General features: G+C 35.2%; 9 protein-coding genes and 1 long non-coding RNA gene across 11 annotated transcripts in view; 3 read left to right on the forward strand and 7 right to left on the reverse strand.

The window, feature by feature from the left end:
- The first annotated feature begins 340 nt into the window (after window positions 1-340).
- On the forward strand, window positions 341-3469 carry LOC143458685 (uncharacterized). The gene is made up of 8 exons (XM_076955538.1): window positions 341-544; window positions 880-1051; window positions 1158-1314; window positions 1486-1607; window positions 1733-1789; window positions 1903-2564; window positions 2652-2742; window positions 2918-3469. The coding sequence occupies exons 1-8, from the start codon at window positions 445-447 to the stop codon at window positions 2973-2975; spliced, it is 1419 nt and encodes a 472-aa protein (XP_076811653.1). The 5' UTR covers window positions 341-444; the 3' UTR covers window positions 2976-3469.
- Window positions 3470-4590: 1121 nt separating this feature from the next.
- On the reverse strand, window positions 4591-10296 carry LOC143458683 (long-chain fatty acid transport protein 2-like). Its single transcript, XM_076955535.1, has 13 exons — window positions 10070-10296; window positions 9741-9882; window positions 9110-9286; window positions 8811-8910; window positions 8398-8490; window positions 8126-8284; window positions 7849-7973; window positions 7430-7627; window positions 7230-7300; window positions 6951-7083; window positions 6690-6879; window positions 6464-6587; window positions 4591-6318 (listed from the first exon to the last, which is right to left on the reverse strand). Exons 1-13 carry the CDS (start codon window positions 10234-10236, stop codon window positions 6132-6134), a joined length of 1866 nt encoding a protein of 621 aa, XP_076811650.1. The 5' UTR covers window positions 10237-10296; the 3' UTR covers window positions 4591-6131.
- A 5098-nt stretch (window positions 10297-15394) lies between these two features.
- On the reverse strand, window positions 15395-20535 carry LOC143458684 (long-chain fatty acid transport protein 2-like). Its single transcript, XM_076955536.1, has 13 exons — window positions 20345-20535; window positions 20030-20171; window positions 19568-19744; window positions 19298-19397; window positions 19114-19206; window positions 18859-19014; window positions 18627-18751; window positions 18365-18562; window positions 17322-17392; window positions 16884-17010; window positions 16475-16664; window positions 16278-16398; window positions 15395-16123 (listed from the first exon to the last, which is right to left on the reverse strand). Exons 1-13 carry the CDS (start codon window positions 20515-20517, stop codon window positions 15937-15939), a joined length of 1860 nt encoding a protein of 619 aa, XP_076811651.1. The 5' UTR covers window positions 20518-20535; the 3' UTR covers window positions 15395-15936.
- Window positions 20536-22622: 2087 nt separating this feature from the next.
- On the forward strand, window positions 22623-25478 carry LOC143458687 (glycerol-3-phosphate phosphatase-like). Its single transcript, XM_076955541.1, has 7 exons — window positions 22623-22776; window positions 22955-23140; window positions 23960-24144; window positions 24217-24344; window positions 24623-24768; window positions 24893-25014; window positions 25102-25478. Exons 2-7 carry the CDS (start codon window positions 23020-23022, stop codon window positions 25330-25332), a joined length of 933 nt encoding a protein of 310 aa, XP_076811656.1. The 5' UTR covers window positions 22623-22776; window positions 22955-23019; the 3' UTR covers window positions 25333-25478.
- A 1567-nt stretch (window positions 25479-27045) lies between these two features.
- Window positions 27046-35624, forward strand: LOC143458686 (uncharacterized). 2 transcript variants are annotated; one of them, XM_076955540.1, is made up of 22 exons: window positions 27225-28015; window positions 28198-28244; window positions 28636-28732; window positions 28840-28959; window positions 29188-29291; window positions 29394-29504; window positions 29613-29771; window positions 29910-30006; window positions 30159-30295; window positions 30456-30549; window positions 31143-31191; window positions 31274-31437; window positions 31518-31631; window positions 31728-31859; window positions 32026-32215; window positions 32405-32560; window positions 32713-33118; window positions 33220-33353; window positions 34207-34403; window positions 34536-34703; window positions 34794-34980; window positions 35105-35624. In XM_076955540.1, the coding sequence occupies exons 3-22, from the start codon at window positions 28658-28660 to the stop codon at window positions 35272-35274; spliced, it is 2964 nt and encodes a 987-aa protein (XP_076811655.1). In that variant the 5' UTR covers window positions 27225-28015; window positions 28198-28244; window positions 28636-28657; the 3' UTR covers window positions 35275-35624. The 2 variants fall into 2 exon arrangements, with proteins under 2 accessions (XP_076811654.1, XP_076811655.1); XM_076955539.1 differs by lacking the exons at window positions 27225-28015; window positions 28198-28244 and adding an exon at window positions 27046-27186.
- An 854-nt stretch (window positions 35625-36478) lies between these two features.
- On the reverse strand, window positions 36479-37556 carry LOC143458688 (uncharacterized). Its single transcript, XR_013117693.1, has 2 exons — window positions 37042-37556; window positions 36479-36885 (listed from the first exon to the last, which is right to left on the reverse strand). It is a non-coding gene; the product is annotated as an uncharacterized LOC143458688 (long non-coding RNA).
- Window positions 37557-42227: 4671 nt separating this feature from the next.
- LOC143460582 (uncharacterized) lies at window positions 42228-47595 on the reverse strand. Its single transcript, XM_076958162.1, has 10 exons — window positions 46393-47595; window positions 46083-46225; window positions 45778-45943; window positions 45584-45698; window positions 44895-45013; window positions 44731-44807; window positions 44269-44438; window positions 43093-44123; window positions 42718-42919; window positions 42228-42537 (listed from the first exon to the last, which is right to left on the reverse strand). The coding sequence occupies exons 1-10, from the start codon at window positions 46806-46808 to the stop codon at window positions 42313-42315; spliced, it is 2664 nt and encodes an 887-aa protein (XP_076814277.1). The 5' UTR covers window positions 46809-47595; the 3' UTR covers window positions 42228-42312.
- A 10873-nt stretch (window positions 47596-58468) lies between these two features.
- On the reverse strand, window positions 58469-60927 carry LOC143459859 (uncharacterized). The gene is made up of 6 exons (XM_076957162.1): window positions 60455-60927; window positions 60246-60362; window positions 60077-60175; window positions 59900-59998; window positions 59459-59656; window positions 58469-59215 (listed from the first exon to the last, which is right to left on the reverse strand). Exons 1-6 carry the CDS (start codon window positions 60662-60664, stop codon window positions 58913-58915), a joined length of 1026 nt encoding a protein of 341 aa, XP_076813277.1. The 5' UTR covers window positions 60665-60927; the 3' UTR covers window positions 58469-58912.
- A 2809-nt stretch (window positions 60928-63736) lies between these two features.
- LOC143460046 (uncharacterized) lies at window positions 63737-67886 on the reverse strand. Its single transcript, XM_076957400.1, has 7 exons — window positions 67587-67886; window positions 66690-66739; window positions 65019-65120; window positions 64665-64856; window positions 64421-64558; window positions 64111-64217; window positions 63737-63986 (listed from the first exon to the last, which is right to left on the reverse strand). The coding sequence occupies exons 1-7, from the start codon at window positions 67630-67632 to the stop codon at window positions 63845-63847; spliced, it is 777 nt and encodes a 258-aa protein (XP_076813515.1). The 5' UTR covers window positions 67633-67886; the 3' UTR covers window positions 63737-63844.
- Window positions 67887-68314: 428 nt separating this feature from the next.
- Window positions 68315-69633, reverse strand: part of LOC143460911 (laccase-like) — a 9493-nt gene continuing 8174 nt past the window's right edge. Inside the window, exons 13-14 of the mRNA XM_076958591.1 lie at window positions 69298-69412; window positions 68315-68655 (exon numbers count right to left, since the gene is read on the reverse strand). Coding sequence (XP_076814706.1) covers window positions 68601-68655; window positions 69298-69412 — 170 coding nt within the window. The 3' untranslated portion in view covers window positions 68315-68600. The remainder of the gene's footprint in view (window positions 68656-69297; window positions 69413-69633) is intronic.

Genomic DNA, 69633 nt, shown 5'->3' on the forward strand with positions numbered 1-69633 from the left:
CTGCTGCACAACTGACCGGCAATCGGAAATTCCTTATCGCCATGCTTGGGTCGAATGAGCACCAGTAATACCCAGTATAAAACGGGACCTCATTTATGTAAGCAACCACATCTGCAACAAAGGTTTCTTATTAACCCCTTGATGCGCAACCAGTGCTTTTTTATATTTCTTTGCACCAAGCGGCTTATTGTATCCTGGTACTAAAAAGAGCACAGACAAATGCGAGACACGTATCTTCATAAAAGAGCGTTGCGCAAACCGCGATCTTCAATGAGCTCGCACTTCAGGTTCAGTTTATACTGTTAAAAGGGTTATAAATCGATGTCTTAACAGTTTAAGTTTTCTTCCAGTACGCAAATAATTTTAATCTTAACATTTTGTAATTTTGCTTTGTAAGAGTGCACTTTGTATATAGGTATATTTGGATATCTATATAAATCTAAGATGCAAGGTCAGACAAGGTTTCTCGTTTTAGGTGTATTGTTGCCAGCATTTACTTTTGGTAAAGTAACAAAGCACGAAACAAATGCACAATCTTCAAACTGTAAGTTTTGATATTTTTGCTAATCGATTGACACTTATAAAATACCAATTTATTACTTTTACAATAGCGTGAATTATAGTAAAAACGGAAAATAATTACTGTAAACACATTTTCTTCAACTTCGCAACATATCTTTTGACAAATCTTGGATTAGCCTGATTTAGGCCAAATTTTTGATAAATTTGAATTGAGTCAAATCAACTTCACTTACACGTAAACGTTGCCTAGATTCTATAAACGTTAGCAACTTTGGGCTAGCCCCGTATGCTATTAGTTACAGAATTTTAGTGGACAGAATATTATCCGAAAAAAGTCTTTCAAAAATGTTTATTTAGTTCGTGTGAAGCGGTTTGCAGGAAGCCTTGAAGCAATCCTTACCTTAACTCAAGATGAAATCGATAAGTTTGTGGACGATCACAATATGCACCGAAGTTCAGCTACAGCATCAAATATGCTGCGTATGACATGGGACGATGATATCGCTAATTTTGCAAGTTTTTATGCCTCGTAAGTGTCTTCGGATTAAAACCCCTATAAGCTTTTATTTTCTGTACTATTTGCTGTTAAAGGTTTATTCCTCGTGAATCACATAAAACAACCTTTCTTTTTTTAGACAATGCAACTTTGCTCATAGCGATAATCGTGACCGAGAACTTGCAACTTCGTTTCCTTCCTTGGGTGAAAACTTGTACATAACTTTAACGTCTAGTGATGACTGGAGCTCTCTTAGACGTTCATTACCATCAGTTGTAACAGCCTGGCATAATGAGGTATTATTGTGTGCTTGATATTGGGTATGATTGTGATTACGTATTGTGCTTCCTCTTAAGGGTATCTTTACAAAATGCATATATATTTTTACAAACAAACATACAAGTGGCCTTTGTACAGTACAATGACCTATATATTAATGGTGAAGTTTTGTTGTGAATTTTTAAAAGATAAACTACTACGACTACGATACTCAAATATGCCAAGAGGAGGAACAATGCGGGCACTATACTCAAGTCGTTTGGGCTAATTCTTTCAAAGTGGGATGCGGCGCCGCTATTTGCACATCAACGTAACGCCTTTGTAAAGTATCCGTTTCTTTGTCAAGCATAGCGGGACGCCATCTATAAAAAAATCCCAAAATATTTTATTTTAAATAATTTGCTAACACGAGCTATTATACTTTGATGTTTACAGTCATGAAGAATTTCTATATAGCATGTTGGTTTCTTGCAATTATGGACCGCCTGGAAAGTAAGGAAATGAGTTTCATTGCAACTTGATAATTTAATCAATAACTCTAGAAAATGTCTGGTAATTTGCATCGTAGTTGCATATTTCAATCAGAAAAAAAAACATTTTAACAGTTTTCTGAATCCAACAACCAATCGGGTAGAAAAACCATTTCAGCTTGGACCGCCTTGTTCTCTATGTTCCGTTGGGGATGCTTGTATAGACAATTTGTGTTCAAATGTGGATCGTGATGGCGTTAATTTTCCAACATCCTCAACTACAATCTTTCCACCGACATCATCAACCACAATTTCTTCACCGACATCATCAACCACAATTTCTCCACCGATATCATCAACCACAATTTCTCCACCGACATCTTCAACAACAATTTCTTCATCAACATCCTCAACCACAATTTCTCCACCGACATCTTCAACAACAATTTCTTCATCAACATCCTCAACCACAATTTCTCCACCGACATCTTCCACAACAATTTTTTCATCAACATCTTCAACAACAATTTCTCCACCGACATCTTCCACAACAATTTCTTCATCAACATCCTCAACCACAATTTCTCCACCAACATCCTCAACCACAATTTCTCCTCCCACATCCATGGTATCATCAACAACGTCCACAGTCGACCATCCCAGTTCAACCACAACTAATCCCGAGTCCCCGATCACTACTGGCCGTACAACTACTACAAATTCCCCAGCACCTTCGACAACAATAACCAGTAGCACTGAGCCATCAACGCCGACATCGTATCCAACCACACCAACCGGTACAAAGCTACGTATAGTGCTCACAGTCAGTAAGGAAACTCCATGACATATAATAAACAGCTAAAACATGGTTGATGTTTTTTAAGGAAACCCATCGTCAACTCCTCCGACGCAATCACCAAATGATATCTATGAGAAATGGAGGGAAGAATACGAAGAGTGGCGGATGTATTACAGGTAAATTCCCCTCACTAAATAAGACAAAGTGAAAGCTCGTAACCTATATTTTTACCGCAGCGAAATACAGTAAATCACCTTTTCCGGGATATTAAGCGACCAACAATCAAATCATTTTTTGATATTCTTTGTCGGCATCCTAGTTTATTAAAACAAAAAAAAATTGTATTGACAGGCAATGGAAAGAAGCTTTTGAAGCATGGACTGAAGGGCAACCTGGCACACGTAACTGACCAGTTCATGAGATCCATCGCTTCACCATATCACCTTCATTTTGCTGTATAATGCTTCCCAGATCGTTAAATGTTGTTAAAATCACCACAATGCTAGATTTTGGTTGTAAAAACACCTATAGCTGCTTATCTATTACCGTTTGTTGGTAGGGGTTTCAGGATTAAGCAACGATAATAGGCCTACAGGTATTTAATAATATCTGTATGTGTATTAAGATTAACTGCAGGATTGTATATAAGCAATTGAATGATACCCGAGTAGCTAACTTCGCCCTGGTAGGCCTACATAACTGTGGCCTATAAGTGTATTGTATATTAACCGTACAGCAGTAAGTAGACCCTTTTCTATTACGCTATCAAGTGTGGATGACGGCCAACAGAGTAAATAATTATAATTAATGGAAGTTAAAACAGAACATTGGTAGATTTTGTATTTACAAATCGTAGTGATTGTGCTAATAAAATATATCACTTCAATTAAACCTTTAGTGGATGAATAGTAATAGTGAACAGGCCTACAGTGTGTTTCGTACTGCATGTCATATTTACATAGTTTAGAGTCCTTACAGACCTTACTCCTTTATCAAGGTACCGCTTGTGGACACTCAGGCCCAAATCAATTAACCGAGTCATTCGATAAGGTAACGGCTAATCGAAAAGAGGGAAAATTAATTAAATTATTGGTAGGCTAATATATGTGAAATATGAATATCGCTGCACACTTTGCATTGTATTTTTTATTTTCTAATAATTAATTTATATCGACCTACCGGTATAAAATGAAAATCGCACATACACAAACCTTGCACATATAGGTCACAGGCATGAGAAGTACAGTAAGATTACTTGATTTTTATATAATACTTCTGTTGGGTAAGCAAGTAATTTGGACTGAGTTTTAATCGAGCTAATACACGATTCATAAATCCTGCGTATTAATTATAGAACCGATTTTCTCTCTCAAAGCAACCTTACCCCAACATGACATGCATTTCGCCGACTAAAACAGGGTCCTTCAAAAAAGTTTATGTGAGATCCGGACATTATCAAATCGTTAGCTCACATTTTAAAGGTTTGTTTCAATTATTGTTATTAATACACTATGAAGATCATTTAACAAAGAGATATGGATTCAGATACGCCTTTTTTCGCAACATCACAACAACGTACGGTGACGGCCATTAGGTTTCGCAATATATTGCACACGCAACATGAAAATCGTTCAATGCGACCTCCCACGCAAAGAAAATGTCTTCGTGACCTAGTAGCATACTACTTTAGTCTTCAAGAAATCTTGACATTCTAGGCTCAATTCTTGCGGATCTTACTTAAGAACAGGTTTTGTTCACACTTGACGCAGATGGTAGAGCATTGATTAGAACGAACAAAAGAAATACCAATAAAGAAATTATTGATAATGATGCTTCTTGAGCTCTTAAATTTACGCAACACGTCCCACGATTTATTCGGGCAACCACAAAATTAACGTAACGGCTGCGTTGTTAAGGAGGCAGCATACATAATGAACCCCAAGAAAATGGAAATTAACCCAAAATACAAGGGTCGGTTGCGTTCTTTCCGCGCGGCAGTTGCGTGACAAATATCACCACTTGAGCCAAATACAATTGGATATTTATTGACAAAATATCATGATCGGAAGGGGCGATATATTGAAAAATTATTCTTTACGTCACTAATTCGCTGGCGCATAGATATAATCATATAAAACAATTCAGATTATAGTTTTTGTCAACCTGCCAAAAAATTTGTTGGACATCTAAAAAAGTTGTGCGTTTATGTAAATTGTTTGCTACTCCACAACTTATATTATTAAAAAAAAATAAACTGTAAAATTACATTTCCTCACAAAACTATCGGAGATATTTTGCGAGTTTTGCAACAATTACGTGCGGCCCACCATGGAAATGCAGAGACATTGCTGGAAGTTACACAAAACCCATTCACGCTACTCTTAGTAATTAGTAATTACTGTTTCATCAAAAATTCTCTAAACACCGATCAATCTACGAACATTATAAGTTTATAACGAAGGCTTCACCGAGTTTGAATACGACAAAATATATTTTCCTACGCATTGTGAAATCCGTTACGTGTCCAATTCTCTGCCAACTTCAAAAGTTAGTTACTGTAAATTTGAAAACGACCAACATTCCATCTCGTACGTTCACTAACTGATACATGTAATAAGCTAAAATGATTGCAAAACATGTTGGCATTAACGGTATAATCTCATCGCGATATTACACGCATTTATAAACGGTCTGATTAAAACAACGCCGAACGTTACTTAGACAAAAAAAGTTAAAGGCTATGGTATGTTTTGTGATCTTTGTACAGTGTGAACTACTGTTATATGCTAAAAGTTACGTCATGTACAAGCTAGGGATAGTTTTGCATAATACAGTAGAATATGTAACAACCAGTGGAGTAGCTCTAGGTTAATTGTCCCCATTAATGGCTGAAAAACAACTTCCTTAAGCCATAATTGCAAAAACGATGGTTTAATAATTTCGCATCAACATGTATCGTTAGAGCGACATAGACCACCGTAGCATAAAAGCAGCCGCTTCTTGATTACCATGACGTATTTCATGACTTTTGCATATATACAGACTACAGTAATTTCAAACTTCGCTTTAATTATTGACAACTTCGAGTATAGTCACTACAGTATTATTAAGTTATAGCAAAATATATCGTTACTTTACTAACACGCAAAACAGGTCTACTGCATAGCAACCAGTCCCAGAAGAACAATCGGTTTCTTGCAGAGGAAAATCAAAATGGTGTAATGCCTAATGCTTGCTTGCTGCTGCACAATCCGTAAATAGAAAAAGGACCGAAAGTCTTTTGTTGCTTTGATCGGTGCCCGAAGCATCTGATTGAGTAATTCGCGCACGCAGAAAAGGGTTTCAATAATAATTTTAAATGAGTATCTAGTTCATTTTTTATCTGCTGCCGTTTAAAACCTTCCACCGGGGGAGCACCGCCCCTCACGCGCTACGCCACTGGTATAACAACATATATTAATGGTAGTCATTAAATCAATTATAAAACAAAATAACTATACATGGGCAGCTTTCATTGATTTTGCGTATTAATACTCTTGTGGCAAAGGGTTACAGTAGGCTACTACTAGAACTTCATATCATTGCTCGCTATACGAGCCAACATATTTTGAGTGAATGGAACGTAAGTGCCTGATGGTTTATCCGCAACAAAGAGCGGGTCTTCCTTTATTCTGTCGAGATCGATTCCCTCCGATTTCAGCTTGACCTTTATTTGTTTGGAAGTTCCAGTCACTTCAAGATATTTCGTAATCCTGAAAATATAATCCATGGGGTCAAAATCGAAAATAACATTTATGTCAAAGAATCATGTAATAAAGCTGGAAAGAGTTATTGAATGAGGTACTAGCGGTCTAGCACTTCAAGAACAATTTAAAACATGTTTAAAAAGTATCAAACCTGAGAAAAATTGGAACTGCATATTTGGGAAGATATTTAAGGCAGTAAAAGTAAAAGTCCTTGAAATTTAAATCATCAAAGTCGTCCAGAACAAGTGCCACCATTCCGGCACGACCTTCGTTGCCTGGGTCATGACAATAGAACCATGTTAAGCAAAAATCATCGCGTGCGAGAAAAATACACGGTTTAAGTACGTGAAACAGCATGGTCTGACATTTCTGTCTACCTGGTATTTTTACACCGTAGACATTTGCCTCCTTAACGCCTGGATATAGCAGAATGACGTCACCAACGTCAACGGTGGAAACGTTTTCGCCTTTCCAGCGAAAAGTGTCGCCGACGCGATCGCAAAAATAGACGAAATAATTACTATCACGCATCAGCAGGTCACCAGAGTTGTAATAAGAATCCCCCTCCTAAAATGATGAATATGATAGTTTTTATATAAGGCGGAACGGTCGAAGCTGTACCACCGTGAACGACTTACCTTAAAAACGTTGTGTAAAATCTTTTTTTGGGTGAGTTTAGCGTCACCAGCGTATGCGCAGTGCCCAGAAGGTCCAGAAGAACGGATTTGCCCAATAGCTAAACCAGGTTCGTTCAAACCAACTTCAACACACCTGTACAAGAAGATTTTCATCAAACAATCACGCTCAAAAAGGGGCGGTACGTTATTGAGAAGAGCACTTATGTTAATTATAATACGGTTTATTCATGGTCATATGTTACACAAAACCAGCAAACAAACACGATATCGAGATCTAACCTCCCGCTTTCTGTTCTGTAAGGCTCTTCTTTTTCCCAATCGTACTTTACAAAGCTACATCCGGTCAAGGCCTACGCATAAAAGCATTATGCAATTTAGAATACTGTTTCATTACTGCAAGCAAACTGCCATGTCTTACACCATACACAACTAATTCATAATATATTTAACTTAGTAGGTGCACTAAAGGTATGCAACACCTTTAAAATAGGTGAACAAGTTCCTATGCTACCGATCCTGTTGCATAAGTTGATACAGCTGACATTGCTCTCAGTTGCGGCGTAGAATTCCACAATCCGGATTTGGCTTCCAAATCTCTCCAAAAACGTTTTCCATACATCAGGACGCAATCCGTTGCCGAATGCAATTCGAATTTTATGATCACGGTCCCTTGTCGTCTACAATAATTTGTTCCTTTAAGTAAAAATGCTTTCTTTTCTTAATGGGACAGAAATTTAATCAGAAAAGGCATACATTGTTTCTGGTAATGTGTTGTTCAGCATATTTTATTTCAAGCATGTGTGCTCCGCTACTTACAGGAACCGTGGGTATAGCAATAACAGAGACTTTATACGAAAAATCAAATGCCCCAAGTAATACATCATGTGTCACTTCTTACCGGTGGTTGGTTGCAGATGTAGCGCATGGTTTCACCAATATACTGAATTACTGTGACGTTATACTTTCGACAGTCAGCAAGAAAGTTACTAGCAGAGAACTGACGACGCATTGCAATGGTGACACCTAAAGAGAATTACACACTTGAGTTAATATTCATTTCGTCTTGCAACTGGTATTAATGCAGCAGTTTATATGTTAAATAAGATTATTGTATATCTGCTATGGTGGCAAAATTCTTTAAAATTGCATTTAGCCTTCACCATGAGAAATTTTACCAAAATTTAAAGCTGTTAGCACCCCAGCCATGCAGCCAGCCGTATGATACAGCGGTAAACTGCAATACATAATATCATCGAGACGAAGTTCAACGAATACTGATATCTGACTACCAAGAAACAACTTTGTGTAAGTCATCTTCACTGCTTTAGAAGGACCTGCAAGCAATTAGTAAAACACAACTAACGTTTAAATATTTTTAATTCACTCTTTTGCATTGTACAGGGTGACGTTTTTGACTGCACGATGAGCGATACATAAAAGAAAAGACCTGTAGTTCCTGAAGTGAAAATTAGACAAGCAGTATTGCTAAATTTCACGTCCGGTTTCCATTCGCTTTCAAGTTCGGTAGATGGTTGTTCATCTGAAAATCAAGTTTGTGGTCAAACGAAGGTTATTCAATGAATTTCAAACAAATTTCACCTGGAAAGACTGACTGACAAAAAGGGTTTATAGCTAATGGCGTTAGCATGACCAGCATAATGCAACTTTTTAATTCTGAATTCACACTCCATTAATTAATCTATAAAGCAATGGTAAATTTGTAAAACGTAAACTTGAGCAAAACCATCAAACAGTTGCAGGATCTAGATTAAAAGAATGTTTTTATATTTCATCAATATTGCAAATAAAGTAGCTCATAAAATGTTTTATGTGCTTGATACAGTAGCTAACATACAGTACCAATAATAGATAGTAAGCTTTGCTGGTTGTCAATTTCTTTGGTATAGCATATAACAGAAACATCCATCTCTTGCAGCCAATCTTTTATGCCTTTAACAGCCTTAAAAAAAACAGATCTATTTACCTTGTTAAACATTCAACCCGATTCAGTAGAAACGTGATGCTCTGGCATATATATGCAATTACTAGAAAATTAGAAAAGAATACACAACAAATGACAATTAATAATTACAACATCGACAAACTCACAGAAAACTGTTTTGGTGTAAGAAAGTTGTAGCCAATTTAAAAAGATTTACCTCACTGAATGCATCATCACCACCGATTATGAGGAGTTTTGCATTAACTATGGAGATGCTGTAGATAAGAGCTTTCAGACGATTGTTGTAATTAATCAGGGCAATTTCTGCGCCAAGTTTCATACTTGCAAGTAAAATTGCAACATATGCTGGCTCATTGTACATCATTAAAGCAATCTAGAAGTTGAAAAAATACTGCTAAGCAAGTAAATGGCATAATGAGTATGCGTGCCTTCATACACTTGACAAGAGTATAATTATTACCTATATAATACATAATAAACAAATAAAGAATAAATAAGAAAATAAGTAGGCACAAAATGGTGAGAAGTAATGGAAGATTAAAAGTTGGATGGAAAAGCATACAAATATATATTACTATCCTAAAATTTTCGGTATAGCATATTAAGATCATACACTTATATTTCAAAGTGGCTAAAAAGCGTTGAGACTTAAACATTATAAAATTTTATAACGTAAACGCATAAGTTTTCATCCACGATTGAAGAAAGTGTTTATATGGGTTAGGGCAACATAAAACAATAATTTATGGCAGATTAAACGCATTCTGTTTTCAAATAGATAAAACAACCATTGCAGATGATGATCAGTTCAGTAGTTTTTCACTCACCCTATCTCCCTGCCGGATTCCATGTTTATGAAAAGCCCGAGCTGTTTGATTTACTCGACGATTCATTTTTCCATAGGTCCAGCTCTCATCCATGAACAAAATATATGGCTTATCTGGATGTGACTTAGACAACTGCAGCAATCTAAGAAATGAGACATGTTGTTGATATCAAGATATGAGTGCACATATTACCGCAAAACAATAACTGTGAGTGTAAGTGTGTACATGGGTGTGATTATTACAAGAAAGAAATGGACTGAATAAGCGGTAAAACCTATTTTTAATATTATTAGGGCTTGCAATTGTTATTGCTGCTGGATAAAACTAACCTCTCGGGAAAGGTAACATTATTCTTCTTCATATTTTGGAATTTCTTCATCATGGTTGTACTCAAGCGTAAGTATTTTAATTCATTTGGAAGCCAAGGTAAAACATATTTTAGAAGTTGCCATCCCAAAACAAATAAGCAGAAGACTGATATCACAGTCAATAACATTCCTACAATTAAGAAACACCTTGACCTAGCATTACACCTGTGGAATTTAAGTCCTGATAATTTCATACAATGAAATTAAATTTAATCAGGTACCATGATAATAAGGCTCATTTAAAAAAAATTTTAAAGAAAAACAAAAGAAAAGAAAAAGTCTGGAGCAATCCAAAATTGCAATAGGTTTATGATAAAAAAAGTGAACTATTAATTATTATTATCAATAAAATTACCTAATGATTTAATGTTAGCAATGCATACATAAGTAGCGGCAATAGATAACCACAATTGATAAATACAAGCAGCACAATAATTCTTATTTTGGTTATACAGTTGAAATGCTAAAAAAGAATTGTGTTGATTTTTAATAATCGTGACTTGGACTTTAAATTATCGTAAATTAAAAACGTAACACATCATAGATAAAGATGAGTAGAATGCATAAAGATATAAAGACATAGTGCTTATACATTTTGCAAAGCAGTTAAGGTAAAAAAGTAATAACAGGGTTACATTACTGTAGTTAAGTGAATTAAAAAATGGAGTTGCCAACAAATCGTGAGTATACCACGGATAACAAACAGCTATGTACTAAAGAATAGTTAGATAAATTCGCTGGAGGATACTCCAAAAACTTGCCAAAACTGATTTCAAATGTTGAGATCAGTTTTCATTTAAGAAGGATAACAAAATTCAAATTCGGTGATGACAATGATGTCTTGGAAAAAAATCGAGGGTTTTAGCTGGTTTTGGCAATATTATCATCATAAATAAAATTTGGGAAGTTTTTACACACAGGTATCACAATACGAAACTATACTTTTAAAAAAAGTTAAAAATGACTGCACAAAACTTAACAGACTAAAAAGCTAGTTGCAAAAAAATAAACAACCACGCAAAAAATAAGAAATGTACAAAGACAAGCTTGGCAACCTGCGCCCAATTGGTGAGGAATCATTATCGAGTTTAAGTCGCGCAAAACATTTCCTTAGTCCAAGGATAAAAATTTTGATACCATAACATGATACCAGTAATGATTTTTCCATGATCTATGAAATCCAAGAAAATGTAAAGGTGGCACTTATACCTGAAAACATCATTTGGGTAGAGAGTTTTAGACTAGAATTTAGTGAGGATATTTATTAAAGTTAAAGTTATGGGTAGAAATAAAATAAACCTAAGCAAAACCAAGTACTGTATACCAACCTTCCTGGAAAGAAAATATTTATTATACTGCCTTTTTTCATCACATCACAATTGTACTAAAATATACATACTTCAAGTAGTTTGAAAGTCATGTTTGAGAAGTTGCCATCTTAGAATAAGAGAACATAAATTTGATAAGAAACAGTCAGATTCTTAAACAATCCTACATTTGAGAAACTTTTTGATCTTGCATTACACCTGTAAGATGTAAATTGCGGTAATATTATCTTATTGCAATGACATTATACTACAGGTTAAGAATTTACTTGTTAGCATGAAATTATATAGCCCAATTAGAAAAAGAAATGTCTGTGATGAAAGTCAAAGGAAAAAATAAATTGAAGAAAACCAATATGAAGAACAACACAGAATGAGATTAAAATTAAACAGCAGACACACTTACACAAAATCCAAGATAAAAATGTTAATTTTCATTACTACCAATAGCATAGATTCAATTTTGGCATAGGTAAAGAAAAAATTAAAGTTAAGGGTAATTACAACTGGTATCAAATCAAAAGAGCAAACAATAATTCACATGACTAGTGTCAAAAAAGCGAAGCTAGACTTTATAAAAAAAATTTATGATGATAACATTTGGCGATAAAATTCCAATAATTTTTATTTACACAAAAATGTTTGTTGTTTATGTTTCAATGAATACATGAAGAGCTTAACTTAGGGTTCATTGTAAAAAAAATTTTTTTCAAAACCTTCTTGTACTTGGTCAGTGAATTATTTCTATACTTGCAATAGGCCTACTGAACAAACCATACAAAAATTATATCTCAAATATGAAGATATTGTTTCTAACAATAGTTACAGTGACAATATTTATCTACAATGCTGTGCCTTCAAGCTAATATTTTAAAAGAAAAGCATAAAACAGTAGATACTTCAGTTTATCAATACCATAAATTTTACGATGAAATTAAACTAAAATGCAAATATAATACTTATCAGCGTAATTTGTTTAAAAAATTTCAAATATGACATATGATGGTTTGGCTGCTCAAGATTGCTCAAAAAGAGTAATTCTATTGTAGGATATTTGCACATACCAATATAGGAAAATAAAGAGTATGCATGAAGTTTAGAAAATGGCTTGACAGGAAAAAGTGATAGATTATTATTATTGTTAGACATATACCTAAAATACAGCAAATGGTTATTGTAAAAGGGCTTCCAAAAACATGCATATTAGCCAAATTTATCACAGAAAAATTTGTTTACATTCAAATTCTTTCTGGAGGTCTTAGTTTAACTTTATATAAACAATGTGTCACTTGTCAAGGAAATAGATCTCATCTTCTCCTTTATCTAAATCAAATCCATCATTCTGAAGATCAGTCTTTTTAGCTTAAAATTTCCAGTCATACTCATTCCTGTTGCAATCCGAAAACTGTAATCATGTAACTATTACCTGGAATTTTAGTTCCATATGCATTTGCAACCTTCACACCATGAAACATGTTTAACGCTATCTAAACCGGGTTCACAACATTACTATTTTAACTTTGTGCGACTGACACTGCACAGAAATTTTCAATCGATAATCACTCGAAAACTATACGTCGTAAACTGATCGGAGTTAGTAGGTTAGTAGCAAAAACATCTGGCTTCCTGTATACAGCATAATTGTAAAACTAAAGAAAGTGCATTTAGTGGAAATTAAGTATTTCTACAAGCGATACATTTCTAGAAGTTTTTCTTGTTACGCCATGCTCCCGCAGTGCTTAATTGCCTAGAAAACCAGCTGATCACAAGAAGAGAACAAAAGAGAATAGTTGGTCGAATTAGTTGTGTATAAATGAGTAAACGAATACGATACGCTTCAATGCGGAGAGAGAGCAAAATTATGAAAATATGACAATATTTCAAAAATTACAAAATCAAACTTTATAAAACAAACATGGAAAGATAACTGAACAGTTTTTAGGAAAAGTCACCAAATTTCAAGTTTCCACAGCAAACAGTACAACTGTACACCACGTTTTGCTGTGACTGTGTGCAGAGTCAGCCACACATAGTGTAGATAGGGTTAAACTTCAGTGGTAGATACATCTTCTCCTTTCCAACGAAATATATCTCCAAGAAGATCAGAAAAGTAAACTTTATGGTTTTATCTCGCATTAATACATCTCCAGTATTGAAGTATGCATCTCCATTCTAAAACATAAGCAGTCGATAATAAAATTCATTCAAACATCAAAAAGTACTATTTGTGCACTAGATGGAAAGCTGTTCTTCAATATATATCTTTTTTATGACAATAACCGAACTCCTGCAGTGCATTTATTAAATCGTTAATGATGGCCATGTGTCAAAAAATTGGCAGTAACTTGTAAAGAAAGAGCTAAAATCTATAAAAATGAGCTTACCAAGTTCTTTCTAGCTAGAAAATCATCCATTTCCATTAATAAAATAAAACAATAACTAAAAATTAATTAATTGCCCAACTGATTTATAAGTTTTATAACTAACTAGAAAAAAAATAAAGAGGACAAAATATAGTACTGACATTCCTGCCCTTTTGCCCTGCCCCTGTCTTGCAATTAATACCCTGCCAAAAACTGGTAAGTGAAACATAATGAGTGCAAATCTGAAGTACTGGTGCTTCTTACTTTTCACCTGCTTTCATACAAAAACATAAGTATACAAAGAAATCTGCTTGTTTTACTTTAGAATGGTTAGACTTTTAGTACTGGCCAAGTGTGAAAATAGTATGACTGCATTTAGAGTCGTCTCACAAAAGTAAGTCCTATTGATACACTTTAGAAGTAAAAAATACAGATTCATCTTAGAAGTAACATATTTTTAACATTATTCATATTTTTTTATCTGATACTGCTGGGTGAGTTCATGCACATTTGCAACCTTTACACCAGGGATGTCCAACCTTTTATTATAGTGGGCCGCATTGTCACTTGAAATAATTCAATGGGCCGCAGAACCTAATAAATTTCAAGAAAAATGGGTGCATAAAGTACATACTTTTGGAGTGAAAATGACTAGCGGGCCGCACAAAAATCTCAGGCGGGCCGCAGGTTGGACATCCCTGCTTTACACCATGAAGCATGTTTAAAGGTTCTCCAACTTCAGTGGTAGATACATTTTCTCCTTTCCAATGAAATGTATCTACAAGACAATCAAAATTTTATAGTCTTTATCTCGCATTAATACATTTCGGGTATTGAAGTATGCATCCCCATTCTAAACACATCCAATTGATAATAAAATTCATTTAAACATTACAATCTATCTTTTATCTTACTACGTGTAAAGCTGTTTTTGAATATTGTTAATTGAATAAAGTAACTAAACTTTTGCTATTTGTTTGTTAAATTTCTAATCATGACCAATTTGTTTCAATAAATATGCCAGTAACTTGTAAAAGAAAAGTTAAAAACTATAAAACTGACCTTATCAAGATATACATATCTAGTTCCAAAAATCTTCAAGCGTAAGACAAACAATTAAGCACAAACATATCTAAAATATGACAAGTCTAAGTTTTATTACATATAAAGCTGTCTTACATCAAACAAGTTTCTAACAATTTTTTTCTCTGTAAGATTTTTATTGCCCTTGTACAAGGCAAACTGAGGTATAATTAATAATATAATTTCACAGTAAATCATGTCTGCGAGTACACTTGGTTTTCAAATTGTTAGTCAAAATTCATCAAGAAGTTCAATAATAGTCACATCATTAACAGCATCAAATATACATTTAATAAATTTTCAAAATGGTTAAATCTTACTCTATATGTCATAGCTCATAACTTATTGTGCGCAAAAACTAGTCATTAAATAATTAGAAACCTTCAAAATAAAAGCATCCAAAACACCCAAATTAAATTTTAAAAAAACAACAAAACAAATACTATGACAATTAAACCAATTAGTTAACTAACACCATAGATCAATCATTTATAAAAGTTGCACTTCAACAAGTTAAATCAAATGCTTTATTTGTAATATACACCAAAACTAAAAGTGAAAAACATGTACTTTATTGTTAGAATCAGTCTATGATTTTCAATGAAATATAACTGGATAGAATAATTGCACAAAACCAAACCACTAATAGCACTTTAAAAGTGCAATGTTAAAAGTATTTTAAATTAGCGAAAGTAATTTTGAGATTTGATTACTGTAAAAATGTTTTTTTTCAAACACTATGGAGCATGAGACACACCCTAAATCTAGAGGAAATTGAATAGCACCATGCTGAAATTCAAAATAAGATTCCTGAAAAAAAATGCCAACAATAAAAACTATAGCTGGCTATAGCTGAAGCTGATGACAGCGAAAATTTAGGTAAATCTTTTCGAAAATATTGGGGCACTAGGTTATAATGAAGAGTAGATTGATTCATAATAAAATTAGAACTTTGGAATTGAAAAAAAAACGAGAATAATCATTCCTGCTCTTCAGGCCTTTCAGACTTGACATTTGTTCTGGCTCTGGGTGAAATCAGCATATGAGCACTGAGCAATCACAACCTCAATTCACAGTTCTCAACTTTTTTCTGGAGGGTTTTAGTAAACCTCACATATGACTTCACTTGGTGGTCAAGAAAATACACTTTGTCTTCTCCAATATTCTCCAAATCATAACCTTCTTGTTGAAGATTCACTTTTCTGTGCTTGTAAGTCCCAGTAAGTTCAATCTGTGGTTGCACCCTTACAAACAAGATAAAATCATGAAAACATTGCTGACACTATCTTGAACTTAGTATGGGAAAAAGGAAATCACTTAATTGAAATACCACAAAGCATGAAAAAAAAAATCAAATCATGGATATGGAAATAGTTACAAGTCTACAATCTGGTGTACCTGACAAACAAAGGTTGAGCATATGATGGAAGTGAGCTGCACACGTGATTGTAAAGAATTTTAGTGTCAAACTTGTCACTTTCTAAAACAATGCTTACCATGCCCGCCTTACCGTCATTTCCTGTAAAACAACCACTTTCATTAAATAATGCGATTAACAAATCAAAATATGGTACCTCAACAGCAACTAAAATTACCTGGAATTTTTACACCATAAACGTTTGCTTCCTTGATACAAGGAGCCATTACAATAGTATCAGCCACCTCTGTGGTAGATACATTTTCCCCTTTCCATCGAAATGTATCTCCAACACGATCACAAAAGTATAACCGGTATTCTTTGTCAACCATCATTAAATCACCACTGTTGAAGTACTGATCTCCATTCTTGAAGGGAATTATGTCATTAAGTATTATGAATAGCAAACGTTACCACATGTTGACAAAATTTTTAGACCAATCTAAAATTATTTTAAAGTTTTTTAATAGATTTAATCTTGGGAAAGTGTACATTGCATAAAGCACACACTTTATTATAAGATTACCATGTCCATGTTAAAAAATAACAACAAAGGTTGTATAACAGCAGCATGTTATTTAGCTAACCTTGAAAACATTTCGTAAAATTTTCCTCTCGGTTAAATTCTTGTTGCCCTTATATTCACATATTTTAGCCAAACTAGTTATTTTCATCACCAGTAAACCAGGCTCACCATAATCAGCCAATATAGGTCTAAAAGGGGTTTGAAATGACAAAGAAAGAAAATTGAAAAATCAGTAACAGTAAACAACAACAGTAAAAGTTAAAATAAATATGAACATAAAAGGTCACGATATATTGAAATAGATACTGCATTATTTATAATCATATTAAATACTGAACTCAGAATTAGATAATTAATGTACATTAAAAATGTTTTATATCAATTTGTAGAAGTTCCTTTTATTTAAATCATACAAATAGTAACCAATTTCGATTCAACAAATTTGAATTTTTTAATTAACAGAATCGAATAGCAATAAAACTATATAAAATGGTGTTACTTGTTATTTTTGTCATAGCAAATTTCATCTTCTCCATGATCATATTTCACTATTACTGATCCAGTCAAAATCTAAAAGCAGATGCAATGCAATACTGAAATATTTAATTCCTTCTGTATTCATACAAGAAGACCTTTATTTTATACTTCAAAACTTAACACAAGTAATTTTGAGGAAAAATAAACTCGCAGATATTGAATGGATTTAAACAGTATTTGTCAACTTTAGCTTTGCAATCGGTTGCATAACATTGATAAATATAAACTACATGAATAGTTAAATTTTTCTGCAGAATCAGAACAACTCAGGAAACCATTCAACACATATAGAAGCATGTATTCATGTTTCAAAAAATGCCAGGCTTCTTGTACAAAACAAATGATGTGGATCACTGTTTAAAATAAATTCAATAGTCGTAGTAAGCTGGTGCTTTAGAACTTTGAAATTTGTAATAGGTCAATTTTGAAAACAAATAAATAAAACTTTATTTTAACGGTTTTAGTGATACGACTTGGCTGAAATACGAATGAAATACGACTTGGCTGAAATATGAAAATGTTGCTAAGTTATAAAATTAACCTTAGCAACATTATAAATCCAATATACAACAGCTAACAACTGTGTTTTAATATCCTGGTTAACTATACGTAAACACATAAACCACACCAGAGTGATTGATTAAACCCCAATACAAAATTAAAAGGAACAATTATCCAGTGACAACTGCTAGAGGTGGTTAGAGTTAGAGGTACTGGATAAAACTTTATGAAAAAGTTTGTGTTGTTAAAACTGGTGTTTTTAATACAAATATTAAGCAGTTATAATTTTTTTCCTTGAAATTAAGCACATTGTAGCCTATGTGTACTAAGTAAATTCTGGGAACTATTCTTAAAACATTTAAAAACAATATGTAATAAATGAAAGGAAAATGTATGCTTTAGAGATTGCAGTTTGTTTATATAAAATGTCCTATATAAAATTTTTGCTAACTAAAATCTTTACAAAAAATTACGATTTATTTATTTTTTGTAATACTGTATTACCTTCATTAATGGACTTAATGTGCCCACACAGCCAAATTTATTATTTAAATTTATGAAACCCGCATTTCCTTCGGTTGCACCATAATATTCACAAACATGGATATGAGGCCCAAAACGATCCAAAAATGTTTTCCAAACATCTTTTCTGAGCCCGTTTCCAAGGACAACTCGAACTTTGTGATTGCGGTCTTCTTCAGTCTAAATATACTGGTTAACATCAAGCAATGACTTTCTAAAGAACCTGTAATGTAAAAAAACTTACAGCAGGTTGCATGCAAACATAACGCAAGGTTTCTCCTATGTAGAGTACAATTGTCACACCGTATTTTCGACAATCTGGCCACATTTGACTGGCAGAAAATTTTTTTCTTAGAGCAACTGTACAACCTGCATTAGCAACATATATTTACGTAAAAAGATATAGACATGAAAATTTGCTTACGTTTAAAAATATCCAACATTCTATATTAAATCAGAAAATATCATTGCACAACCAGATATTAATGCTGAAAATCCAACAGTTAAAGCGGCAGCATGATAAAGTGGAAGAGGAATGTAAACAACGTCATTTTGTGTTGGAGACAAAATATTCAAGATACCAGTACGTTTCCAGAATATAGCATTATCCAGCTTGACAGCTTTTGGAAGACCTAGCTCAACAAACAGATATTCAAAAGGAAAAAGATAATTAATGACCTCATAAATATGACTAGAGATGCGGTACATCAGCATATCAACCATCAACAAACCTGTGGTGCCTGATGTAAAGATATAAGCAATGGGTTTTTCATTAGAACATTTGCCTCTCCATTCCCTTGGACAAGGTTCTGAACTTTCTTGTTCTATCAACATATTAAACTTAACACAGTTACTGCTAACAGCTTTTTAACAACTGCTTGCTTAACAGTAAAAGCATTCGACATCTCTACTTACCAATGAGATTAGGTAAAGATTTAAAATCAGGAAACGAAGATCCATTCACATAAACCGAGATACCTCGATCTTTTAAGTCCTTGCTGACATTTCTTACTGCCTAAAAACATAAGCTGCAATATGAAATGATGAAACACAATTATTTAAATAAAGTAATTAAATACAGGGTCAATTAACAAACATAGTTCAGAAACAAATACATAAACCATAACGTGGATAAACATGCCTGAGGGACCTTTGATAACTTTAATTTTTTTAATTTTAAATTACCTCAATTATTTTCTTTTCCTTTCCAATTACAAGCACTTTAATCTCGGATATATCAATGCAATGTAAAAGTGATTTTGACTGCAGATTATAGTTCAGTAAAGAAGTCACAACACCCAAGTTTGAACATCCCATCCAAATAGGAAGATAAGCTGGTTCACTCATCATCATTAAAGCCAGCTGCAAATAGTTTAGTTACATGTTTCTGAAATTTTTCAGACTTAAATCCCACACAACTTTTAAAAAAATTCAGTAAACCATTGAAACCACAAATGATTACTTATCGGATTTAAAATTATTACTTTTCGTACAAGGACTTGAAAACAGTTGTAACAGTGAACATTATATATTTAATTGCTATAACAACATCATTTTGACGAATATCTGAACATTCTTAAACTGCAAGTGTTAGGTAATCGCAACAATGATTTTGAAACTATTTATTTAACAAAACAAAATACTTACTTTATCTCCTGGAATTAGCCCTAGTTTTTTCAGTGCTCTTGTACTTCTATTTGTCCACTCATATAATTCTTGATATGTCCAGGTATCATCTTCAAAGTATATAGCTGGATGAGTGGGAATGCGATTTGCAATTTCTTTAAGTCTAAACCAAACTGAACATAAACAAAATAGGAACAGTGCATGTAACAAAGAAATTTTCCTTTTCAAACATTTAACAGCAACTAACTCGTATGGTCATGAAATTATATGTACTCTGCAGCTGCTAAATATTCTTATTGTTATATAATTTACTGCAAATAAAACACAACGTCTTACTTGTCACTAAGAGTTAAACTATTCCTCAATGAAGGTGCTATATCAAATCCAGCCTTGGCAAGCTTTCCAATATATCCAAAGTCTTCCATTAACCAAGGGAAAAGCACCTTAACGAGTTGCCACAGTACTAACAATCCTGCTGCTACTGCAGCTACAGCATGCCACAAATCCATTTAAATTAATAAATTCACTTTAACTGTTCAGCATTAAAAACATGAAAATTGGTTAAAATACAATAAATTTGGTAAAAAGATAAACAAATGGACACAAGGTTTCTTATTTATTTGGTACCGACACGAACAAAGAATATGCAGTGGGTCTATTACAGCTAAAATTAGCATCAAAGTTCTACCAAAGAAATTTCATGCACAGTGTACACAAAGATTCCATACACTGACTACTACTACAAATATCTAATACTCCTAGTTATTATATGTGTTTGATAATTTACATGGAATACACATTGCATATCATGGCATATTCATACCACATCAAAAATAGTGCATGTATAAATAAGTGCCTAAGTTTGGAATTTGCAGTGCTTTTTGTGGAGAATTTCTTTTAACTCTGTCTTTAAATAAGGCTTTAAAGTTTATATTGCCCTTTTTCATGAAGCAGGTTCATTTTTTTTCATGTGTTTTTATTTTTTATCTAATTTTTTCTCTCTTGAGCATAACCAGGTTAACATAACAGCAAGCGTGGCAGTTTTTTCAGGCCCCACAATCTGAAGAGCTCTGCTCAAGTAACTTTTATGTTTAATTTAGCCGAAAAACTCTTTCATTTTGGGATTTTGATTCCATTGTCTAAGCTAGTTTACAAATTCGTGCAACATTTTGAAAACATTTGCAAATTAGCTATAAAAAATAGCCGAATTAGTATACGTCAATTTATTATTTAAAACTTGTCAAATAGCTTAAAATGACCACCTAAAATATATCTCTTGGGAAAACTTTTCACTAGTTCCACAGTTGGTAACAAAATCAACTTTTAATTGCTACTATTTGTTTTCAAGCAGATAGTTTCATTACGCTCAAGTATGCAATGTGGTGACACTAATTAAAATCTTACGTTTGCTGGACAGTTAGTTTCGTTTTGCAACACAAAAAATGGGTCTGTGCACAGTTGAGCTGCATGAAAAGCCTTAGCACAAAGTTAAACAGGACAATATTTTTCCTACATGGCCCTTCTACTCGTTGAATTCACTTACTGCAATATTCATTTTGTTAAACAGCACAAGCTACTGCTGACTAAATAATAAAATTATGAATGTTTTATAAAATATTTTGTTCTGTCCACAAAACAAGCAAGTTTCACATGAATTCATAAGTCAAAGCAAGTTGATATTTATAACTTCTACCTGCTTTTTTTATTTCATTTTACAAGGCTTAAATTAATCCAGTAAGATGGGTCAATTTCTTAGTGTCGATACGCATTAAAGGTAGATACCTATAGAAAAAGGAATCGCTAAATTATATGATATTCTCCCATACTGTAGTCTCCTACTGGGAACTTTGCTTTCTGTAAGAGGGATAAATGCGCTGATTTATGAAATGCCAAAGTTTTTGCCACGCCACCTTAATACTTATAATGTAGAATTAAAATACAAGGCAAAACGGCAATTCTAGCCAATATAACAAGGTTTCAGAAATCTTTACAACATCACTGTTATATACATGCAAATGTAAAAATTGCATGCAGCTTTTCTTTGAGCAGTTAAGCTGCCTTATGCTACTACTATCATGTATCTTAATTTAAGCCAAGGTTCGATTGCTTTTTTGCTTTGCAAATGCAGTAGATGTCAAATGGTATTCTTGATATGTGCTCCAATTGGTTGAAAAATGACAAGTGAAACTACTTTCAGGTTGGTAAATATTATTGTTAATTTTGCATCAGTTACTGTGGGAAACGAAAATAAATTGCGAATCAAGCAAGACTGCACAGACTAAAAATATCCTGTAGAGTGTAGACAGCAAGCAAACAGAAAAAAGTTGCCAAGCCCTAAACGTTCAATGTTGTACAGTTCGTGCTGGTGCTACTATAAATATGACACGGTAGGTTAGGACAGTCACCATAGTCAGTAAGTTTATGGTCAGGTTAATAGTTCACTGACAAAATCATTTATTGTTTACATTTTAGACTTGGAACCTGTGCAATATTGTAAACTATTAACTTTACGTTAACCCTTGACCCTAAACACTGTGAGCTTTGAAGCGTGCAAATACCGGTATAAACATTTCCAGCTCCAACCTCATTTATGCCACGCATGACTGCCTGTTCACAGCTGCAGCATTTGGGGATTTTGCGTCATACAAGCAGCAATCAACATCTCATAATTAAATGCCACATGTTTGAATCTGATATGTCACATTGGACTAAAAAAGATGCATGTGGTTATTTTCTGTTCTGTTTGGCACTATGGTGCCAGTGGCAAGGTAAGCTATGGGCTATGGCCAGGTAGTCATTATGCTTGCATAAACTTTTTTACTTAAAGGTCGGTGACCTTTGACCAGTGGCCACCTTGCATAGCTACACTGTTGCAGTATCTACTATCTGTACTCTGCACAGATGGTCCATTACTGTCAGACTTAGCCTAATAACAACGATTTATAGGCATACCCACTCTTTCAACATTGGTCAGAACTACCTTTTAGAGGAAGAAGATTAAACTTATTGCGATGAAGAAAACTATTCAGCTTTGTAATACCAGGAAATTATTTGACCAGATTTTTAGTGGCTGTGAGAATTTCCTATTCGATTGTGATGGTGTCATATGGCAAGGAAATGTGGCTATAGAAGGTGGGTCATTTAATTTAATTTTTACCTTAAAATAATACTTCCCTAAGCTTACTTTATTTCGGGAATGTTATGTGGGAGGTAGGTATATATTAAGAAGCTGAACACTTGTTAATTGGTAGAAAGGTTAGCATTTTACTTACATAGATTTCCATTAGACTAGAAAGCATGGCAGTTTTTGACAAGAAAATGTGCATACAGACTGCAAAGACACACATTTTGGCATGACAGTATTTACTGAAATCCACTGAAAATACTTAGTTTATTTATTATAAGTTAGATCTTAAACAACCCAATTTGCCTTGTTTATTATAAATTTTTATTTTCAACTAAAGCAGGCAGTAGCTGTTGAATGGCAATGCATATATATAATATGAACTCTATATGCATGTATACACCGGTATGTAGTGAGTTAATTAATCAAAAAAGTGAATGAAGTCTTACACAAATTTGCTTTCAAACCCAATTAACATTAATTGCATTGTACCGGGAGAGCCACACTTTGTGTTTGTTAAAGTGCTAATTTCTAACCAACATTATTTCAGTCATGGATTCAAATCATAGGTTGAAAAGTTTATGTGTATCACAGTTATTGAGAATGTCTATGATGACATAAAGATTGATATGAATTATGTCCACAGAAAATTTCAATATTAACAAGATGTTTTGTTTCAAGTTGTAAATGTATAACATATATTTTCAATAGTTTTACGATTATTGTTAACTAATCCATAAGTTACCAGTGATCATACAGCTAAAAAGATAAATATAGACGTCAGTTGTTAGCATGCTCCTTTCTGAAATTAGTTATGTTACCTGCAGGAGCCCAAAAAGTTATAAATGGACTTCAAAAACTTGGAAAAAAAGTGCTATTTGTCACAAATAACAGTACAAAAAGCAGAAGCAAGTATGTGCAAAAACTTACCAATCTTGGATTTCATGCTGACAAAGAGCAAGTGTTTGGTACTGCTTATACTGGTGCCTTATATTTAAAGAATATTGCAAAGGTAACTGCTTATCTAACTTTGTTAATGATCATGCAAACATTTTGGCAATTGCAACAAATAACACATGCTTAGGTAACTGGAAGAGTATATGTAGTTGGGAATGAAGCAATGGTAGATGAATTAAATGCTTTGGGTGTTAAGCATTTTGGAACTGGTCCAGATAATGTAGTTGTTACACAGGACCATGATGAAATAAGAAGGTACATATGTATGAATATGTCACAATTGTTACGCTCCTGCCCAGCTCTAGAGAGTGCAATAAATAGGCTATTAAGCAGAAGTTAAACTCATTGTGATAAAATTTAGTGTGAAATTTAGATAAAGTTTTGTCTTATTAACATCAGCATGGTGGTAAATTGTTTGAAATAGTGATAGATTATAGCAAAATATCTTGACATTTGGTGGGTAAAAGTATTGAAATTTCTGTGGAAGTGTAATAGAAGGATATAAAGCAAAACAATGAAGATAACATTTCTAGCATTCCCTTAGAAGATGATGTTGAAGCTGTTCTTGTCGGGTTTGATGGACATGTAAGTTTTTCAAAGCTTGTGAAGTCAGCAACATATCTAAGCAATCCAAACTGTTTGTATCTTGCCACTAATGAAGACCATCGAATGCCTCTAGGTAAAACAGAAAACTATGTCTTCATGTTTAAACAAGTTGTTTCACAAGCGTCAATCACCATTAACGTATCAGGCATTCTTGATTTGAACAATTCTATTTTGTCTAAATTTAATATTTATTTAAGTTGGCTCAAAACATGTTATACCTGGTACTGGGTGTATAGTGGGATCAGTAACCATTGCAGCTGGAAGGAAACCGGATGCTATCTGTGGCAAACCTGGAAAGTTTTTGTTTCAGTGTATCCAAGTATGCTTTATTTTTCTCTATTTTGAAAGTAACTGACATGCTTCTTTCAATCATTTGGAATAATTGATTCAAATGTTTTTATTCCAGGATGTAAAAAATTTGGACGTTAACAGAACTATCATGATTGGTGATAGAATGGACACTGATATTTTGTTTGGAAATCAAAACAAACTAAAAACCTTGTTAGTTATGACTGGTGTTGAGTCTGAAGAATCCCTTCAGAAGGCGAGTGAAAGTTCTGACCCAGATAAGAAGGAACTAGTTCCAGACTTTTTTATGCCATCCATTGGTGACTGGGCTTCCATGTTTGATGACTGAACCTTTAATTAATTTACTCTGTTTAAAATCCAGCAGAATCCAATACTTTTCCATGACTTGTTTACTGTTTATATTTAGTTAAGTATTTATTCAAGCCATAGTTTCATTTTAGCAGCGTATTGTATTAAAGTGGAATCAAAATTTTAGTATGATTGGGTTTCAAACTCGTAATGTACAGGAAACTTTTCATGATATTAATGTAATATTAACATACTCGAGTGTTGTTTTTTATGTTAACATTTAAAGTAGGCTACAGGGCAAGTTCGAAACAAGTTGACATTAAATCAAACACGAATGGTCCGCAAGTATACCAGACAATACTTTTCTAATACTTATTTTTCAAATTATTGTCAAAAATGTGTCAAAGAAAAACGTAAATTTGTCGCTCGATATGACACCAAATAACTGGTGGCAATTACGGCTTCACAATCTGAAGTCCATGTGCTTGACGTTGGTGATTGAATTAAGTATGAATAAGGTGTCTTTGTAAGAGACAAGAAATAAGTGGTCTCAAAACTTCAAAATACAAGAATAGTACGACCATTTCTTTCGGGCCATATTCACGAATATACCTGTCACCTAAGGCCTAGCAAAAAATTTTTGATTTCGTTGGAGGGGTGACCATCGCGAGTGTCGCGAAGTGAAACGAGAGTCACGAAACAATACCCGCGGCACGCGCTCCTCGAATGAGAGCAAAGGACAAAAGAGCCAAAAATGTTGAAAGGAACCCATCAGCAGCTGCCAGTCTACCGAAGGATAGTTTAAACCACGACTCAAACGAGCAACAGTTGGAGCTGAAAGAGAGCCGAGGGGCAAAAGGAAAGTCATAAGCGAGGAATCAAACGAGAGCCAGGAAAAACCTGAAACACAACTAAGTAAGAACTTTCAGAACCAACGTGACTATTCCCATTTTCCGCTGGAAGAAACTGTGAACATACGATGTATATGCAGTGAATCCCTTACATTTCGAAGAAGTGTTGACGAAAAGGAAGAAACGACTCGAGACTTTGGCATACCCCTCTATTGCACAAACTTTAATGCAGCTTACATAAGATGTCACTGCACCGAGCTCTCGATCCAATGTGTTAGATTGGAGACAGATGTCGCACACATAGATTTAATTGCTGCCATATTACCTAAAAACCGAACAGAACAGAATTTAACTTACTGTAGATTGAATATAAAAAAGTATTACATCCCGACAAATAAATATAACCAGTATGTAAACTAAAGACATACAATAGTATTTGTTATCTCGTGTTTCCTTAATTTTGAATGTGTCTTAGATGTCTTATAAGAATTACATTGTTTCTTTGTTGTTTAAAATTGTGTTTCAGAACGTACCTTGAGTCCATTTTCGAACTGTTCACGATCTTTTTCTTAGTTTTTTTTTTCATTTTTAATTAAGTGTGTACTTACACCGCTAAGAGCGCTTAATAAACAAAAACGTATAATCAAACAATACAAAATCAGCCACCGATTGGTGTTCCTTCTTTCACGTTCTCTGATTTCTATTTTTTTTGCAACCTCTTCAGGAGTCAAGGGTCAAACACGCTTTGTTATAATGTTTGATTTTATCAATATTTCATGCATAGCCTAATTGAGTAAAAGCTGATAGAGATAGACAATGCTAGGGTTGCCATGTGTCAGAATTTTCCCTGACATGCCAGGGAATTTAGTGTTTAAATCTGCGTCAAGGGGTATGCTAAAATGTACTTAAAAGTCCGGGATATTTTTTAAATTGTATTTTAGTCCAAGTTCTTCTTGCCACCACCTTTTTCAAACTTTTTCTTGGTCGTGAACATTCTCAGCTCGTCAAAACTGTCTGCTTTAAATCTGCAACTCGTTTATGACGTAAGTTTGGAAAAGTACGATTGGTATGAGGGGGGGGGGTAGAGTATTATTCATAAACTGTTATACGTTCATTACTTGTTATTACTTTGGAGGGTATTTTGTAAACATTTTGTGCTAATTTTCGTTTTCATAAATGTTACTGTAGGCTATATGAGAAAAGTTGCATTCGTGTATTGCAATGCAACATTCCTTTGCTTTTTTTGTATTGTTTCGTGTTTATCCTTCTTTTACAAAAAAGGCAATGTACTTTGGTAATATTCTAAAGTTGGTCAATGCAACTGAGGTAAATTCGTCAGGGATTGTGCATTATCAAATATGGTAACCCTAGCCTATGCTTCATTCATCACCGCCAGATTCACCGGAGTGCCAACACTGCCAAAGCTTTCTAGCGTTTGACTGTTTATGTATGCTTGGGAGGAGCTATAGAATACACAGTCAACTGCTGCTGGCATTTTGTGACTCTTTGTGCTTGTTTTGGCACCCCGGTGTATCATGTAGAACAGCAGTTGCATGCATCAGACAGACAGAATTTTTGTAGGGTATAGCCTATGTTAGACTTTAGGCTCGGTAGCTGAGTTTGGGTTAAAGCGTTGGGTTTACAATAACGCGGTCCGTGTTAGGGACCCAGTGGTGCTACCGTTGTAATGCTCTTAGGCAAGGCGTTAACGACACTTGCTCCTGTTATCCCCGATCTTATAGATGAACAGATGAAGTCAGCGTGCAATTTTAACGATAGATTTAAAGATTTTAACTTCGGAGCTGTCAACCTCAGAATGAAAGGATGCCCACTGGGTACCCAGTTTTTGATGTCACTACAGTTTCTGTAGAGGTTGGCATTGTTAATCGTTTTTTCTCTCAGTTGCACACAGTTGGAAGATGTATGCAGCTTGTTTGCATTATCAGTTTGGAGATGTCTCACAAAGAGTTTATTGTTATTAACTGTATTTATGCACATTGTTTAATATTCATAGTCTCATAGTTTCACAAAAATGGGCATCCAATGTTTTTCAGAGGCACGCAGTTTAAGTTTGGATGGCAGTGGGCATCTACTAAAAAAAGTTAAGGATATTCCTTAAGCTGTATGAAAAATCTTAGCACAGTGAAATTAGTTTTTTATATAAGCTCACCCATCACTCAATTTCAATTAGAAGTCACGCATCTAACACATTGCCATTTAAAACAGTTTTATTATTCCTGTTTTTAATGATTAGTTTTTTTTTAAATGTTGGTTGAGCTGCATTTAGTACAGCTCTGCTCTAAATATATTTAACTGATATATGTTATCTTAACTTCTATATATAATGTTTCTATGATGTTTATGTTTAATGAACATTTATACCTTGTTGTAGGATATGTAAAACAATTAGCTTACAGTTCCAACATTGTACTGATCATTGTTGCATAACAAGATACCTCACTATTTGACTAATTACATGCATATCTAATTAGACAAAAAGAAGAACTTGTTGCCATGGGTTCCCATGTATTAAAAGGAGAAGGTCCTTTACGCAATGTGTCTCAGTTAAACGTTGCAGATTCTCCAAAGGTAATTCTAGCATTCTTCTCGATAGAAACCTAACCGTGTCTATCCGTAGTAGCATAGACTATTGTCTTGCTTGTGTTTTTCTTAAAACGTTCTGTTTTTGTTCAAAGAAATGCTCTGTGCTTGGTGAAGGATCTGGGCTTTTCGAATACAAAAAGAATTTTGATAAATCGTACCTTCAAGTTGGTGTGAAACGGCCGTTTATGGGTGGTAGTGACTGGTCAGAAGAGGTACTGATAACACAATTTGTTTGTTGCATAAGTTATGAAAATGTGCTGATAAATATTTCAATTTTTCTTATTACTGCTACCACAAGTACTGTGTACTGGTATAGAAAGCGGATTTTGATATTGTTATATGTCTAAATTTAAAGTTTTCTAGTTTTGAAGGATTTGAATTTATTTTGAAATGTAGTATTTTTACACGTTGAAATATGCCCGAGTACTATACATTTTCAGAATTGGAAAACAGAAACCGACATATCATTTTCTAAAAATGATACCCTTGCTTTATCTGTGAAGCCTTTTATAAACTTATTGCATGTTCCTGGAGTGCAAGAAAGGTACTACGTACTAGAGTAGCTTGATTTTTACTTTGTTTTTATTTTGCTACTGGTTTGGCACTGTGGATATGAAATCTGGTATTTTGTTTTTTCACATTGCAGAGGAATTTTGACAAGATTTCTTTATTACTCATACACCACAACATCACGAAGAACAAGCCACTATTATCCAAGTATTCCATATATGAGAGAAAAAGTTCTTTCTGGAGAAAGGTTTATAAAGTTTTACTTCATTATTATAATATATTTATTCATTTATATTTGCATAGTACACTGTGCATGTTATTTTTCATTCCATTTGACATACATCTGTAATTGCAGAGTTCACCATGCCATACAGAAAACAATGTGTTCCACAGAGAATGTACTTCAAAACAAACATAGTGTCAGTGATGAGAAATTTATTGAAACTCAGCTTCAACGAAAAGCAGCTGTTGTCTTTGACGAAATGGTTGCTACAGTGACATCAAAAGCCTTAAAGTATATACTTGTTTGAAATGTAGTTATTTTTTAGTTGCTGTCCATTGTATGTCAAGGAATAAACACATAAAGCATTGATATACTATACTTTTTCTTAAATAAGATGATAATTCATTTATCAGAGTGTCTTTATTCTAGATTTTGCGGTTGGTTATTCCTCACTATATTGCGGCAGCTTACAAAATCTGTTCACTTGCATGTAGGGCAACTTAATGTTTTGAGAATACTGTCTGAGGTGAAAAGCGTAATCAATACTTTTCTTTCAAAGCATGTCACTTTGTCATTTAATTTAATAATTGAGCAAATCAATATGTTTCAGAAAACTGCAATTTGCCATTTATGCTGTTTGCATTACAAACTTTTGTAACATTTGAATGTATTGCACAGAAAAAAATACCAATTCTTTATCTGCCGTTACACTTCAGCCACTTTGATTACATCTTACTTTCACTTGTCTTATATCATAATGAAATCAGATCACCGTTTGTAGCAAGTGGAAACAACCTTCTTATACCACCATTCAGGTTATTAACTCACTTTATTATATTGTTGATGAATACAAGTCCAGAAGGCTACATATGCCCAGAAATTGTTTTATCTGTGCATAATGTAACTGTTGTTGTTATTATTGATTAACTGTTGGTTTTGTTGTTAATTTTAGTTATTTCAACTTGTTCTTTGCAGTACTATAATGCGACGTGTGGGGGGATTTTTTATTCGAAGGAAAATAGACAATGGCAAGGACAAGGATTTTATTTATAGAGCTATTCTTCATGATGTACGTCTTTTTTCTAACCATTGCTTAACTTTGTCTAACTTATGGTTTCTAATTGAAGTCGCTATTGCAGTAGAGTTATTTTGTCAATACACCTATTGCCCTATACTTTACCTAACTTTAACAAGAAGTATGTATTTTGTCTTTTTTTGTTTTCCATCTGAGTGGGTTTGGGATGAACATTGTACAATAATGAATCCTTGCAAACCGAATCCAAATTCATTTTTTGAATCTTAACATTCAACCTGCAAGCAAGCATTTGAATTTGTTGTTTTCAGTAAATGTGATTTACATAAATAAACGGTACTCCCGGTTACATTGCTAAACGAAGCATTATCAGTTTATCACATACTAGTGATTGTGACTTTAGCTTTATTCGACATGTATATGTAATTATTAAGCACTATTGGTTTACAGTGTATTTGAACACTCCATTTAAATTTGAATTCTTTGGATTCAATACTGTTCTATGATAGGATTCAGAAAAACTATTCTAAAATAGTTATACAATTATTCTATAATGTGCATCTCTTAGGACTGGGTACTCTAATATATATTCCACCGCTACGTACTATCATTTATTTATTTTCATGCAGTATGTTAACCAATTACTGAAGGAAAATCAAAGCCTGGAAGTTTTTATAGGTAAGTCTCAGTATGTAAAATGTTGTACTGGCATGTTCTGAATTAAATCGTAGATGCTTTTCAATTATTGATTATTTTCAAGAGGGTACACGGACTAGAAGTGGTCTTCCCAATCAACCAAAAACTGGCTTATTATCTGTTGCCGTTGATGCGGTCGAAAATGGATATGTCCCTGATGTCATTGTCGTACCTCTCTGTGTTAGTTATGAGAAACTCATAGAAGGAAATTTTGACAGAGAACTGATGGTTGGTTGTAGTTGTCTTGCTGAAATTTATCTGCTAGTTTTTGGTTTGGTGGCTTCCTTGCTAATAAATGCACTTTTTAGGGTTACAGAAAAGCCCCAGAAAATTTCTTTTCTTCAATTTGGACGATAGCAAAAATGCTGTGTGGTTTTTATGGGCACATTCGTGTAAATTTTGGTGCACCAACATCAATGAAGGTTAAACTGCTTGCCAGTTTTTGCTGAAAAAGTCTTTCAATCTTGAACAATAATGCAAAAATATTTGGGTTATGTAATATCACTTCTATTTTACAGAAAACTTTGAATGAAATTCGATCATCGCCTTCTTGCACTTTTCATTCCACAACAACTGCATCACTGCCTCGTTCTCGATCACTCTATGAGCAAGTTATGGTTATGGAGGACCAAACGAGCAAATCCTGTTTAGTAATTAATATTAGGCTTACCTGTTATTATGAATATTATTCTTGTTTGAAAATTTTGTACATTTGTTTAATTTTACTGGTCAGCAAATTGGTAAACTTGACATCAGTGTTACTTGTAAGTAATTTTGGTTCTTAATATTTTTGTTAATTGTTTTTTTTTTTCTCAGGAACAAAAATCAACATCCACACCTATCATGGACAATGCATCATTCTCCCTTCATAGCAAAGCACTTCCTCCGCAGCACCTTCATAAGATGGCAATGCCTATGTCTTCCCCACTGTTGGAGGGAACTAGTTCTAAGAAAGACAATGAAACGAGAGAGTTAGTTTCTCTGTTAGCAGAGAGATATGTGTACAGTAAGTTTTTGTTTGTATTTTTTGACACCTGGTTAGTTTTAGTTTGTAGGTTATTTAATTTGTCAAGTTACTTAATTTTGTCTCCATAGTTCGTTACGTATAGCTTACTGTATAAATTTTTGACAAGTTTCTCAATCAACGCTTTTAAGATATACGAATCAGGAATCAAACTTAGCACTGTTTTTATAGCCAGTATGAAGTCCAAAACATTCATGTCAACAAATTTAGTGGCTTTTCTATTGTTACACAAATGGAGGTGTGGTGTGAGTATGCCTGTTTTGGTGAAGTCCTTTCGCTGCCTTATAACAGAACTCATCACAAGGAAGGCTGATATAGGGTTTTCAGGTTAGTTCTCTGCTAAATCTAATGGGTAAAAAGTTCTCAGCAATAAGGGTTTGGTACAATTCATTACTGGTGAGGAAATCTAGTTATAAAGAAAACCTTTAAATAAATAAATAATTAATCACATTGATGCTAATTAATTCCTTGTCTATCAGGAGACTATCATGAAGTGGTGCTGCATGCAGTATACCTACTGGGTGAGCGTCTAGTTACCCTGGATTGCACTACCAGGTGCAACACTAGAAGCAGGACATCTAGTGTTGCAAGTGCTCGAAGCAAACATAGTACCGTTGACTCCGGTTATGAAATTGAAGAAATAATCCTGATGCCAAGTCCAGAAGAGTTAGGGCCAGATTACAAAAGAAACGCACCAGAAAAGTTTGCCCAATGCAGTTATGATTCTGGGGAAGAGTTGTCTGTTGAATCTGACCCATCAGACACAAGGGAAAACTTGTCAACTGGACTGTACATGACCGTGACTGCTGATGATGCTGTTTCAGTTGACGATGAATTAATGATGGCACCTCCAGTTAAGAAGCTCTTTTTAGTCGAAGAATTTAAGTGAGTTCTGATGTATTAAATACACTTTTAAGGTGATTAAGTAGTATTTCTGAAGTGTGTCTTGTTTTTGACTAAGTTAAGTAAATCCATTTTTTCTGCAGTGAACCATCCAACAGAGACAATCAAAGTGATGTGTGTTTATTTGTCAAACCATCCCTAAGCATTCCTCATGTTTTTGAACTATCATATTATGCAAATGCACTCACTCCAATTTTTGCCTTGGAATCTATTGCAGGTTTTAATACTAATCGTAAACTATAATTTCCATGAAGTGTATTTTCAAATGGTTTTATGGTAGATCAATAAGATCATATTTTTACAAGCTTTTTCTGTCATTAAACTATTATAAACTTGTACAGTGACAGGTTATTAATTTGAAGTGGGTTAAATTACTTTTACTTATTTAAAGTTGGTAAAGTTTACAGCAAGTAACCATAAAAATATGTGGCTGGGAGATAGTGGTAGATGCATTTTTCGCTATCAGTTAATTGTATTTTTCTCGTGAGTTCTTTCAGATAGAAAGATCAAAATTATTATGAACTAAAATCAGTGCTTTATGCATTGTGATAATGGCAGAACTTGTTTCTTTTTGCTGTTGCACATACTGTACCTCTGTACCATTTTAACTAAAAGGTCATGACTTGTGACAGCTTCAATTCAAGCTCTAAGATTTTATATACTGGAGTCTGTATAAAAGGGTTATGCTAAAGCTTTACATTATAGCACACAGATTTAATTGTTGACGTTTGTAGCCTGAAACAACCCATTAACAAAGCTTATTACCGTGATGTTAACCGTTAAACTCAATGATTTTGCTAGTAATGCCCTGGGACCACAATTTTCTTTAAAATATCCAAATTACCAAGCTATGATTAAAGAGTCGTCGTTGCGCTGTCATTAGCTGTATACATCCGTTTCAGTGAGAAAGTCACTGTCAGTGGCTCGCTGGTTTGGTGAAGCTGTTATGTATTATCAAAAATTTCTAGTTAAGCAAAGTCAAATTAATTAGCTTTCACTGTACTTTAGCAAAGTAAATTACTCACTTTAGCAAAGTTTTTCTAATTAAGTTTCGTATCAAACACTTCCAGCACTAGCAGTTGGAGCAACAACCGGTTTTCGATTTTCCATCCTCGAGAAACAAATAAATCTCCCTAATGTTGGTGAAGGCAAGATTCCAGTAGATGTTGACGACAAAGGTCTTCAAACATCTTTTCTGCGATCAGCACTCTTTGATAAGACAATAGAATTGGTCGACATATTACAGATGGACTTAATCCTTTGCGATGTAAGTGAATAAAAAAAAAATCACAGGGACATTTCCATAACACCGTTGCATAGTTTGCATGTAACTGCACACTACAATTAATTTACACAGAATCTTGGTTCACATTTATCCAACTCAATTACCATTTTAAAGGTCACAAAGAACCTTGAGTCTGCAGTGAGTGAAGTCATAGATTCATTAATCGCAAGTGGAGTGTTGGCAAGTCAAGAATATGGCATCAGTGCAGCGACGAAACGTTGCGAAACTGCACGTGATCTTTGTTTTGATGATGATGAAGTTGTTCAGGATCAATGGTTGAAGGTAAATTCGTTATTGTTTATTATAATAATTTTGATATCGTCTTTTTCTTCATTTGGTTAGTTAATGTTTCAAATCATGGCTGTTTTGCAGGTGAATTTACCATCTATTTCACAACTTATTTCCATCATGTCTGTGATGGCTGGTTTTGTAGAAGGTTACGTTGTAGCCAGTTCACAACTTACATGTTTGTTGGGTGAAGCAGTCCCTGAAACATTGTTCAAAAGCAAAATATTATCAGCTGTTCAAGATCGTGCAAACACTGGCATTGCTATCAGATGTAAGTATTAAGTAGCATTTATTTTTCACTGACGTTAGACAAAAGCGTTTTCTTCTTGTTCTTAAATGAAATTATTTTTTGTTTTAAAAATGTGGTAGTAATAGTGTAATAAACTTTAATACAGCTGAGTGTTCTTCAAGTGAAGTCGTGCGTTATGCAGTTCGCAGCTTTGAATGGAATGGTATTATTGAGAGATATCAAAAAGACGAAAAGCAATTTGTATTATCATCTGATTTTACTGATACCGAAAGTATTGGAAACTTAGTTTCGAGAATTTCTCAATTTTTGCTTTGATAGAACTTTTGCCATGAGTACCTGCCGGAATCAGTGTTTTTGAATATACCCACTTAGCTTGCCAGGTTCCATGTGGTATCAAAGTTTCTACATATCAAGCCATTTATGCTGCTGCTCAAAGCATGTGCAATTTGCTTTACCTGACTGTGATAAGGAGTTATTGCTGAGCAGAATTAAACTTAATGGTGGCATTTTGTACTGTAACCAATTGTCTGCTGCAGGAGGCTTAGTGGTATTTGCTTTTAAGATAAATTATTCATTTCAGTGTATGTTTATATCTTTGTGGTGGCTTTAATTTTTCATAGACAAATATTACAAGAAAAAAATGAAAAATACATTCATGCCAAATACCTTGAATGCTTCAGTTCTCAATTAATTTAAGAAATTTCGCACCCAATTTTCGAACTGTACAGTATTAAATTGTTTTTCTGTGTCTGCTAGAATACTAAGTCAGAAAGGGTGTGGATCTTTGTGTTTATATTATTTACGCTATAAGGATACTTAATTCGTAATAAAATTTTCCACTGTTGTTATAATTTGTACTTTAGGTTGTGCACAAATAGTGTATAGTTTTCAAAAACATGGCAACAATGACTTCCTAAGGACATGTTGTCAGATTTTAAATAAAAAAAATTGAATCTTAGTAGATATTGTTACATTTTTCTAGTGCTTATATGCTATTGCACAAAAGGAATTAAAAAAAGTTTGCTCCAAATGAACACTTAAAAATAACATCAAATATGAAATCAATAAAAAATGTATCAATAGAAATAATAAACAATTTTTGAAAGGATATCTCTTCTTCAGAAAGAAATTAGTTCGGTATGAGATGACTGCTACAAGGCATTTTCAAATAGTTGATGATAATTGTATCTACTTTATATTTTTAGTCTTTGTGAACAACCATTCTGTGATTAGTAAGCCTGTCGTTTGAAGACAGGTGTGACAAAAGGACTCATAGTTAAAACCTGTACCTGATGTTTACAGCAAAGTACTGCTATACTTTTGAACTTTTTTGGTTCTTATTGCCTGATAAAGTGCAATATTAATGTAATTAAAATTGTTACTGATATAAGCAGTAATACCAGTGGACTGAAAATATCTTTATATATACCGTTCTTGTTGACTGTCATAGGCCTATAATTATAAGACTCACATTTTGGTTTTAAAAAAAATAAATTGTAGGCTATATACCAACGAAATATTAAAAATAAGCATTTTTATTGGCAAACTAGTAAAAGATTAGACACATGGAAGTAATTACTGTATGTCAAATGACTTAAAAAATAAAAGAAATAGTGTAATACTGTACTCAATGTTTTTACACAATTGCTGCAAACTTGAAGTTTACTTTTTGGTTTTTGTGGATACTAGGTGCTCTTGTAGAATTACTGGTACATGCCCAGTCGGAATTTTATTAATTGGCGTTTTTCGAATGTACGACATTGCACTTATATGTAAAGCGAGCATTGTTTTGTCTATAGGTGGCTTCGTTTTTTCAAAATATTTTGTGAACACATGCCACCATCTTGGAGTTTTTTTTGGCACAAAGGGAGCACCATTTTCATCATCACTGTCATAATTCTCTTCTCCTTCTTTAATATCAACCACCTGTTGAATGATGCATTTCAATTTACAACAGATTAAATTCATAATTTTACACTACCATCAACGCAATTGTTCTCTTGCTTAAGCTGCGCAATTAGAAACGTTTTGCCTGAAAAGACATAATATTTGGCAGAAATGCCTTCGAAATTTGTTTCTTACCACATCTGGTAGGAGCCTGATTTTTGTTAAATCGCGAGACGGCTTCTTTTTTCTTACAAACAAGTTTCCATATCCCACAGTGGCGCAAACAGTTAACAATATGCCACCACTAATAAGTACGACTTGGTTAAATGCAAAACAAAACTTCATGGGCAGCAAAACTGTACATACGATGTAAAATCAGTTTTTAAAAAAACGCTGCTGCAGTTACGTTAACAACCTATATGTAGGTTAGTGTTTCTTGTTTGAAAACGCTTGGGTTAAGCCCAAATATGTTGAGCAGTCAGCAAATTTTTCTCCTGTCATGCGCAACGTTTTTGAAAGACCTAATATTGGACCACAGACTATATAGCCTAAGACTGCAAATGCCGCAACGCGCAAGTGTTTTGGTATGGGCGTCACTAGGTTTTAAATCTTAGTTATAGTAGACAGTAGTAGTAGTATGTGGCTATAGCAACATAGACTAAAATATCACGTTATATGGATGGTATACCTCAAATACTAACTGTACAGTACAGTAAATATATTTTCTTTAAATGTTCCCTGAAAAATTATTATAGATTGTTTTTTATTTGTTACAATTATATGATATCTATCAGTTAGCAAGTTTGCTAATTTGGTGGTTTCCCCTATTGGCGAAACTTACGCTGGTATCATAGATTACTTTCGTCTTGAAGTAGAATTATTATTATTATCGTTATTATTATTAAAGATTTGTGGAGTCAAGGATATGAAAATTTTTTTAAACAGTAGGGTAGGCTGTGATTATTACGACCAAGCCTTGATGAAAATCGAATTTTTTAGCATGATTTCAATTTCTGCCTTTCATTAAAAAAGGAAAAAATCGAAACGACGCAGCTGAGAAGATTGCGTGCCGATGTCGTGCAAAATTTGTTTCCTGCCTTGTGACGTTAAGATATCGCATTACTCAGTGTAACTTCTCCCCTCAAAAACCTCGGAGATTGCCGTCAGATTTGGGAATTTAGGCTTGAAATGACCTTTTTAGCATATGAGGGTATTTTTATTTAATTTACCTGTCAAATTAACAAATACCCAAGAATGTAAGTAATATTAGGGAGCACGACATATGGCCGCGGGAAAGTGGCCGCGAACAAACTCACCGGGGTCAACTGAACGTGACGTAAATTGACCGCAGACAAACTGACTGTGACATAAACTGGCCGGCGATCAAATTAACCGTCGATAAATTGGCCGGCGATCAAATTAACCGGCGACAAATTGGCCGTCAAAAGGTCAAAGTTTTAAACTCGGTAGTATATGATATGTAAAGTAAATATTTGTTTGTAACTATTTCCTTTGTTTTTAACAAAATTGTTTTTTATTTCAATACACATTGAAACGTTTATTGAAATAAACAGAAATATTTCCGGAAATACGAGAAATACGAGTAACAACATTAAAAGACGTTCACTGCAAAACACATATGACACTACATAATATGGGCACTAAAATTTACACAAGCTGTTATTTGACAAACAAGGAAGTTTATTGCGCAAATTGTAGGTTGTGGGCGATGCCTCTGAGAAAATCTAATATGTCACGGTTTGCAAAATCTTCAACGATGGTTTGAAGTCGCGCATCCAGATCCTTGTATTTTCTCCTTTTGGCAGGAGGCCCTTGGGCACAGAGCGCCTCAATCTTGTTTTTGTTTATGTTCTGCAATTTCCTTAAAGCTTCTATAAATTTCCAAATGGTTGGGTGTTGCATTGATAACATCCTGTTTATTAGACTGTGGTGACCTTCAACTTTGTTGTTGGTTCTGGCTTCGCCATTTAACACCCGAACATGGACGTTCCAGAAGTCATGTGAATATGGCGGGTCTCTTCGGAGCTGAGTTCGAAAGCGACGCCCGATGTAAGTACGCTCAAAGTAGTCGAGAAGCGGAAGCATTTCATCAGGCAAAAATTCCTCTAATGTTTCAAAAGCCTCAATCAGATGCTGTATTGGAACAAATGCCAAAGCCGGTATGTGACGCAGCAGTAGTGCAAATTCTTGATCATTTTGATACCTTCTTTGAAGTCCGATTTGCTGCATGTGCTTCCTGACATTTTGATTTAAATGAAAAAAGCAACCACTTACTGTGAGGTCATCATAGTCAAACACCATCCGAATTGCATTTATTGCAGACATTTCAAAATCAACCAAAAAACTTGTTGGATGTGCATTTGGTATCAGTTGCCACGCTGCGCGAAATAACCGCTCATATGTTTCTTGTGCTTTGTTCGGTAGTAAACAGTACAACGCTGGGACAAGGTCGCCATGTCGTGAAGCATGGATAGAGTAAACCTGTGAAAATATTGGCGGGGTAACCTTGAACGTCCCATCAGCTTGCCAGTTTTCTGATAATTCTAGTACTCTTTTGCTCTCTTCGGTGCCAAAAATTAATATCCTATTTTCTTCAGCTCCTGAGTCATACTGCAAAAAAAGTTCAGACCCCATAGCATCATCTAAAAGAATATTTTTGTACGAGTCAGGTATTTCTAAATCTGTGCAGTTCAGTGGATTTGCAGGTGCTGCAACAGTCCTAAGTCGTGTTCGTTGTATTGATCTTTTCAGATTTTTTTCCACAATATGCGCTCTGACGGCACCTGGCAATCCCACTGTCGCGTCAGATATGATATTTGCTGGTGTGGACGTATCGTTAGCGTTGCCAGCGCGTTCCTTGACGACCGTAAGTAGTTTGGCCACTTGAACATGTCTCTCTTCTTGTAGGTGACTGTGTTCGTGCAACTCTTTCGTGACTAAGCCATCTACAGTATGGAGACGTGCCTTACAAAAACTCTTGTGGTAATTACTGCATCTCCAGAATGCAGTTTTCCCGTCTGAACTTTGTCCATCTCTCCAGAAAATGTAATGGTTGTAAACTAATTTTTTCTTACCTCTTTGTGAGATTACTTCTGCCATTTTCAGACCTTAAAAATCAGTTTTATTCTAAAAGTGTCGGCATCTAGTCTGCAAAAGTATCTCAATTTAGTATCTCAATCACGTGGCTATAGGCATTACACCGGGTTTACTGGCAACTCACTTAAACAACACAAAGTCGTAAATGTACAAAACAAGATCACTTGATTCCTGTCTGTTCAATCTGCTGATTCTGCTCATCTGCTGTCTCACTCTCCAGTCTCCACCTGCTGGGCTTCTCCAACTCTTTTTGCAATTTACAATTATTAGCATAACCATAACCAAGACTTAAAACTAGGGGAGTCCTGACGTACAGCTTCAATCTGACAATTTACTTAACTAAAGTGTCCATTGTTATTGCAATAAGTCCATTGTTACAACATGAGATAGGCTACAACGCATTGTTTCATAATCTCATCAAACAACTCGTCTAGACTGGGAAAATGTATGTAACAATAAGAAATCTATGAATATGGGTCACCGTACAAGGGGCCAAAAAACTCTACGAGTGGCAACCTTGACTGCAATACACATACTGGATAGTGACTAGATAGTGAATTAGAATTTTGACCTTTTGACGGCCAATTTGTCGTCGGTTAATTTGATCGCCGGCCAATTTATCGACGGTTAATTTGATCGCCGGCCAGTTTATGTCACAGTCAGTTTGTCTGCGGTCAATTTACGTCACGTTCAGTTGACCCCGGTGAGTTTGTTCGCGGCCACTTTCCCGCGGCCATATGTCGTGGAACCGTAATATTACAGCTTATAAGATGTCTATTGAATTCCAATTACCATGGCAAGCTTAGACAACTCATCTGTTGTTTTCGGTGTTTACTCGGCTAACTCTGCTCGTTGATAGAAGTGCAAGCTTAAATACATAAGGTGATGAGAGATAAAATGTTTGACATGAAAATCACTGCGAGTGATAGCATGTGCAGTGAGCAAAACAATGTTTAGACGATGGGAGATACATATAGCTGAAGCTGACACATTGAGACATGGATAAATAACATATGTCTCAATAATCAGTGTTAAGGTTAAGAAGCAGGCATTTCCAATAAAGACTTCTTATCACAATAGATATTGAAAAACAACCAGGGACCTTTCCTAAAAGAAGTGCTCACATAAAGTTATTCAGAGCAAGTTTCCAAATATCAAACGACGGTTGAAGCGTTTGTCAAAAAACAAATTCATAAACTTCAATCAATAACTAAAAAACACTTTTGCAAGGAATGATGTAATGGTATTAAAAAATACCACCCAGGCCGCTTCAGACTTACTCGGTTAGTACGGGGAAAACAAACTTTTTCATCAGAAAACTTATGCTGACTCATGCGACATTTTTGCGTTACAATGCTTGGAACAAATTCGGCATGACACCGATAGTTAGCCAGCACAATTTGTAATAAAAAAATCTTGATACAATAAAAATGTGACGTATGTGATTGTTTGATCGAGGTAACCGATGTGAGGTTTCGAAGTAAGTGTCTGATAACGGAAACATCTGACTCCAATTAATAAGTATAAGAACGCGAAAGCGTGTTCTTCCCAATAAACAATTGCGGCAAATCGAACCCTTAACCACTGATCACTTCCAAGCAATAAAAAACATCTTGCGTGTATTGCACAACGCGTATAATATTGACACGAACGGACGAGCAATATGTTTAGCTGGTAAGTGGTGACTCGTAAAACTCGTAAAAAAGAACATCTCATGTAACCTCTCTGTACGTTTTCGTTACAAAAAATTCTATGAACTTTTGGTAGACATTTAGTAACCGACCTATAGACTCTCAGTTGCGCGTCCTGGGCGAAATTTATGCAGGAAAAAATAAATTGATTGAAATATGTTAAGACAAGGTTGAAGTTTGTGCACTAAAATCAATATACTGTAATATATACAAGTTGATGTCACTTCTGTGGTAAAGGCACGAATCCTTCTCTATCAACCTAATTTACAAGTTTTTCCGAAGAATGTGCCAACTTTAATTACTTTTCATTATATTTCTGGATTTGTTTGAATCGCCAAAGAAAATCGTTGAAAACTATTATCATTCTTCTTCGATCAAGACTTACTAAATAAAGGTGAAATGCAATGTTGGTTTGGTTAAAGTATATCTGCGGCCGCAGTATAATTGTTTATACTATAGCTATATAGATAGGCTAATAACATGGTTTACAAACATCCCAATCGCTCTTTACTGCACTGAACTAAAGAAAGAAATACATTAAAGAGCAAATTTGTAAAATCAATCACACATTCACTTTGTTTCACCTTTTATTCACATTAATCTGTGCTTTTAAAAAAACCTTCGATAAAAACAATAAATCTATATATCACAGTGCGATTCACATAATGCTTTCATTTTCACAATAAGCGCGACTACTAGAAACCATTCTTATTTCACGCGATATCGCTTGCCGTAGTTCGGTTTGGGCAAGTCTGCGGTCGACGTTTGTGCACTTGCAACTGAGAAGAAAACGGAAAGTCTCACGCAGGTCGGGTGAAAATCCAATGTAAATTAACGGGTTGAGGGCGCTGTTGAGATATCCCAGCCACAGCACCAGACGAACCTGAACAAAGCGAACCGTGTCAGATAATGTTGATACAATGTTAAACAACTTTTGGTTTTTAAATCTACAACTAGTATTGTCCACCATCCTACCATGAGTCCGTAACAATATCTTATTGCAACGCATAAAAATTATTTTGTTGAGAGAATTACAAGAATGGGTTGAACTACCGTCACCTACCAGCCAAAAAGGAATGCAATCTTGCGATTCGGGATTTGCGCAAACAAATGGCCGCAAGAAGGTGACAGTGAAGAATGGCAGCCAACAAAAAGTAAATGCACCAACGATTATTCCTAAAGTTCTCGTTGCTTTAACATTACGCATGCGGTCACGTGTCGTTGCCATTGAAACGCGTCGTCTAATTTGATGGAACACAGTGGGCCTGCGCAAACAAGTGGCATTTGCAAAAAGATTGTTTGTCGAATTCCGCTAATAAACTTTAAAAGTTTTAACTCACTTTAAAGCCTAAAAATGTTGTCTAAGTTTTGCGCAACAACGTCTAAAGGATAATGTTAAACTTGCTTTCTAGAAGTTACGAAAAAAAATTAGTCATACCTTCGTCCGTTAAGATGGGAAATGGCTTCTGGATGAAGATGAACACTTTTGGTAGGTAAACTTGATTTCCGGAGAATACTATTGCGTTTACCGTTTGATACGATAGCGGTTTCACTAATGGATAAACTGCGACTTGGCAGTGAAGAGGTACGGTAAAAAGTAGGTCTTCCATTGGCTGGTGATGATGCTGGAGGCAAAATACTATGATGGAAACCTTGATCAAATTTTTGGCGATTTTCATCAATTCTGCAATTAAAGGAGCTTGATCGCGTATATAGTGGTTTTGAAAAGGAGCTTTCATATTTCTTCGACGAATCCCGTTCGGACATCAGTGAAGTTTCATGCAATGGTCCGTTTTCGGTAAGTTCCAAAATATTATCTTCGGATATCGTGGGAAAGCGACACTCGTTCGCCAATCCGTTACACAATGATAAAGAATTAGACGCGAGAGGCGAAAAAGACCGATAAATACCAGGTTTTTGTCGCAGACCATAGTTTAAATCTTTACCATTTGAGCTTGTAACATTTGAACTTAAAACAGGGCTCGATAAATGTGATTTTATCCCAGCAGTCTTTTTAGGCTGAGCCCTAAAAGAATTTTCTTTGCGAAAATGACTCCTCTGTTTTCCATTAGAGATACAGTTTGCAGCTATATTCGTTATAACTTCATCGCCACTAGAACCACTCTCTTCATTTTTGGTGGCCTTCTCACTTGCTAGGAATTCACACTCCGACGAGACGGTGTCTTCCTCACCACAGTTAGAGTTGTTCTTTTCGTTGCTGTAGTTTTCTGTTACTATCACAGTGATGCCATTGTTGTGCAAGTTGCCATTTGGCAAAAGGTTTTCGAAAGATTCGCTATTAACGCATTCGCCATTTTGTTTCACAGTTTTCGGTTTCAAAGTTTCAGAAGATTGTTTGAAGTTGTTGTTCAAGTTAGTCAAACGTTTGGATCCGAAAAGCCGGGGTGACGTTCGATTTTTCTCTAAAAGAGTTACATCAGGCGAATTTGGCGGAGTTCCAGACCAGTCCTGCCAAGAATGGTTCTAACTTAATGCATTATAGCCACATACTATACCACACTTAATGATGACTAAGCATACTAAAGCCACTTAATGATGACTAAATAATTGACAATGACTAAAATTGACTACACAGCTTGTTCTTTTAACTTACTTGCGAGCTTGAATAGCTGGCAGACCTCATTCTATGTCGAGCGTTAAATTTAGAAGCTTCCCTAAAAATTTTCCAATACATGCAAAGCATGACAGTTAGTGGAAGATAAAAAGCACCGATCGTTGAGTACACGGAAAACCAAACCTCTTGGCTAATTAAGCAAGTTTTTCCTAGAAAAAGAATTAAAAAATCCTTGTTTAAATTAATTTAACATAACATTCACAGGAAATTGAAACAAATGGAAAACACGTAATTAATATTTTCAGATAATGTTAACTTATATCTCTTCCTGTACATCATCACCATTATATTGCAGGGAAGTTTTTGAAAAGCATGACCTTTCAGATATTAAACAAATAGTAAACAATTGTGCCTTATGATTGAAGGCTGCAGATCAATTTCGGCGCAACCTTTAAATTACGTACAGACAGAAATACATTGTGATAAAAATATTTGCCCAACCGTGGGATTTCTCCGCAAAAACTCCAAATTCCCTTATTTTTGGTTGCTCCTCTCCGTAGGTTTGATTCACAGTTATTCTGCATAAAAAATATGTGTCCAACTTTTTTGTGATGAAGTTTTATGCATTAGTGTAACAGATAGCAATCAAAAGTAAGCTGTTTCACCTTAAATATCTTGTTTCTAAAAATTGGATGAGTGATTTTTCCTGAAAAACTTGTGTCCCTGGTTGAGTATAAATTTTTTCTTCCACTATCCATTGTTGCCAGTTAATGCATAAATTAACCTGAAAACCACATAAGCTTCATGTTTTCACTCTCACAGCAATTAAGTATATATGAATTGAGATCTGTGTTGAGTTGAAAGCATTGCGTACTAACTGATGAAAACAATGGGCTAAATTTCGTGTATTCAGCTTGAGACACAGCGATCGTTTTTTATAAAAACCGCTTTTGTTAGAGATTTACAGTACTGGATTTTCAGTTTTATTTTTCGGCATAGTTATTATACTAAATGCTTTTAATGAATATTTTTAACTTATGAGCCATAATATGATTTTATACCAACGTTCACAAAGAAACTATTTTCAGTTGAAAGAATGACGGCAATAATGCCAAAATAAAAAATAAGTAAACAAAATCAGATAACATGATGTATGAAAAAAAATTGGAAAAAATTGGAGCAAGCAATGAAAGAAATTTGGGGTTAAAGCAACTCGAAAACGAGGAATGTTTTTCTTCAAATTTTTCTTGGATCAATGTTTATCCTTCCCTATACTGAAGCCCCTACACTGCTTCTTGCAAGGTGTTTCCTATAAACAATGAGGGTAAGGCGGATAAATCACTTTAGATTTTACCTCTAAGTCATACTGTCGCACGTCGTGAATGAGGTCTCCTGCATTTTGTAATTTCACCTTGATCACTTTGTACGATTGACCCAAGTCAAGTGTAAAATGCCAGTTTCTCGAATCGCTGCGTTTAACACAAGCATATGGTGAATAATTACAACAATAAAGTAGTTTCATTTTGAAATCGACGATGTGATTATTACATAGAAGATGCTCCCGGGTCCCAAAACGTCGAGGTGTTTCCATCTATGGCAGAGGCGGCACGATGGCTTCCATTCCAGAAAGTGTGATTCAACTCACTTAATCCCACAACGGGTCTTCCGCTTTCTTCAACTACAGTATCTGGCGAAAACTTAAGCCAAGCAGGTTCTGCAGATATGACAAATTATAAGAACTTATATTGAAAGATTCCTCGGTACGTTGTGAACCAGCAGACTGATATGAATACAACATGATTTTAAAGTCTTAAGAATAGTCTCAAGCAAGATGAGTATTGCGTCACCCTTACCATCCTTGACGTTTTGTGTAAATCCGAACAAAGCAGGAATAATAATGAGACAAGAGAGCAGCCAAGCAGTTGCGATTAGCACCACCATAAGTTTTCCCGTCCTTCGTTTGGGATACACCATGGGCTGAGTTATCATCAGGTATCTAAATATGTTAAACTTGCAGTGTAAACTATAGTTAGAACATTTATAATAGTTCTCTGTTTCATAGTTTATATACGCTTGTTTCCTTTGGTTATTTTCCTTTAAACGTTATAAGTCAACTGCGCGATACAAACTAGATATAAACAGAAATAACGAGAGTTTACTTACCTGTCTATGCTTATCATGCAAAGATTCATAATACTAGCAGTGCAGCATATCACGTCAAAGCACACGTGAATGTCGCACATCATTGGTCCAAAAGGCCATTCTCCAAGAATGTCGTATACAATAGTGAGCGGAAGCACAATCATGCCGACTAAAAAATCCGAAAGAGCTAACGAGACAATTAGGTAGTTGGCAGGCTGTCGTAACTTTTTTACCATCGCCACAGAAACAATAATAAGCCCATTTCCGACGGCAATCAGCAAAGATAGTAGGGACGTCAGAATGGAAATCACAACCGTGGTGGCTACGTGACCGGTATCCTCGGTTACATTTGCTGCTGTAGGGATGGCGAACGGATAGGTTACGTCACCACCACAGATAGTTTGCCTGGCTGTCACAGTAACAAAGCTTGTGTTCATTTCTCAAAGCTTTCACCGCATCAGTGCATTATTTATTTTATCCTAACCTTACTCGACCGAGTACTCAGCTCGGCAGCCAAGAAACACATCTGCATAGCAAATTGTTGTAAACGCAGCATATTTTAATAAGTTACATGCCACGGAGCATCCAGTAATTAGGTTACTCACAGATGCTTAAACATAAGAAACGGGTTAAATGACAGGCGTTCGGTAAACGGCAACCGAAAATTGCTGTGGTGTCTAAGTAACACGAAAGACCTTATTGTATAGAATTTGGATAGAAAGTTATCAGCTAATAATCAGAAACAAAAACTTTCCTTTCATACCATTGCTTTTAACAAATCTTTAACTTGAGCAATATCATTTCTTGTGTAAACTGTTGTCAAAACTATTTTCAAAATTTCTGTCCCCAATGCAGCTTGCATCCTGTTACAGAACATGTTTTACTTTCACCTTAAATAAAGATACTATATAAGCTGGCACATCACAGCTAGGCTACACATCAATCACTAAATGTACTTAGGTAGGTCGACAAGAAATTAATTACCCGTTTGTGATATGGCTTAAATTTTCTTGTCTCCCCCAAACAACGTTTTGTTTCTGCGAAAACCTGAGAACTTATAAAAAGCAGTTCATATTACCGGTATTTTGCGCGCGAGTTCACAAGAATGCAGCTTTGTCAATGTCACATGATCACGTTTACGAACAAATACTTGTGTTAGAAACAATTTGTTAACTTCAACTATTCAGCAAATCATTTTTGAAACTAACCACATAACCTTGCTTTCGTTTTATGGCAACCAAATTATTGGTTCCTGGTATTACCGAACCTGTAATGCTTGGTTTTAATACATGCACATATTCGTTGTTTACAAATTACTAAAAACATTCTATGTAAACGCACCCTGTGTATCACAAGTCCTTATACTTCATTATCCATCTAATAAGCGAAGAGATAATCTGCTTTAGACGCAAAACGTTATAACGATTTTCAAGGAGAATCCGGAAGTTTCCATGCTTCCATGTATTGTTGCCAATTGCCATTGTATTATGCACATGACTACTCGGTTTCCAAATAAACATGATAAAAGCTGCCCAAAAAAATCGCTCTTTGAAGAGTTGATTCAAAAGTCGATCACAGTCAACTGCATTTGCGTCAATTCATGATCCAAAACGCGGTTTCGCGCGTGGCGACACAAAAAATAGAAACATTTTCAGAATCAAAAAGCCAACAAAACTTCACTGCCATATAAGCTAGTGATATGGGGCAAGTTGAGACACAGTTGTTAGAGATATTAAAAAAATCTATTTTATTCACGGAATTTTTCATTTATAGTTCACAACTTTACCAACGTTGTCCTTGGCGACTTGTCACATTCACTGTTGCGTTCTATATATACTGCATTGTTTCACAGCCCATGATATGCACCTGAAAAACTTCAAGGAGGGAACCAACCGACTACAAAAACACGATTCATAGGGATGTGCCACGAGAACGGTTTTTCAGGTTTCTTGTGAAGCTGAATATCATAAAGGTCGATACGCACAAACCCCAAATCTATTCTTATCCATAACAAATGATAAAACTTTATAAAAAGGTGCCAAATCTTGCTTGTGACATGACGTAATTGCTAAAAATTATTGATCAAATGGCGACTTAAAAAGCAGAGTCCTTAAGTAATTGACCTTCGGCAAGAAATGTTGACTCTAGTTTAGCTTAGCCAGCGAAATAGATCATCATTATTTCTTACCAAAATCTATAAATATGGTTGCATTCGGGTTTGCCTTTGTTATAGTATTCGTGTTCGTCCCAATCTTCCGCACAGGCGATATTCGGCGAATCTATTCGGGTTTGGGCTCGTATCGGCCTATCCCTAGATTCAAGTAAACAAAGCCGTGAAAGTTGTAATCTTCTAAAACTTTTTTGGTTCATTGCCTTTATCCCCAAAGCGCATTTTTGCGGTCGTTTTATGAGTAAATAAACTCTGTGCTAACTGCAGTAAAAGATAATAATTAATTAGTAACAATATGTATGAGAACGTTCCCGAAAAGCAATAACTAACACGATGCAGAAACGTTGCTTGGCCTTGTTGCATTCCTTTCGTCGATCTTTTAAAATGCAATCAAATAATGGAAATTGTACTGAACAAAATTTGTTCACGACTGTTAGTTATTCTGTCATAACTGTCTATAACTATACCTTTACGCAATACTCTCTTTAACCTTTGATTTTGGTAACATTTTCATGGATGACACTTTTGCGTTTTGATAGAGAATTAACTTCAAAGTCAATTGCAAGAGAAATCAAGACCATTGTTTTTGAGACTTCTCTCGATCCTATAAGTACAGGTATAAGTGAACAAAAAGATTACGATAAGCTTTACATCGTATTTCTATCTATCATCAGCAACCACAACATAACGCAACTGATGTGCTGCTAACAGAAGCAAGTCAAACATTCCGCCAATCTAGACTAGCCTTTACCTGGCACGGACCATAATCTTACACACAACAAAAGACGGTCACGTCAAACACCAGCATAAGTACTCTTAATTCAAACTCTTTGCATGGAGCTCGCACGTAAAGCGGCTAAGCCCTGCATGGAAGAGTACTTGAAGCAAACATTTCAAGCCTGTATGGATAGTAAAGACTTTCGCAATGCTTTTAATTGAGTGTCATATTGTAGCGGTGGTACGTAATATTAGATCATTTCTTTTTGCTTTGAGAGTGGTTTACAAAACGATGTAATCCTATATGTTTCACAAAAGACAATATTGACGTCAAAGACATTTTTGTGCCCGTAACGATTCAGGTATGGAATCCTTTACCTGTTCACCATATGCTAAATAGGATTTGTTAATATAAAGGTTCTAATTGTATGTTAAGGGTCATATGTACCTTCCAGCTGCTGAAGACAGATAGACATAGTGTCTAACTTTTGCCAAACCGATGAGTTTCCGCTTAACTGTATAGGTAAACAAAACCTAACAATTCAAGCGGTTTTTAATTCTGTTAAAAACGGATGTTTTGTTACTGTTTTCTAAATGCCATAGTAATTTCTAAACACAAGTAAGGCGGAATTTACTAGGCCTCCCTGTTTTAACTTTCAGTGATCCTGGAAAAACTCAAGGTTTAAAACCGTTTAAGAATAGGAAAAAATAGCATCGTAACAAACAATTAAAATGTCGCCTAGATTTTAATCTTCAATTGCTTTGCATAAATGCAAAATATCTGTGCTCTCTTATTAATAACAATATTGCAATCCCCAAATTGAATAGAAGTTGTTACACTCGCTGCCAAAACTTTAGTTCGTTTGATGAAGCTCTATTACACCCTTCAAGTGCTTGGACATTAATTATGCCGTCTAACTTGATTTGTCTGTCGCACCATGGCAAAATTGAAGGAAGATATGAAGCAAAAAAGTTGATATGGAGCAAACGCTGCCACTTGCCCCTTAAAATGAAACTTTTTTAAGTTTTAACCGAGTTATCGACACATCACCTTGTCCTTGTATATCGATCTATCGATTCACATGCTAGGCGTCACATTGACATTACTCCAAATGCAATTGAGCATGCTGCACACTATAAAAAGGGCACTCTTACGTGCACAACCCTGCTGCTGCTGCTTCTGCCTCGCGGTTAGTCAAGTCGAGATAAAGTACCCATTAAATCGTTTCCCTCCGTAGCAAGTTAATCGGAGAGTGATAATAGGAAATTTTTAAGGAATGCAAAAATACTATACACGCTTATAAGCTCTCTACACAGACATCGGGAATCCGTTTGCGATGTCCTTTCCAATAAGCATATGCAATGAACTGCTTCACTTTACTTTAGATTTACTTGTTAATCTTTAATGTTTCCACAACTTATCAACGAGGGAAAATTCTTGTTACATGTTACTTGCCTTAAGCTGATATACCTAACTGATATGAAAGAGCAAACAGACCAGTTTGAGTACCGAGCATTGTCGCTCACTCTCTGAAAACATTTGCTGCCCCAGTCAAGTATATGTGACTTTCATCCGAGGTGTGACGTCATAACGTTTGAGAACGAACAATGGTAATGGTAAATAAGACTTCACGATGGAGGGCGACTTGGGGCTATTGAAAGGGAGCAGATAAACATCCAATTTTGGTTTTACATAATAGGATTGCGATAAGACTTAAAAACTTCTATATACATCCAAGTTAAGTTGATGATATTGTGCAGGCAAAGAAGTACAAACAATTGGGCGTGTTCTCGGGTTACACTTTTATGTAAACTTTCAAACAAAGAAAAGTGTTAAAAATTCGTACATATTCTTGTTTTAAACACAAAAGTGTAACATACTTGACAGCGAATTATGTAACTTACACTATTTAGTTTGAAATTTGACATGCAGAATTTCTCCCAAGTCAGTTGAAGTGCACTTGGGTCTACACGAACCACTCGACCGTTTACAATCTTTAAACAAAAAATGATCGGTATCTGACGGGCCCTGATTTTCTTCTCTAGCTTAACATGGTACCTTCGTACGGACAATGTGAAATACATGAACACTAAGTGTTACTTTAGCTTTGCTGTTGTACCGTTCTTTGCCTTTTTTCTAAATTCTTGACCCCGAAAGTCTCGTAGTTAATAAGATTCCACTTGGAATTTGTGAAAGACCACTTAAAATTCTTTGATAACTGTTTCAGCGGTAACTGGTAAAACTTGAAGGAAATCAAAAAGGTCGGAAATCCCCTTTCCGTCATGAGATTTCCCAAACAAACAGGGTATCAATGACAAAAATACGCATCTACAAATAACCGCATCATTGAATTCTTTGTTATTTCTGAAGCATGTTGCTTAGCGGTCGATTGTGCATCAACGGTTTAAATCAGCCATTCTTATTTCTTTAATAGATTATAGGCTATGTTAATCTTTTTCACGTCGGTTTACGTTAAAAACTACCTTTAGTGTTCCCCATGGGTGACTTTTTCGCAAAGAAAATACGTTACGTCATGTAAAAGCAAGCAACACTTTGTCAAACAACAAGAGCGACAAAAAGCCCTCCACGCCTTTACGATGACTAACAAATCTAAACCGGGAAACTTTGGAGGGTAACAATATAAGCATTTATACTTAATTAAGCCAAAAATCTCTCTTGAATCACCTGATAGTTGACACAAATATATCTCAAAATAAACGCGCCGACCCGCAAGGAACAGTTCTGCAAATTTTTAAATAACCCACTTGATCGTAAGTGACACACCGTCACAGCAGTTTATTTTGTGCGTTTATACGAGCCGAAAATAGAATTACTACAAAACGAAACGTGACACAGATGCATGAACTGGTACAAATACATCCTCAACCTGTAGATACCTTATACTAACGCGGGCCATTGTACCAAACGTTCCCTAGCAATTGTTTTCCGGGCCTCTACCTAACCAATGTACTTTAAACGTCTAATGCAGGATGCCGTGGTTAATTTAGAAGAAATGGATAATTTAAATATAGTCCACACGCAAACCGACGGGGCATACGTCAGTGCCAGTGGTGACCTTCGCGTGATATGTAAACAAATTAAAATGTCTTTGCCATTATTGCCGATACCAATAAACATTTCACATCATAACTTTGCCGAAGTCGCTCTTTAAATGATCATACTCTTAACGCAATGTCATGGTATTAGTATATGTTGCCGTTTTGTTTACCGAGTTTGATGCCGAACCCTGACTTTCGCTGTTGGTCGGTAACTGAAATTCCTAAAAACATGTTTGTTATGAAACCACCTAGACGTAAACTCACTCCTACACTAAAACATTTATAAACTTTTTTCGTTCTTCAATCATATTATCTAATCAACAAGATTGTTAAAGTAATGAGTATAACAACCATAATTATGTATGTATCTTACAAACAAAAACTATTTCATCAAAATGAACCATTTTGAACAACTTTCTTCACATTCCCTTTGATTGACGTGCTGGAAACATTTTACAATTTAAAAGGCTTCTTCTAAAACATTGCAATTCGAGAATGATTCCTAAATTTTAGCTGTAAAATACATTAGGCTACATATAGCTACTAACAAGCTGCCAAATATCTACTTACAAAACTTAATAAACACTGCAGATTTTGTTTTCTCAGGTGAAATGATCTTGACATTTAAGCAACTTAAAATTAAATTAACCTATTTATCAACGGCTTTGAAGTCTCGACAATATGTTAGTATTAGCGCAGGCCCAAGATAGTCTTCCTGAAAGCCATGGGACCAGCAATTACTGCTGACGTACTGGTAGATGCCAATAGCAGTTAGACAATTTTATAAAGAAGACTATTTCAATACTGTACTATGAACTGCAAGTTAAACCATACGCACTTTATCATTGTGTACCTTTTTGGAATTGGCATTTTTAACAACAAATGTTTCAGCAAAAAAGATATTCAGTAATCGCAAGTGCCTGTGGTCCTTGAAATCACTCAAATCAAAAAACATAATACGCGTTCGCTGTCAGCATATTTACTGGTGAAACTTATTGCATAAAGTGCAAATAAACTGACCACAAGCTTTGCTAGTCGTGCTAATCCAAGATTATAGGCTTACTTTGATGCTCGGATAAAACATACAGAACAAAGTTTTCTGCTCGTATACCTGACCACAGCATAGTTTGTACATGGTTAAGCTCAACTTCTCTGTTTTGAACAAGATAGTTAACGGCCCGCGTCTGCCTTTTTTTAAAGGGCTATAGGATGACCTTATCCCCGTTGATAACGTAATCGAAAATGTTCAAGTGATTTCAAAGGTCAGGTCGCTAATAAACGAAATGAATAGGAGATCAAAACAATTTATCGTAAATATACTTTAATAATAAACTCTCAAGTTTTGACAAAACTGGTACATTTCATGGTATCTGTGATGATTGAAGCTTTGCTTGAAATTCACAATATTGATTAAACAAACATTTACAAACCTGCTTTTAAAATTACTTATATGTTGGAACAAGCTTTTAGTGTCGTATAGCATGATAAAATTGTAGGAAAAAATCACGCAAAAAAGCGTTTGGAAATCAATAATGCAGTCGGTTGTTTGCCGCATGTAGCATCTATTCGCCACGATATCGCATTTAATTCAACAAGATTGATGTTTTTATTGTTTGTAGCAAAAAGTAACAACACGATAAATCTATTATTTATATAAGCGTTATATATACAAAAATGTCACGGAAATTTAAGTCCGACTGAACACTTTAGGGAACTTCAGCGTTCTAATACGTCAAACGGCTGTCAGTAATCATTCCTGCACTTGCCAGTGCATGACGTCTAATCCAATATTCCTACTTGACCTGACGTCAAGTACTAACCCTTCAAGGATATTATATTTATAGTTAGTGCTCCGTTTTAGCGTGAAATGGTTGTAGAACTGCCGATTGCAGAAGTTCTTTTGTGAAAATTCAGCAATTTCAATCTTTGGCGTTTCAGCTCATATTACAATACATCTAAGATAGCGATGCTGTGTTATGACGCATGAACGAAGTATTTGGTGCAAATTTCAAGGCGAGAAGCGCACTTAGATAGCAATAGTTCCGATATTCCAACTAATTAGCCGTATAATATACTTTACCTATGACAAGTATAACCATAACTTGGCATTAAAGGTACAGCAAAATATTCTACGATATTCCTAAAACAACCGTCAAAATATTAGTTGTTATATTGTTACGTCTTCACCATGTAGCGTTTAATATATCTGGACCTGGAATTTTGGAAAGACGGTTTTCGATAAGCTAATTACAAATTCTTATCTATACAAATTTTTGTATTTTTTAATGATTTACCAATAACGTAACGCATAAACATACAAATCATCAACAAATGGCGTCTGTATACTGTTTACATGCGCGCTGTCTTTTCGACTGGTGACCTGGGTAAAGCAAGGCTCGAAATTGTTGCAAATCTTCTACGTCAGGTTGCTTTGAAGTTGCAAAGGTCTTGCTTAATTTTTTTCTGTTGCGAAACTCTGCTACACGCGGGTGGTCTTGCAATGCGTTGAATCGATTGAAGCGTGGAATTGTTGGATAGGATAATGTCAAGTATATACGTTTGCAGTTGGACACGCCAGCCGCTCACAGTAAATGAATAAGATCACTGATTGTTTTAAGTTTACATTTTCGCTCCTTTTTTGTCAACAGCATAAAAGCCGCACAGAAAAGGTGTAATTTCCTGGAAATTTGCAACCCTAAAATAGGGCATAAAATCCATGGAAGATTTCTGACAAAGCAGTGTATAGAGAGACTTCTCTGCAGGCGGGCTAATCATTAAAATATGTCACACGACTAATGTCATCGTTTTAAGGATGTCTATTGAACAAACAGACGTGGTGAGGAAGTGTCGGTTTATTCTGGCACCCACACTTCTAAGGAGAAAATACTAGCGACATAATTCTAACAAAACAATCTGTTTAAATTAATATATGAATTTCCGATAAACTGTTCAGAACTAAAACATGATGTCTAAAAATAGTCTACTTCATTTAGTTTCAGGCAGCGTTTCTCTCTAGGTGACATTTGCCATAAAAGGGTATCTTGCTTCTAGAAATTTCTAAAATGCGTCACGAAACAACCACGTATATAAAGTCCACTTTGTTAATGATAAGAAATTTGTTGAGCATAAAGTGGTTTCAGTATCAGCTTCGTTAATGTGGTGTGTTTATAGAAGGGGCATTGCTTGAAAAGGCCTTTTCCATGTTTGATGTAATTATTGCAGTGATTGTTTGTAGCTACAACGATCTCATTTTCAAGAAACCAAAGCACTTGGTCAAAACATTGTTTGTGTCTACAGTCAAAGATAACCTATAATGGTTGTCTTGTTGTCTTGTTCAAAAGTCATATTTGTTATCGTTTCCTGTCTTCATTTCACCTGTTGTGACGACAAGTATATTGCACAAGTTCAAAAGCAAATTCTCTTCAGTTAAAGTTAGTTCTGCACATTTCTTTCAAATAAATTTTGCGAATAACACAATTAGGACAAATTCATGTAAATCAGCCTCCGCGACCTACAACAATATCGTTGCATGACACAAAACTGATGAAAGTTGCTTTTATACGCAAGACTATTAAAAAAATATGATTTGAAAGCTACAAAAATATTTCTACTGACTTAATGGATCTAAGTATTAGTCATTGCTATATTTGATTTCCTCTATAACTTTGTTTTTGTTGTTTTATTTTTCAGTCTGATCTCATTTCTGCTATGTCACGTGAGCTATTGACTTAGCTGTTATCAAATCACATAAAAAGTTACCTTCTTGTCCACTCTACGAATAACAATGGCGCACGACTTACAGAATGTTGTGACAATACACTTGTACAAGCAACCAATAAAGGTGACAATTTTGACATATTATTTTCTTTACATGTTTTCATTGAAGAGTTAATCTGGTCATCAGGATAAAGTCACCGTTAGAACGCTTTCAATCTGAGATGTCATAAAATTGGTGAAATAAAGCGGAGACAAACTTGGGCCCAAAGCGTTGCCATGGAAATTTTGGACATGGTAATTAAGGTAAATACGTCAAGTTGTCCATAAACGTCGTTTGCGGTCACTAAACGCGGAAAGCAAGCGGTGCAAGCACTGTCGTTAGCTGTTCGTGTTTGTTGCTGCTTGTCTGGGTATCAAATATTCATTGAATGGCGTATATGGGCTATGATTTTGCGGGCTAGATTGCTATCTCTAAGACGCCAGATGCATCTCTGATAAGGTATATCGGACATATGTAGTCAGTTTATATACACTTTAATCACAAATGCTTCCGAGTTTATCAACGTTGTACTTTTATACTGAGAAATGAGAACCTACTATTGTAAAGAAAACTTACCCAAGAAAACTTTATTCAACTTATTTTAGGAATATATGCTTTATAAAGCATGTTTAAAACAACTTCTGTACCGCTTGGCCGGCGCCAAACCAAAGAAGGCAATCTCACCTCACTATACGTAGATTCACTATAAACACTAAAGTGTGGCAAGAGATGAAAAAGATTAGAAATAATATTCAACTAAACTATAGTAGCCTATAAGTTTTCGAAAAGTAGGACTTAATACGAGTGTTTATGTCTTCTTTGATCGTGAGCTGCCCCCGAACTACTTGTTCCTATATTTTCTATGTTCGAATTGTTGCATCCTGTGTATGTGTATCTTGTTTTACGAAGCTTGGAAGAATTTTGTTAAAATGTATTTCGCTAAATAAGTTTTTAAAGCTAATTTTGACATAACTGCCACTTTTCCATTTTTACTTCCCGTTATCATATGTTCCTACTCTGTAGAGAGCTTCGATGAGAGGCAGTAACAGAGTTTTTTGTCTCTATTCGGGTTTACGCGTTATCAAACGTTTTCATCGTTATGCATACAACTTCGGCTTTAAATAACGGATTGTAATAACAAGGTGCTTTTTAACAGATATTTATGAGGAAAAATAGTTTGTGGTAGAAAACATTGTACAATAATAATTAGTTACGCTTCTTGCACATCTAAGATTTATGCACATATAACTGGGCCGCACACATCTATTATTATCTATTAAAAGATAACAAAAGTTTGCTTTCTGTGTGTAAACTCTCTTCATGAACGACTGGCATTTCCTTTGTGTTCCAAACACTTCAAAAGAGACTGGGTGTGGTGTCAAGCAGCAAATAAGTTTAACTTGATTTGCTAACGAGCGATATTAATGGATAGTATACGATATATAAACTTAACTCCGACCAATAAGTTTATTTGCAGCACACACAGTTACGATTCTATTTTTAAACTTCCTTAATTGTTCTCAAGTATAGGCAAACCAAACATTGAAACCAAAATCTGATGCATTGATAACCACGGCTCATCGTTACTATAAAGCAAGTTGTGGTTATAATAACGACATGAAAAAAACTAAAATGTTACATGAAGTTAACAATACAAACAAAAAATAAAAACCTCTTTCACCTTTTGTCGATACATTTTACCTATAATATTTGTTGAGCCAGGTGAAAATAAACTACTAACACAGCTGTGCATTGCTTATACGAGGTATATACACCCTGCTGGACGCGCATATGCGATTTTATAAAAGATACAAACAAGCAATTTACTCTGATTTATGAGGAAAAGGGAATTAAGAGAGCGATATGTCTCCAGGATTTGTTTTCTGAAAACATTGCACCAGGTGGCTATTGGCCCTTAACTGCTGATTTTAAGGTAGGGTAGCAAAGTTTGGTCTGTATTGCCAACATATGAAATCTCAGTTGTTAGTTGTTGTCTTAGGACCGGGTAAAGCAAATTGTAAGGGTTGACCTAGAAAGCGTCAGCGTTGGTTCTTACACCATTTTAAAAATTGTTTGAATTGTTTTGCTGGTTTCGAGCAGCATTTTGCGATCTATACTAGATCAACTGCGGGTGCCACGTAGGCTAAATTCTTTCCGGAACTGACACAGTTAAAGACACACAACCCTTTTGTATTGGTCACATAAACTTTTCTGACAAGTGTTTTTCTTTAATTTAAGCAGCCCGATACGACGCCTACTATCTTCAGAGACAAGACGCCAGTTTTGAAATGATCCTATAGCCTATGTTTGGCAAATAAGAGTTTTCCGATTTTCAAAAATTGCAAACTTTGTCCTCGCTTGCCCCAGTTGCGTAGCCTACACTCACCTTGTCGTCACACAGCAAAGAAGTGTATTTACCATCCATTTACGGATTTTTGAATCGCATTCATTGAAAGAAGCTGAGTCACATACAAATAAATTTACTTTGTAAATATACAGCACAAAATAATTTTAGATAGACAATGGCTATTTTTCTGCATAACAGTTATGCTCGGTTAAATTGTTGAGATAGTTTAAATTATAGGATGGTCACAAAGCAAAAGTCATGCACGAATACACAATGTAGTAACCAACGACGAAACATCACCAAAACAAATAAAAAAATATAACGATCCGGAAAAACAAAAACAAATCTCTATTTTTGTTAATTCTTGTTGACAAATTCTCTGTTTTTTATTTCTAGAAATCCCTCAGCAGCAAGTAAAGTATTAAGTCTACGTCATTTTCTTTCTCAAAACATTTCTCTGTTTCTCAGAAAGAAATGGGGAGCACTTGATTTAGTTGGTGTTGCTTCCACCCTTGAAAAAAATCACTCCGTCTTCCTGGAAATTTTCCATTTTATCTGCAATAACCGTGGGTTCTTCCATCTTGCCATGAGTTAGCATACCTTCCGAGCTCTTTTCAGACCTTCTCTCTTCATTGACTGCCAGCTTCTCACCAAAACGAGAACTCTCCCGCATTTCGTCAGCCAGCTTTTGTGCGTTTAGCTCTTTTCGTTTTCTTTCCAACTCTGCTTGCTTCACGGCATCTTTGACATTGTTGTACCACGACTGGATTAAATCTGTTGGTGTCTTTCCATCCTAACAGTTGTCAGTACATGTATTAAGTAAAATCTTAGGTATCTAAGAAAATTAGGTTATAATATTACTGCAATAAAAAACGAAAGAAAAATATCAATAAATGAAAGAGATAAAAAATATTACTTATTTCTTTATTCAATTTTTTCCATTTTTACATATTAAATTGGTATAGCAACGAAATCAATTGGTCGCAACTTTTAAATTAGCCTTAGAAGGGAAATTTACTTTCGTACACGTCCTCACCTTGTTTTTCAAGAACATATCAGCACCATGTAATATGAGTGTGCGCACCACCTTATGGCGACCAAGTCTTACCGCATCGTGAATCGCTGTGTCGCCTTCGCTGTCAGGTTCATTGATTTTAGCCCCGCATTCAAGAAGATAATCTACACAGGCCGTGAATCCAACTCTTGTAGCCACATGAAGTGGCGTGTTGAGTAACTGCAATAGGATACAATATACGCGCAATACAATTACAAACACGGCTTTAAACATGCATCACTGGAATTAGTTACTGATCGCAGATAACAGCGGTATCTTATTAATTTACAACAAACACAACTAATGCCCTTTTCTGAAGTAATTTACATGCCTTTGCGTTGTAAGCCTAATAATAAGTCGTTACACAATCAAAAACAATAAATTACACCGAAGCTCGTTTTAATCTCATTTACATAAACTTACTTTATCCTTGAAGTTGACCTTGGCACGATTATTTAGCAGAAGCTGAACCATGTCAAAACTTGTGCCTCTGCACGCCCAATGAAGCGGGATGTTGTTTAGCTAAAACAATTAAATGTATAAAGTGATGTACAACATAAGCTAACAGAAAAGAAACCACAAGAAGAACTACTGGCTCACTTTATCACAGCGATTAACCTTAGCTCCCCTCCGGATCAATAATTCGGCTGCTTGAGTTTGCTCGTAAAGTGCAGCGCGATGGAGGGCAGTTCGATTACACTGTGAATTAGTTAAAACTATGAATGTTATATAACACATATAGTTGCAATCGTGTGTTTGTCGAAAATACCGAGTCAACTGTGTTTACGTCCCCGCCGTCATCTAAGAATTTCGTTATTGCTTTCATTTTTCCACAACATGCAGCTGTGAAGAAATCATACTGCGAGATAGGTCCCGTAGGTTCTGGCTAAAAGCAATAAATTGGCAAATAAAACTTACGAGTAATTTGCGATTTAATCAATTTGTTCTTTTTTAAAAAGAATTGGAGGAACAACTCACTTCTTCTTCATTGCTGTCAACACTATAGTTTATGCGGCCTAAATGAATTCTGGAAGTTTTACGCTTTTCATTAGACGACGTTTTTCGTTTTGGTGTTGGAGATGGACTCGGACGAATGTGTCCTCTTGCTTCCACCAAACTTTTCCGGCCCGACCTTGTCGAAGCATTTTTTATTTGGACATCGTTGGTGTCTTTTTTCTTACGAAGCATTTTCACGAACAGCTTATATTTTTAGAGCATAAGAACCAAGCAATTATTATAGTTCAAAACGTGCTGTAGGAAGCAGTTGCAGAACTTGACGGGAACGATTTTACGTAATACTATTGTACACTCGCTGACCTCTCACCTTTAACAAATTAATCTAATCCAACCTGGATTAATTTGTTAAGCTACTTCACGCCCAAGTTCTTGTGTCAAGCGCACACTCATAAATGAAATATACAATTGATTGGTTGACGCATGCCTTATAATCTTGCTATATGCGGTCTTTAGATTGTAAGAACTTCTTCATCGTGCTTTCTTTGCTTCTTTGTAAATAGAAAAACGCCGAACGCAAATGACCTATACCGGCCAAACTCATTGACAGATATCGGACTGAAGATTAGCTAATGACAATAACAGACACCGAGTTCAAATAGATAAATATAGAACGTACGCAATTATTATGAAAAAGGATTATGAAAAGTGTCATGTCATAGAAATTCTAAACAAAGCATACAAGACACTATATGCAGTACATGCTTCATAGACGAAGTTTTGTGATGCTGTTTTTTCAATTTGCAACCTACACCTGTAATGTGCTTGTATGTAGTTGCTGTAGTTTAAAAATATAACAGAGTTTGTCTTTTTCGTCTGTATCATTTTGTCTATTCTTTACAGTAGCAAAATAATGTTTGCAAACTGACATGATTCATAATAATGCCACAATAATCTGCAATTTTGCGACGACTAACTTCAAATAACCTAATCTCAATATTAAAATACAGCCATCGATCAGGACCTGCATGCTGGTGCGTAACACAACTTTTAATATGATGAACAACTTTTACCTGGACCTGCCTTCTCAGTGTGATTGAAAATATCCGGGATTTACTTTGCAAGTTGATGACAATAACAATCCCAGATTACTGTGACATGCCTGTGATGTCGTCACATTCTTTGATTTTTAATTTACCTGGAGATTAAATTAGCCAACGCATGGAGGACACCTAATATGAATTTGACACCACTTCAAATGCTGTTTATAGAAAGACAAGTTTTATAGAAGTCATTCATATCGTTTGTTTTAGATTTTATACAAACGTCAACCAAACAGCAAGAAACGTCAGAAAATCTTGAAATAACTAAGTATACAATACCATCCCAGTAGTCAGAATCGATGTGATAAACATAAATTATATGTAAATATTGTAAATATAAGCCTACTGTATATACCGTATACACCGTGATAGATATGTCTCATATAAGTCTTTCAAAAGCATTAACAGCTTCATGACACTCTATTGATCCAATTGCTGAAATGTAAAATTGATTGATGGCGATTAGCTTGTCGATTATGACCATTCATTATAAGTGATTGGTTGTAAGAAATGGCACTGTTGGATTAAGTATAAGCTTAATAACCTGCTGCAACCTCTTCTTTTATATCTCAACCACGGCTACAACAAAAGGGAAAACATGATTTTACAGGTAAATGGATAACATCATTACAGTTTTACATGACGTGATTGGAAATCAAAATCTAAAGCTTAAGCTTCATTATTTGAGCAATGATTGTAACTATTGTAATGACATGAAACGATACGCAACTTTCTTAACTGAAATTTTTTATCTTTAATTGACTTAAAGTCAATGTCATTTGTTTTTATGAGTTCACAGTAACGGATATTACAATAATGCATCTCAATTTTTGTGTCAAATATAGTCGGCCAACATTTATAAACTGGAGGAAACTTTCGCTTTTTCATTTCTAGCCCATGTCATCATTTTGTTTTGTTTTTCCTTTGTGTTTAACTTTGTGTTTTCGCCTAAATCATAAACTGCGTTTAACATTAATCATACGCAGTTGCATCTGTATATAGGCTACCCGTTTGTATAGTACATTTCACAGTTTGTTTAAATGAAGCTCTGGTAGTCGTTGTAGTAACGATTGTCTACGGTTTGCTGCCGAACAAAACATTCGCAAGCCACAGAACTTTTCACTCTATATTTGTGCAGAGTTAAGCGGAAACTCCCGACGCCGGTTCGCAGACCGGTTAGTTGAACGCAGGCCATATGGGCAGCCAAAGTCCGCCGTTGTTTGGGAGTCGGCGTCGGTGACGAAATGGCAAAGCCTGGCAAAACGTTCCTAAAACTCCGCGATCTATTTATGATGCGCCTAAGGAGTCACACTGATGCGTGAGTTCTTGGCTTGTTCTAACTGGGACCTGGACAAATAGGTGTCTCGATTTTAGTCGTCGGGGTTGGTTATGGAAACATATGGAGTTACATGGATGCAAAAAGCAAGATCTAGAGCGGAATAGAAGGCGTGCTGTTACCGGCGGTGCAGTGCCGACACCCGATAGACGGTCGGTTAAGGTGACTCGATATTATTCTGGTGAAATACAACAAAAATATGGAGAAATATGCTATCTTTCTGGTCAAGGATGATTTCGGTCCGATGAAATATGATGTTATTAAGAAAAAATGTAAGACAATTCTGTTTAAAAGACTATTATTATGGCTAAGTAAGGCATTTTTATGGCAAATTTGACATCATTATCGTAAGTTATAACAATCCACAAATGAAAGATGATTTAGCCCATTGGTAAACCTAGTATTATTTCATAATGTTTTGAAACTAAATGACGAAAATCAGCTGAGATATGTCTTTATTTTCAGCAATGATAATTCCAACCCGGGCTATAGTCATGAAAAACGTTTTCGAGTGACGAGAAATCATCGCCAATTTCAAGTCGTGCAAAGACTTTCCTCAGCCGGAGGATAAAGATTGTATTGTACCAAAATGCGTCCCTCTCAAAGTTATCTCGTAAATGTGGTGGTCATCGCAAGTTTTAAATTTTGCGATGATATGATAATATTTCTTGTGCACCTAATTGGATTATTTCGGTCCGGAATATAGGTTTATAGATAATGTATATATGTACCCGGTTCCTTTACTATGTTTGATTCCGGTTTACATCACAAAAATGTCAACCGCATTGCCTTTGTCTGTACAAAACAGGCTTTTAATTAAAACTGTGTAACACGTTAGTTATGAAAGGAAGACGGAGACAATTACTGTGTTTCCAATTTTAATTGCGTGTTGTTATTATAAGAACAATAAGCAGCAAGCTCGGTATAGCAACATGCAGGATATACAAAACCAAGTTAAAAAATCATTCTCATGAATTAGATCATTATCATTGGTAAAATTCCGCTCACAAGAGTAAGCAAGAATAGACTGAGGTGAACTTGAGAAAATGCTGTTGACCCATTGTTAAATCTGTTGCATAGTTTTCCTTTACAACATTTTGAACAGGTCTCCCCAGAACTGAAATAAAAAAAGCATTTTTATTGCTAGCTAGAAACGTTTAGCATCAAGTAGGCCTACTTTATTACGTAACACACACCTGCATTTACCCAAATGCAGAATAGTCTAATCGTTAACAAGCAACCTTGTAATTGTGGCGCATTGTTGATCCAGGCCAGCTTCATCGCAAGTTCGTAGTTGACAGCCTCTTGAAAAGGTGACCACACCATCGTTTCCCCGTTGTCGTTGCGTCTGCAAATGTCGCAAGTAAAGTAGCCTAATGGCCTATGTTGGTTAGTTATTTTTCTAGCAATATCCTGAGGCTATTAATCCAATTTGGAATAAACTCACTCATTAACTGGTTCTAAAAATTAAGATTGACTACCAACATTACAAAAGTTTTCCAAACGCAGGTATTTATGTTATGTACATTCTGTATGCTATCTTGCTTATACCCAGCAGTCGGAATTTGGTAAAAGGCATTGTTCAACGTATGAAGAATTAGCAGCAGACAAGGTGATTTCCTTGTTACAAATTTTTTCTCTGTCTCCTCTGCAAGCGACACAAGTTTGCAAGGAAACGTCTGGTGTTCCCTGTCAGGTTAAAGTTTATCAACGTTAGACTTGCTACTAAGTTATTGCTCATTATAAGCAGACCTTTCATGTTGCGTGTATACTGTAATTCACCAAACGTTCTCACTGTTAGCATATCTCTGTTGCATCTGTTCGTCAAACAGCACTTGGCACATAGCCGTACGCGACCTTGAGGAGAATTATAAGCATAACAAAACTCTTTTCCTTCCATGTGTCGGTTACAAAAAACTCCCTGTCTTATCGACTCCGGTTGTCCACACATCCGGGTGTAGGTAGAAGTTGCAGCGTTTCTGATAGTCTGTGCAGGTTGAAAGTTAAATTTCTGTCCTATTAAAGTGACATTGTAACGATAAACTTGCAATATTATAAGCTTACTAAAAAAGAGCGAGGAGTATAATGTACTTCAATAAACATTTGATGAGTAAAAATGTTAGTCATTGATCTTTACGTTATCACTAACCCAGCAGGCCACCCTTGATCCAGTGCATGATTGTTCCTGGTGTCTTCCGCGAACTTGATTTCCTCCGCATTCTTGCCCAGTACAAGCGAAACATGTGAACGTCTACAAACGTCATCGTCAACACCACATAGAAAAGCAGAAGCGAACGTTTTTTATTACGTATCTATAACATTAAAGAGTTTCAAGCAGAATCGGTGTTCATATAAGAAGTTCATATCGGGAGTATATGCATGAGTAAATGCAGCACCGATATCCGAGAAAGGTCCAAAATTAACGTAGTTGGCAGTGATTATTTTGAAAGAGTTGTGTCTGTCAATATTAAGCACATCACGGGGAAAGAAACACTGCTACGGTGTAGCCCACAACGGCTTTCAACTTGCAGAAGGCTTTTTCTTTGCTTGAAGAAAAATGGCGTGGATAAGTAATTTTCTGCCCGATAGGAATTTAAATCTGGTTTTTACAACGCCGCAAACGTAATTCCTTTGGTTAAACCATATTATGTACGCTTGAAATTTTTTTCCAAGTGTACTTTAAAATCAAACACATACCTGTCAGAATTTAGGAGGAATTAAGAAAATACTTTATAAAGTATAGAAAGTGACAATGTCAAGCAAATGCCATGTGCAAATGCATGTTTGCAATATATTCACAAACTCGTTAGTGCAACAGAAATTACACGTATATAGTCCTACTTATTGGTTATTAACATATAAACAAACTTTTGTTCTTGTTCGAAATTCACTGAAATAATTGTAACAAATCTGCCACATTCGCAAATTAAATAGATGGGAACGTTCCGCCCAAATGTTGACCTCACAAAACAATTGCATTGATTTTGTATTATTCACTATCTTTTCTGGGTTATAGGTTAGAGTTAGACCGTTGTGGCCAAAGACCCGTGCATATCATCATATGCCTGATATAATGTTTCTTTGCACCGTCATCTGAAATCTGAAGTTGTATCGTTCCCCTTGACAGTAAGTGCATTATCAAATCTACAGATGCCGGAGCTTTCAAGTTCGTGAAATAAGCCTGTCAATTTCAATATGGTTTCTTTTCATGTCACATTTTGTGTTTGAGCTGGAGCTCGCAAAAGTGTCGGCGCGGCGCTCCGGCAGCACTCTAACCCCATGTTGACCCATGCAATTAAATGTCAACTATTGATGACTTCACTTCATTTATCATAACGGATGGCAACATTTTCATATTCTTTATCAAAGTCTAACTCCTCTTTACTAGCACACGCTTTGTCGAGTATTGCGTCATATCTTTCAGAACAAATTTATGATTGATGATGTGATTAATGATGACGTGAAGATGTTGCATAAAAGATTAAAAAACATTTTTTTCTGGAAAACTGATTGGGCTGCTTCAAATTACTTCCGGCACACATGCTGGTTTGTCATTATATACCTTATACCGATCAATCGATTGATAGAAAAAAAAGATATTGCAATATGGTGGATAATATATAGTAAAACATTACTAACAAACGAAAGCAAGCCGAGCAACAAATTCATTTCTTGTAACTGATTAGATTTAAAGGTGTTGTAAAAATTGGTGTCATAATTGCCGTCGGAAACAAAACGACCCCATCATTCGTTTCATATAGTTATACCACACCATGGAAACTAAATCGTTTTTTATTTGTTGATTTTGAGTATTACTTACCGCGCTAGCTTGAGGAGGATTGGGATCCACTGGGTAAGCAAACTGGGCATCTGTTGCACATAAAAAGTATTCGTTACACAGAACAAGTTTACGATTTTTCAAAATCAGGGTCAAATTTGTGCCAAAAGCACCTTTAAGGGCTTACCTTTTTCTGGCACACACTAAAAACCATTTTGAAAAGTGCGTAGAAAGTAGAAAATGGCACACAGTGAAAAGCATTCGAGTTATGCATTCGCGATACATTGTATTTTGCTACGAATTCCGCATATTTCATTGTATATTATTAAGCTAAACACGCCTAAAACTTTGTATATTTGAGAATCCATTGATGAGTTTAGCTGGCGCTGGCGATGGCGCCACACAAAAAATGCAATCGGCTCAGTTAGCTTCATTCTATACTTCTCAATACCGTAATAAGCAGGCTTGTCCATGGGACATTTTTTTCTGTCCCATCCCATCCCATAGCAATTCATGCCTGTCCCATCCCATCCCATCCCATGCCATCCCATCAAAATACAATTCAATAAATGTTATTAAATTTATGGAAATTTAAGTCTAATGTCTATTAGAATTGACTACATGTACAAAGAGAGATACAAAACGACAAAATTTATTGACTTTGTTAACTTTAAAGTTCAGAAAAGTTGTCTATCTATGACAATTTATTATCATTGGTACTCATATTCCGAGTTACTGTGCTCATTTAGCAAATTTTCAATGCCATGGGAATTGCAATTCGTGCTGTCCCATCCCATCCCATCCCATGGGACATTTCCCATGGGATTCCCGTGGGAATCCCATTCCCATGGACAAGCCTGTAACTGACACTAATAAGTCATTAATCGAATGCAGATGAGGTAGGCCTATTTGGAAAAATAAATTAAATTTCAACTTTACCTGATAACACAAGTGCACAAACAAGTGAAAGAACTTGCGGAATCATAGCAGATCTAAAACTTATGTAAAATATTTCGTTATGGGTTATAGGCCAAGCTGTGAAATTTAGGTCATACAAAAAATTATAAAGAACGCCATTTTGACTTGAAATTGATTGAAACTTATTTCTCACTTTTCATCATCCAAGCTGTGTATATTCACTCAAGTTCATAAAACTGATCTAGTGTTGTCTCAAATGCATGCTATTTCAGAGAAATTGATTTCACTGTGACTTTCTTTCGATTGCGATTATCCGAATACCTCGCTAAACCGCTAATACGACATTTTTCAACCAAACATAGTGGTCCGGGTTAACTTCGCTGTCCCGCATCTATGAATCCACAAAAGGGTCGTGTCGTCTTTTAAAAAGTGCACTTTTGACATCTCTGTATTTTTTAGGAAAACGGTTAGAATGCTTTTATCCCGTTAAATAAATTCTGTGTAAGTAAAATTAAATGTTATTATGGGACACTGCTGAGATCACAAAATGCGGATGTATTGAAACAACAACCAAGGATAATGAAGTCCATTATCGGTGTCAGTATTGGAAAGTTGGATCTTTATCTAGATTAGTGTGGTTGTGAGTTGAATGCTTGAGTTGAGATGTTTAGTCGTTCTGTGGCTAGCGCGGTATTCTTTTCAAATGCACTGCATGGCGGGTGTTGTGTATATCAAAATAGCTATACACACCAGATTACAAAATTTATTGCAAACGTCAAATTCTTCTGTTAAAATAAATGAATTTCGTAAAAAGAGTGTTATTTACACACAGCACACAGTATCATAAAACATCCTCAAATTTTCAACATTCTGTTACGACTGAAGAAATTTCACAATAAAAAACTAAAAAAGCAACATAATGACAAAATACTACATTTTTGTCGATCTCAAATAATTTGACTTTATTACGTAATTGAAGGTAGCTGAGAGATAATTATTTGAAAGCGGCGTCGAAACCTGGTTCATCTAATTAATTCAAGGCAAGTTGTAGAATAAAAGTTCCAGAACGACCAAAGGCAAAAGCAAAGATCTGAAAACAAGAGCAATCATATATTCGCACGATTAGATGATATGCAGAAAATTTTACATTTTGCTATATCGACTTGATATTTTCCCATTGTCAGCATGAATGGTTTTACTATTTGGTTGAAGGCACGTATTTGAGCATTTTTTTATGTCTCATACAGCAAGAGCTTGAGTATTATTATTATTAGCTTCTGTATTATGTGAGAAATTGACCTTTAGCAGGCTTGAGTATCTGAAATATTATGGATACAACGTATCTTCAGTTGATTATAGCTAGCTATAGTTGGAATAGTTAGTTTGTTGGCTAGTTTCGTCAGTAAGATAGTTTAATTTCAATAAAAGCTCTCCGCCAAAAAAGCCATGGAATTTTTGCAGATAACTTCTTTAGCCCTACCCTAACCTCTAGTTTGCTGAGTGTTAACGAAGCAGGCAACAAAGCCTCGACAAATTAATCCAAGGGTTTTAAACCAATTAATCTTTCTGAGTTTGAAGCGTCTGATGTAACCGTTTATTAATTATGCTCAAATTCTGGGCGATTGTTGTTTATTTATATCTCACTTCCTATGACTATATACTGTTCGCAGGAGGTGAGTGATAATATGCTTTGAACAAGTAATAGCCTATTCTGATTACAATATTCTCTTACTTTGTAACGGAAGAAGATGGTGGGCTGTCGTTTCCAGGCTGGTAAACTGGGTCGTTTCGAAAACACGATGAGGGATATGCTCCAGCGGAAGTGATGCTTGCTTCCACGCTTGCGCCTATTATGTTTGAGAAGTTTTAATCACATCATTTAGCTGTTAACGTCACAATCAATAAAGGGTTTCTGAAGTGTGATGCGCACGAAAATACAATTGCCCAGGATAAGGCAACCATAACCTTCTTTGAGACATATTGCATTAAAATGCCATCTAATCTGAAAGCATGAAGACACCGTATTGGTAACACATGTTAGGCATGAGACAATTAATACCGGACTAAT

The sequence above is a fragment of the Clavelina lepadiformis genome, chromosome 5 (genome assembly GCF_947623445.1).
Source record: "Clavelina lepadiformis chromosome 5, kaClaLepa1.1, whole genome shotgun sequence".
Taxonomy (NCBI): domain Eukaryota; kingdom Metazoa; phylum Chordata; class Ascidiacea; order Aplousobranchia; family Clavelinidae; genus Clavelina; species Clavelina lepadiformis.

Excerpts from the sequence above, each read along its gene's own strand:
- LOC143458685 (XM_076955538.1), top strand. The coding sequence starts at position 445 with ATGCAAGGTCAGACAAGGTTTCTCGTTTTAGGTGTATTGTTGCCAGCA. Across the intron at positions 1,608-1,732 it reads GCCGCTATTTGCACATCAAC|TCATGAAGAATTTCTATATA; the intron begins GTAACGCCTTTG and ends TGATGTTTACAG. Across the intron at positions 2,743-2,917 it reads GAGTGGCGGATGTATTACAG|GCAATGGAAAGAAGCTTTTG; the intron begins GTAAATTCCCCT and ends TTGTATTGACAG.
- LOC143458683 (XM_076955535.1), bottom strand. The coding sequence starts at position 10,236 with ATGTTATTGACTGTGATATCAGTCTTCTGCTTATTTGTTTTGGGATGG. Across the intron at positions 9,287-9,740 it reads GAATCCGGCAGGGAGATAGG|ATTGCTTTAATGATGTACAA; the intron begins GTGAGTGAAAAA and ends TTCAACTTCTAG. Across the intron at positions 7,628-7,848 it reads ACATCTGCAACCAACCACCG|ACGACAAGGGACCGTGATCA; the intron begins GTAAGAAGTGAC and ends AAATTATTGTAG.
- LOC143458684 (XM_076955536.1), bottom strand. The coding sequence starts at position 20,517 with ATGGATTTGTGGCATGCTGTAGCTGCAGTAGCAGCAGGATTGTTAGTA. Across the intron at positions 19,207-19,297 it reads ATCTTTACCTAATCTCATTG|AACAAGAAAGTTCAGAACCT; the intron begins GTAAGTAGAGAT and ends ATATGTTGATAG. Across the intron at positions 16,124-16,277 it reads GCTCAACCTTTGTTTGTCAG|GGTGCAACCACAGATTGAAC; the intron begins GTACACCAGATT and ends CTTGTTTGTAAG.
- LOC143458687 (XM_076955541.1), top strand. The coding sequence starts at position 23,020 with ATGAAGAAAACTATTCAGCTTTGTAATACCAGGAAATTATTTGACCAG. Across the intron at positions 23,141-23,959 it reads AGGAAATGTGGCTATAGAAG|GAGCCCAAAAAGTTATAAAT; the intron begins GTGGGTCATTTA and ends TGTTACCTGCAG. Across the intron at positions 24,769-24,892 it reads AGACCATCGAATGCCTCTAG|TTGGCTCAAAACATGTTATA; the intron begins GTAAAACAGAAA and ends TATTTATTTAAG.
- LOC143458686 (XM_076955539.1), top strand. Across the intron at positions 28,733-28,839 it reads ACGTTGCAGATTCTCCAAAG|AAATGCTCTGTGCTTGGTGA; the intron begins GTAATTCTAGCA and ends TTTTGTTCAAAG. Across the intron at positions 31,860-32,025 it reads AAACGAGCAAATCCTGTTTA|GAACAAAAATCAACATCCAC; the intron begins GTAATTAATATT and ends TTTTTTTCTCAG.
- LOC143460582 (XM_076958162.1), bottom strand. The coding sequence starts at position 46,808 with ATGAACACAAGCTTTGTTACTGTGACAGCCAGGCAAACTATCTGTGGT. Across the intron at positions 44,808-44,894 it reads TTAGAAACAAGATATTTAAG|AATAACTGTGAATCAAACCT; the intron begins GTGAAACAGCTT and ends TTTTTTATGCAG. Across the intron at positions 42,538-42,717 it reads ATTGCATTCCTTTTTGGCTG|GTTCGTCTGGTGCTGTGGCT; the intron begins GTAGGTGACGGT and ends CGCTTTGTTCAG.
- LOC143459859 (XM_076957162.1), bottom strand. The coding sequence starts at position 60,664 with ATGCTTCGTAAGAAAAAAGACACCAACGATGTCCAAATAAAAAATGCT. Across the intron at positions 60,176-60,245 it reads ACGTAAACACAGTTGACTCG|TGTAATCGAACTGCCCTCCA; the intron begins GTATTTTCGACA and ends ACTAATTCACAG. Across the intron at positions 59,999-60,076 it reads AGGTTAATCGCTGTGATAAA|CTAAACAACATCCCGCTTCA; the intron begins GTGAGCCAGTAG and ends TAATTGTTTTAG.
- LOC143460046 (XM_076957400.1), bottom strand. The coding sequence starts at position 67,632 with ATGATTCCGCAAGTTCTTTCACTTGTTTGTGCACTTGTGTTATCAG. Across the intron at positions 66,740-67,586 it reads TTGTGCACTTGTGTTATCAG|ATGCCCAGTTTGCTTACCCA; the intron begins GTAAAGTTGAAA and ends TATGTGCAACAG. Across the intron at positions 64,218-64,420 it reads TACCAAATTCCGACTGCTGG|ACGCAACGACAACGGGGAAA; the intron begins GTATAAGCAAGA and ends CGACATTTGCAG.